Raw genomic sequence first — 72089 nt, 5'->3', positions numbered from 1 at the left:
AAAATGCTTAGATTCTTTAAACCTCACATAAACCAAACATCAAATTCCTATCGAGAACAAAAACACATGAAACCCTTTGATAAACCTAAACTAACAAATCCACTCAATCTCTAACCCAAATAACAGAATCTTATCACCGATTTCCACACATACCTTGGAAAAATGCTTTAATCATGTTATTAACACAACAGACACAAATTTCTAAACACCATATGGTAAACCATGAGAAACCCATTATTGCAACAAAATAACAAAGTATGGTGGTTTGAGATATCAATAACCTTTCTTAAAAAAGAGTATGAATTTACGATTGTAAAAAAGAAGTTACAGCCAATCAAGCATGTTACAGCGCCACTTCTCAAGAAGCCTGCCAGGATTTACACCACTATAGAAGCGTCAATTTCTCACATCTATCACAACAAAGCCAATTTTCACTCACTACTGCAGCTGTACCAGAGCAGGCCCACCATTTTCCATTCTAGGTAGGCCCGGGCCCACGGGACCCACTACTAACAAAGATGGTTTGGACCTTTCTTTTCAAGTCTATCCTTTGAAAAAACATCACTTTCTTTAGTGTTTTTTTCGGTAAGATTTTCCAATTTTGACACATATATGTTTTATTCTTTAGGTAGAGTATTATCTTTCTTTAAACCATTCTCCAAGATCTGACTTCCTTTTGAGATTTTTTATTTCAATAAGATGGTTTCCCCAATTTCCACATCAAAATTCTATTATATTGTAGTAAACTGTATTTAGTAAAAAGGATCATAATGTTCTACCATACCTCCATAAAGAAAATCATAATTAAAAGAGCATATTGGACCATAGTGTTTATAATTAAGGTGTACCTTTAGTGGCGCAGTTAGATTGCCATCCACATAAAAAAAAAAAAAAACAATTCTCCATTTTTCTCCATCAAGCCGAATTGCTAATCAGACCTTAATAAAATAACCATACATTTGAGATTTTAATATGTATATACTTACATCACCACTGCCCAATCAGACAGCTTTTTTACTGGTTCATGGCTGTTTTTATCCCGTTAGGCACTTTTGGGCCTTTGGCACCGTGCTACACGTCATGGGTTTTGCTACTCCCTGCCTTCCCTAGGCACGCGCCTTTGATTAGATAAACTAAAACAAAAAGAAACATACCTTGACGTGTAGTAGAAGCGATGAAATGGAATCTGAACCCGACCAACCCGAACTTTAAATGGTTCGGTTTTCGGGTCACTTTTTCCAGGCCAAAAACCCGAACAACCCGACCCGAAAAACCCGAAACACGAAACCCCGAAAAAAAACCCGAACATTTATTTTTTTTTTTCTTATAAAAGTGTTTAGATTTTGAGTCTTTAATAGATGGAACACTAAGTTTTAGGTTTTTTTTTAAATATTATAATAGCATATTGTCAATTAATCTTTGAACTTTGATGATATTTATAAAGTAACAATATGAATTTTGATGATATTTTGTAAAAAAAACATTTATTTTTATTTTACATCTAAACCGAAAACCGAATAACCCGACCCGAACTAACCCGAACCCGAATAACCCAAACCCGATTAACCCGAACTTTAAATGGGTTGGCTATCGGGTCAATTTTTCCCAGAGAAAAACCCGAACAACCCGACCCGAAAAACCCGAAAAACCCGAAACCCGAAGAAAAAACCCGATGAACACCCCTAGACTGGGAAGTAATACCAAATTGCTAATAGAACCATCAAACCGAACTGTTAACAAAAGGTGAAGCCAAAAGCAATTGTTGATCATTGAATCCACCTATGTTCAAAGCCGACAGTTAACCGATGGTCAACGGAATTAACCGAGCCTCTTGTAAAAAAGTAAAGTAACCCATCCATTAATACCAAAACCTATTGATATGAAAACTACAAACACTCATGCTCATCCCTAATAGACAAACAAAACACCACCTGATAACATATTTCAGTTTTATATCACCCTTCTCATTACACCATGTTTGGTTTAAAAACAGCATTACTTGAAATGATGGATTTAAAAAGCAAATATTCATTGTAATTGATACTATTTTATTTTCATGGTTCTCGTCGTTCAAGTGGTACTGTCAAAAGATATCGAAAACTCTATATCAAAATAAAACTTCATTAGCATAAAAAAAACTAAAAAATTACCTATTAGTCATTCCTCCCATTGCCAGATGATAGAAGTGAATTGGATTCCTTTAATTCTCGAAGGTGATTCAGAGGTTGCTGAAAAGGTGTCCTTTAATTCTCGAATCTGACCAATGACCGTTAATTGCTACGATCTGTGTGGTATGCAAAGGAACTTTTCCAATAAAATAATTCAACCATATATTATGTGATATCTTCTTCTTTTTCTGATGCAGAATCAAATGAACTTTGTTTCAGAAACAAAAAGAAACATATAACACGAACAGTTCAAGTATTTAAAAATTAAACAACTCTTAGAGATACATATACAAACAAAGATGGACTACTGAATAGAATAATCAAATAATTTGAAATTACAGAGCCATAAAAAAAACTTATAATCAGCATTGAAGAGCCCATATATGTTAGATAATTATCCTAATATGAAACGAAATGAGGAAGTTCATGAAATAAACTTATAACAAAATAATCAATGGTGTGTATTGATAATATCTCCAATATAATAATCAAAACACATGAAATTCGAATGAGAAATATTAACACAGTTGTGGAAACCCAATACAAAATCAGAAAACGGAATCAAAAGTAAAACCATACCTTTGATGTAAAACAAAAGATGCAAGCTTGTAGTGGTTGCGGGAATTACCTTAAGAAGGAAAACAAAACAGAACAAAGGAAGAAAAATCAGGAATGAAAAACACAAACAACCGAAGAATAAGAACAATTACCTTAAGAATTAGAGAATCAGAAGCGACATAGAGGTGTAGACTGAAATTTAGGGTTCAAAAGAATTGCAGATTTCCATATCCATTCTCAGTTTGACATAAACATAGAAGCTTTGAAATAAATATTATGATTTTGTACCTTTGATTGCGAGAAATCCACACCAAACAATCGTAGAATGAGGAGATTATCTTGAAATCCATTGATAAAACCATTTGATTCTTTAACAAATCGACACTGTTTAAACAATATAAACCCTAATTTCAGATATGGAAATTGAACTTAGAATCAAATCTGAAGAAGAAGAAGAAGAAAAACTACAGAGAAGAAGAGTCTAACCTTGATCTAGAATGTTAGATCCATTGTCTTCGCATAGATTAATTGTCAAAGTAGATTGAAAAGGAAGGGTTTAAACAAAATGGAAAGTCTGGTGAATTGATTGATGGTGAAACGTATTAAGCACTCTTTGATAAAAAAGAGCGATGTAATGAGATAAAGAAGAATAGAGGTTTGGCACCCAGAGTGAATTCTCTTGATTAAGAGGGTGTACACATCATCAAAATGATTGGCTAAGAATAGCCCATGTGGCCTAAGAGAATTCATTTAGTATAATAGATAGATAAGCCTTTTGGCCTTGATGAAATAAGGAACCTTTCATCACTAATAAGCAAACGCATATAATACATGTAATAACTTATCACGATATAATCAATCACAGAGATATCTTACATACAAATCTTTGTTACTCTGTTTTGAAACATAAACATACATTAAGCATGTGACTTTGTTTTTGTTGTTTCATAAAGGATAAAACTTATATAATAAACGATTACATGAAATTATATGTCTTAATTAATAGTAAAAAGACAACTAAAAACATCAAAAGCATACATCTATATTAGAATGCAATTTTCTTTGCAAATCATAAACTTTTTGTGTAATAACATAAGTTAAACAAGTATACTGAATTCTATATTCTTTATAAGAAAACTACTCAACAGTCTATAACCCTCTTTCTAAATTAAAAATCACCGTTAATTTGTTTAATATAACGAAGTCATAGAAATCAAACGAAATCAATAAATTTACATGCGTTAAACAAATATAGTTGATTTGTATATACAAATATTATCACAATCCTGACCACACATTTAATATATCATATCAATACAATAGATATCAAAACAACACAAATTGAAACCGATTGTAGTTATCAGTTAAAAATAATCTCTTTGGTTTAATTTAATAAACTATAACATTTATATTTTATATATGAACGAAAGTTCATCCTTATCCTAATTTGTCAATTAATAAATAATATTTGTAATCAAAACAAATCATGAAGGATAGTCAAAATAATATATTTTCTATAGACAACATATATTAACATATACTAGTGATTTGCTCAATACAAATTGAATCCTTTCCTATAAATAAATTATTTTCATACGGAAACTTGTGGTCACAAATATCTAAATATCCTTTATTATTTTTTTTATTAAATATATTGTTTTATTAAAAAAATACAAACAATAATTCATTGTAGAAAAAATAGAACTAAATATTTCTCCTAACTATCATATAATCAGAATCAGATTGATCAATTGGTTGGATATATGATATCATGACTCGTACTTTATCATACCACATTAACATTAACATTAGAGGATAATTCAATATAATTCCAAACCAAAAATTCGTTTCCCAACAAAATAAAAGTTATAGTCAACGATACAAGTTAATGTATGAATAATAATTGAAATATATCAATAATTTTTGTTTTGCGACCAGATTTAATGTGATTTAATGTTGATAATCTGGAATAAAATTATCTTTTAAGGATAAATAGTTAAAGTCATAGCTTGTGACTAAAACAAAATAATAACAAAAAGAATAGTCGTCACCGTGTATAGTAAAATTTAATTAAAACAAAGTCCAACCATTTGTTCTTCAACCCAATATTAAAGAGTTTTTGTTTACATCTCCCCCACACATTGACTGAAGTACGGAACGTTTCGTTAATTAACGTTTTAATAGACTAATATAAAAATACAATTATTTAAATCATCTTCTTCATTTATAGATTTTGGTTACGAGCTCCAGTCGCCGGAGATGATAACAAGATTATACACAGTTCCGCAATATTTTTAAAACATAAACATGCATGTATAGACAAAGATTAATGGTTCCGTATAGTACCTGATTTCGTAAGATAGTCGTGGTTACGCATCGAAACAGGGATGTCAGGATATCTTTGCCGATTGAAACAATCGTGTGAGGTCACGGAAGCAGTGCAATGCTAATGCAACTAGTTTGTGATGTCGGTGGCCAATGTCCCAATGTTTTCTGTTGTCATGAAGCAACAAAACCCAAGAGGGATTTGTAGACTAAAAAGAAACGATATAAGGAAAACAACGAGCGAAATCGTGCTGATAACGTATTGTAAAACTAGCCTATTAACAAAAGAATAAGAGAGAATAATAGAGAGAAAGAGATTGATATTATTGATTGGATGTATATAATACAAGATATACAATGGTATATATAGGAGATGTAACTTGGAGAATAAGCCTAATCTATTTTAGATGTTGATAACCATAATAAATAATAGTATATTTTATAACAAAAACATTATTCTCGAGTAAGTAGCTATTTGATACATTGAAATATAACTCCTAACAGAAGTTGTGTGTGAGCCAATTTCATATCATTATTCATTCTGATAACTATTAATAATAACTGATCACTTTCTTCATAGTAAAAAATAGTGGTATCCATTTCATACGGCGATTAGGAAGAAGAAAGTTGTAGTTATCTTAACCAACTTAAAAAAGAAAGTTGTAAGATGATCACAAATATCGTAGCGGAGAACTGAAGAGGTGATTGGTGAGAATAAAGAGATGATCACTGCCTTATTAGTGTGTGACTAGTGAGAAAACTTATTAGTGATCTCTATCGTCTAAATATAAGTTTACTGACAAAGCACTCATGGTTGAAGGCCACATAGTAGACGTAAGACTGGTGACTGGGCGTGGGTTTTGGGGCGTTTTGGCCCTTTAATGCCGGGTGCTCCACCTTGGGTTGGCGTTTTGGTCAGCGTTGTCCGCTTGGCGTGGAGATTCTGTCTGGCGCGGGGGGAGGGGGGGGGGGGGATGGGTGACATGGCGGGCTGTGGTTGGCTAGTTCAATGTAGGTTTTTTTTAATTTTCTTTGTAGTTTTTTAAAAAAAAATCCACATGGCTATTTATATTAACATATATTAATAATGGCGTGAAACGGCTTAGACCTGAGTGTAACGGCTTAGAAGTGTACGGAAACGGCACACGTTATGTTGAAACGACCTAGCCTTGTACGGAAACGGCACACGTTATGTTGAAACGACCTAGCCTTGTACGGAAACAGCACAAGTTATGTTGAAACGGTTTAGCTTTGTACGGAAACGACACAAGTTATGTTGAACCGGCTTAGCTTTGTACGGAACCGACTCAATTTATGTTGAAACGGCATGCGGTTTGAGCCAAATGAAACGGCTTGAGCTGTGTGGAAAGTTCTCAGCTGAGATCCTTCAACCGGCTCCAGAGGACAAGCCATCCACTTACCGGCTCAACGGACAAGCCGTGTGGAAAGTTCTCGTCTGAGAACTTTCAAACAAATGACAGCATGTGAAACGGCTCAAAACTGTTTCAGGTTTTGTTGGACACATGGAAATTAGGGGTTTGTGGGACTTGAAAGGATTTTTTAAACCATTTTAGTGGCATGTAACGGCTCGTAGAGCCGTTTCATTTGGCTTTTTTTGAAAAGTGGACATTTTGCTATTTTCCCTTTCCCCTTTTTACTTCCAAGCTTCTTAGACTATTCGCATCAGTAAATGGCTATCCTTTCTACAAACAGCCTAATCAGCATGCACATCAGCTTTTCACTTATTCTTTCCACAAACACTTTTTACCCACAACAATAACATATATATCCTTCCCACAAACAACCTTATTATAATTATTTTATTAAATTTAAATTAAATAAAAAAAGAAAGGACCCACCATTCCCCCATTCTTCACCATTCTTTCCCAAGAATCCTTAAGAATGAACACCCTCCATGTCATCCTCTACAACACCCACTAATCCATCCCTCTCACAAATACCCTCCACATAGACCAAGAATCACCTACAAACATCCTTGATGTGGATATTCTTAGTTTTCTTGTAATTCGATCCTCACTAATGGTTTCTAGAGTAGAAAGCATCACATTCTTGTTTGTTGCTCAATCATTTAGTAATGCTGTGATTGAAACTTCTGAGCATTCAGTAGCGTATATATTACAAAATTTATATATTCATATTATAAAAACATTGAGTACCTAACTAATAATTGCACAATCACATATAAAATAAGAACAACTTCACATATATCCATATGAAATTAAATGGATAATTAGTAGTTAGCAAGACATTATCATAATCATACAACAAATGCGATATTGCAGGTGTAGTCCGCTTTGCTTTTAACGGTTGATTTTGTTATAAAACGTACACCAAACCGACCAACACGGTTTCAAACATTTTTAAATCGACTAACAAACATTTAAAAAAAATCTGATGATCAATTTTAGCAATTACATCGCTTTAATCCAAACTATTAACAAACTTGACAGTCTTATTTGATCAAACAGGAAGTGATGTCATGATGTATCAAAGAAGTTGGTAAGTTTGAATAGATTACTCTCCTATACAATAAAGAATTAAATAGCTAAATATATCATTCTAATTTAGGAAAAACAACCCTTGATTAAATTGTTCAATAATCAATAGTTAACTTTTGCCATCACCACTTTAGTGGGGTGGTAGACGCTTTGTGTCTTTTGAAAACAGACCAGGGCTCAATTCTTGGTATGTGATAAATCTGGTATAATTTAGGATTAGTGATTATGTAACCTTTTTCGTTCAAAAAAAAAGTTAACTTTCCAACTCAAAATCCATTAACTATATTAATTTTTATACCTTTATAATTTGAAATTGTTAAACAAAAAAAAATACTAAATCTTAATTAACATATTATTAATGTATTAATTTAGGTTCTTAAACAAAAAACATACTAAATCTTAATTAACATATTATTAATATATTAATTTAGGGTAAAAAGTTAATTAGTTTTGTTTTAGTGTTAAATATTTAATTTAATTTAATGTTAGATATTAAATTAAACGTCATGTTTGTTGGTTCATAATGGTTTGAAATTATTTGGTAGAGTGTGAGAAGGTGAAAGTGGGTTGGTTGTTTTGGACTTCGGTGAAAATTGTAGCATTAAAGGTTAAGAAAAGTCCTTATACTTTTAAATATATTCTAGTAATAACCTCTCAAGTTCTCTTTTGCACTTTTACCTTGTATATACTTTTTTTGTCTTTTTTTTTTTTTTAACGGTAATAATCTTTAATATTTTGAGAGAGAGATATCACACCCTTTCAAATAGAGAGTTCTAATCTTACTTTGGTCAGACTATGTTGTCTTAACCAGGTCCACCCTGACATCAGAGTTTGGTTAATGACATTCCCCGAGAAACCAACCATCCACTGCTAGTGGCAGGGGCTTGCGCTACCACAAGAGAGAATCTCTCTAACGTAACGCACGATAGACTAAAACCCGAGGTGGCTTGGGCTCGAAGTCTTGACTAAGGTCTGGGAGAAAGATCTTGTATATACTAGGTCCGCATGTTCGGCTGTTGTAAACAATAAAAGGTCACACATTATATCATGTATGTATGTTACAAATCATCTAGTGACGTGTGGTTTGCTGGTATATAAGTTTAGCATTTATTGTATTCATATTTCATAATATCTTTCATCAAATAAATTAACCAAAATATCTTCTATCTTCTTTCTGTTAAAATTTTATTTAATTTTTTTTTAACGGCTAATAGAATCAATCCTGAGTACTGTCGGAGCACCCACTGGATCAAACGGAGTACTCCGAGAGTAACCCGAGTCCACTACCAATTCCGGAGAAAACCCAGTAGCCCACCTGCCCATAGGCACGACAGTTAAATACACAAGTAATTTTTTATTTCTGAATTTCATAAAAAATAACAAAATACTTATATTATTTTTATTGAGCTAATTTGATAATTACTAGAATTACGACCCGCCGCAATGCGGCGGGAATTCTTTAGTTATAACTAAGTCGATTTAGGACGCGCACGTTACGTTGAAAACTTTTTCATGTCATTTGTCACTAAACAACCATATACGTAACTTTGAAGTTGGTAATGAAAACTTTTTCACAAATTATTTTTCATAGTTTTGATAATAATATCTCTTTTAACTTTGAAGTTGGTAATGAAAACTTTTTCACAAATTATTTTTCATAGTTTTTGATTTACTTTGTTGATTGCCCCCACCAAACTGATCGGACGGTACTCGTTTAGACTAACTGGATCTTTACTCTTCGGAATCAATGCGATAAACGAAGACGCACACCCCCTATTAATCATGCCGTTCGAATAAAATTCATTCAGCACTGGGAGTGTTTCAAAAAAAAATGGGTGGTCTTGGTCTGAGAAAATTAGACTCAATCAACAAGGCTCTTATTCTCAAATGGGCCTGGAGGTTTAAAACGGAAGAAGGGAGTCTCTGGGTGAAGGTGATTTCGTCTTTACACAGTCATAGGAATTCTTTCGGGTTCCTTCCTTGCAAGACGTCTTTGGGAGGAGCGTGGTGTAACATTGTGAAGACGGCTGAATTACCGTTTGTTGGGACTGACCGGTTCGATAGCTTAATCAAAGGGGATGTGGGGGACGGAGCGGACATCCGCTTCTGGCTTGATCCTTGGCTTCGGAATGAGCCGTTAAAGGTTAGCTTCCCGAACCTGTTCCGGTTGGAGTTAGATAAATGCTGCAAGGTGAAGGAGCGAGTTGTGGTGCCGGAGTCGAATCCGAGTGACAGTTGGAAATGGAGGTCGGTGCCTAATAATACTGTTGAATTGGCGGAATGGGATAGTTTGTGTGGTTTACTCGAGGAAGTGTCTCTAGCAGATAAAAGGGATAAGTGGGTCTGGCTGGGTGAATCGGACGGCGAGTTTAGTGTCGGGTCTATCAAGCGTCTGATGGATTCTAACTTCGACTTCTCATCCAGATTCGTGTGGGAGTGGAGTAGTTGGATTCCGTTGAAGTGCAATTTGTTTGCTTGGAGAGCCGAACTGAATAGGATTCCGACGAGAGTTGAGCTCAGCAAAAGGAACATCATGGTTCAAGATTCTTCATGTCCGCTGTGTTTGTCGGCTGACGAGACTGTGGACCATCTCTTCACGGCTTGCAGTTTCATTACGGCTCTATGGTCAAAGGTTAGCAGTTGGTGCAAGACTCCTTTCTTGGTTGCTTTCTCTTTTCGTGATATTGTGGAAGCACATTTGAGTTGCGGGCTAGCAGGGAAGTCAAAGGTGGCATATCACGGGGTGGTTCTCTTATTGTGTTGGCGGGTTTGGAAAGCTAGGAACGAGGTCGTTTTCTCCGGAAAACCACCGAATGTGGAGGATGTTTTTAGCGACATTAGATCTCTTGGGTATTTGTGGTTTAAGTATAGATCTAAACATAGGGAGTGTTCTTGGTCAGATTGGTGTAAGTTTGTAATTATGTAGTGTAGTTGAGTGCGTTCGCCCGGTCTTCGGGCGCTCGCTTGTTTTTAATGAAGTTCTCCTTTCAAAAAAAAAAACTCATATATGCATAATTAAATTGCTTCTTTATAGTGTTTAATGTGCGATCTAATCATTAAATTGTTTTTTTATATAACTTTCATGTCATTTGTCACTAAACAACCATATACGTAACTTTGAAGTTGGTAATGAAAACTTTTTCACAAATTATTTTTCATAGTTTTGATAATAATATCTCTTTTAACTTTGAAGTTGGTAATGAAAACTTTTTCACAAATTATTTTTCATAGTTTTTGATTTACTTATCTAGTTCTTGGTGATAAAAGTATTTTGACCCATTAGTCACTTGTAAACTTTTCTTCTATCTATGCTCTCCTGACTCCTCTAATCCTCAAAGGTCTCTCACTGTATTTATAGCCGGCTCCAGCCATTTATAGATTAAAATGACTTTAAAAAAAAAGAGATTTTGTTGATTAAATAAGATTAACTGTTAATATTTTACCATTTTATGTAAAATTAATTTTTGTTTTAATGTAAAGAATCCAAAAACAGTTTTGTAGAGAAAAAAAAAGTACTTCACATAGACATGTACATAACCAAATAAATATGAGACATTAAATATTTGCTTTAATAGCTTTACTCTTAAGCCAACTTATCTTCAGTTTTTTTAATAAAAAATCTTACATTTTCTTTGTACGGTCAACAAAATCAATCTCGAGCACTCTCGGGGTACTCACTGGACCAAATGGAGTACTCCGAGAGTAACCCGAGTCCACCACCAATTCTGGGGAAAACTCGGTAACTCACCCGCCCGTAGACACGACGGTGAAATTATCGGTAAAACCCGTTTAGCTCAAGGATCGAACCCAGGTTTCCTTGAGTCTCCTATCATTGCCCACCAATGCATCTCTCAATAGAAATGCAAGTCTTCCACCACTTGATCTAAATATCATTGACAATGACAAATCTTACGTACTTCTAAATTGCACCAAATAAACCATAATTTACACCTTGTTTGAGATTGAATTCAAAACATCCCATGAAAAAAGCAAGAGCCTCTGTCAAATGAGTTAGCCTCAAATTAGCTATCTTCAGCTATCTTAACTCTTATCATGTTTATCGCAGAACTAAACATGCCTAGATCTTTCTCATCTCATTTTTGTGTCGTTAGCATTCATTTGAATTTCTAAATCATTTTCTTTAACACAAATAATCCATTTCAGGGAGTGAGAGCCTATTGTGCTTTTCATGTGAGTACTTTTACGGTCATTGAAATGTGTATAGAGTATAGACAAGTTATGTTATTTTCTTAATTAATGTGTGTATTATGTGCTTTTACGTGGTTACTAACATAAGCTATTAAATAAAGGGAAAATAACCATTCTAGCTAGAGTTGTAAACGAACCGAACGTTCAGCGAACCGTTCGTGAACCGTTCGGCGGGAAGTTCGTTTATGTTCGTTCGATTAGCTTAACGAACGAACACGAACAAAAAATTTCGTTCGATTAGCTTAGCGAACGAACACGAACACAGGTCTCGTTCGTTCGATTACGTTCGTGAATGTTCGGTAATATTTTCGGTTACGTTCGTTCGTGTTCGTTTGATTATATCAAAAAAATAGTAAATAATAAACCATTTATCTAAACATATTGAAAACTTGAAACCCTGTTTGTTTCTTTGTTAGCTAAAATTTGGACATTTTAAAACATTTTTGGGGATAATTATGTGTAAGTTAGTTAAACTTGAATTAGCGTTTGGTGATGTAGTAGACTTCTTGTGTTTTGATTTATTATTTGATGGTTGTATTTATCTAGTTATATCCAATGTTTAAGGATAACAATGTTTTTATTTTTTTTTATTTTCAAGTTAAATGTTCGTTTGAGTTCGTTTTTATTTGCTTGTGTTCGTTTGTGTACGAGACCAGTGTTCACGAACTGTTCGTGAACAACTGAATTTCCTTAACGAACGAACACGGACATAAACTTATGTTCGGTATGCGTTCATGAACAGTTCGCGAACATGTTAATTTCCTTAATGAACGAACACGAACATGGCCTTGTTCGTGTGTTCGGTTCGTTTACAGCCCTAATTCTAGCCATTGACCGATCCACTTTTTCAAATTAGACGTATGAAGCCTCTTTGGGAGAGGCCTTACTAAAAACTAAGCTGTTGAGGCCTCTCATACATAATGTTGAGAGGCTTCAGTAATCATCCAATTAATAAACGACACGTGCCAATTTTGGTTTGAAGCGGCCGAGAAACTCCATAGTGTCGCAAAGTCAGGGGAAGTGCCTGGCTTGAGCTGCTTCCTTCAGCTCAAGACGACTCAAAGTAAAATGCCTTAAACGACTCAGCTTTTTTTTGGCTTAAAGACTTATTGAGACGTCTGAATGAGCCGCTTTAGTCATTTTATTAAACCGTTGGACGTTTCAACATTATTTAACTTTTTTTGTTTTTCGTTTTTTATTTTTAATTAAGACGTCTACATGATAAACAATTGAGCTGTTTGAACCGTCTGCAACTTATGATGCCTGAAACATCGAGCCAGACGTCTGAGCCATCTTGAACCGGTGGGAGCGGTTCAAGCAAAAGTGAGTATGCGGCACTATGGAGTCTCTTAGCCTCTTCAAACCAAAATTGACACATGTCGTTTTTTAATTGCTTGATTATTAAAGCCTCTTAACGTTATACATGAGAGACCTCAACTGCTTAATTTTCAGTGAGGCCTCTCCTAGAGAGGCTTCAGATGGATAATTTGGAAAAGAGGGTTGGTTAATGGCTAATTTGGTGATTTTCCCTTAATAAACCATAATTTAAACACGTAATCATTTGTGTTATTCTTCACAAGTACCGGAGACATCGAGTTCGAACGATACCTCCACTAGTCAAATAAGTCATATTGTGTACATTCTTTTGAGTGTATATGCGTGCATGTATGCATGCCTTTTAGTCAAAGCTTTCATCTTAATACAAAATCAAATGTAATCATACGAGTGTATACGAGAGGGCCTTAACTGCTTGGTTTTCAGTGAGGCCTCTCCCAAAGAGACTTCATATGGATAATTTGGAAAAGAGGGCTGGTTAATGGTTAATTTGGTGATTTTCCCTTAAATAAACCATAACTTAAACACGTAATCATTTGTGTTATGCTTCACAGGCACTACAGACATCGAGTTCGAGCGATACCTCCACTAGTCAAATAAGTCATATTGTCTACATTCTTTTGAGTGTATATGCGTGCATGCATGCCTTTTTAGTCAAACCTTCCATCTTGATACAAAATCAAATGTAATCGGGTATTAATTGATAGCACATTTAGTAGGCGATCATTACTTACGTATAAAACCAACTGAACTGAACATATTTCAACAAAAAACGGAATGTAACACCATCATGCTTAATCATGATAAACCGATCGCCCCATCATCTTAACACATAACCATACGTAATTGAATCTTTATTAATAACAGAATCACCGTCATGTCATCAGTTACATATAAAACCAACCACACCGAGCATTCAAAACCCTACAATCATTTCCATAACAAAAAAAGGTAACCCACCATCCTTCCTCGCAATCAAGAGTTTTATTCGAACCAAAACCAGAAACTCATCCTAAAAAACATAAAAGTCTAGTGAAAACAAAGGATCACTATTGTCAATATCCAAAGATAGAGGCACCCAAAAGAAAAACAAATGCAAGAGGGTAGCAACATTTAGTCCACCATAGAGAAAGAAAAATGGAGTGCAGTTTTGGCAAGGGTTACTTACAAATCGGTTTTGCAAACAAACAAATCCCCATTTAAAACTCTCTTTCTCGCTCTACTCTCTCTCATGATCAGCATGTTTACACTTGAGGTATGCACAAAATACTAATTTTTTTCACTCCCAAAAAACCCCTATAATTTCTCCCCTTTTGAACTCGCTAATTAGGGCTTCTGATCTCACTCAAGAATGTAGGTACATTCTAGAATTCAATAAAAGTTTTGATTTTTATGTTTAATTCGTTGTATTTTTTGCTTGATTGAAATGGGTTTTTTTTTTTTTTTTTTTTTTTATGCAGCAAGTCCGATCTTTTAGGGTCAATGTTTTTGATTTGGATCTTTAACATGTTAGATGTAGCATTTATGTTTGTGAATCAATTGTCTTTAACCCTAAAGTCATTCTGATTTTGCTGTGTTTGTATTTGATGCTAATTGGATCCTGACATTAAGTTGAATTTTGTTGTTAAAAAGTTGTTTTAACTAAATAGTGAGAGAATTTTTTTTTTTTTTTTTTTTTTTTTTTGTGTGTTTCAGATGTGTTGATTAGCTTATTTTTCTTGACATATCATGCCTAATCTCTGTTTAATCATTGATTTATTTTTTTTTTATTTTTTTTTATATATGAATCCAATTCTTGAGTTCTTGAATGATTAAATCCCATGAGTTTTGTGATAAATGGGAATTTAAAACTGGAATTTACTTTTAATTTTCTTGAAGTACTTTTACAAGACTTATGATGTTTATGTTTCTTGTGTAGGTTTTGATTATGCACACAATCTGGTTGCTATAGGCTGAACATTACTAAAGAATTAAACTGTTTACATACACAAGGTTCCATATTCGGTGTACTCGAAAATGAGTTCGCGGTTTCCATCTCATCAGTTGAATAATGGTTTGTATGTATCGGGGCGGCCCGAACAGCCAAAAGAAAGGACTCCAACCATGTCATCCACGGCAGTTCCTTACACTGGCGGCGACATTAAAAAATCTGGCGAACTTGGAAAAATGTTTGACGTAGAAAACGCTAGTTCCCGACCAAGAAAGTCTGGACCTATATCTAACGCCCCGTTAAGAACTGGGTCGTTTGGTGGTGGAAACTCATCTCATTCCAACCAAACATCGTCGAATTCGGGTAACCGAATGGGTTCATCCGGGGCTGGTTCTGGTTCATCGTCAATGAAGAAAGCTAGTTCTGGTCCTTTAAATAAACATGGTGAGCCTATTAGGAAATCTTCCGGACCGCAGGGTGGAGGGATGCCGACTTCTAGACACAACTCTGGACCCATCCCACCGGTTCTCCCAACCACAGGGCTCATCACATCTGGGCCCCTGAACTCAGCTGGTGCGCCCCGAAAGGGGTCTGGTGCAGCAGATGGTGCAGGGACGGGTAAATCGCGAACCACCATGGTTAAAAATCAAGCGGTTACTTACCTTCGCCGTGAAGATTCGAGGTGGTTTTTTTGCTGCAATTTTTTATAGCTTTTAGCGGTTTTATCGTCTTTGCTGTTACTGTAATTTCTTTGCTGATGTGGCAGCTTGGCTTTTGGTTTGAGTGGATGTTGGGGAAGAAAATCTATGATTGATTTTATTGATGGGTATCCTGATGCTGAACTTAGAACCGCAAAAAATGGACAGTTTGTCAAGGTGTCTGGGGTATGTTGATTTTACTTTTACTCTATATAAATATCTTACCTTTTACTTATACTTAGTCATGTGATTTGTATATTTATGGGATACAAATAGCTTACGCCTTTATAATATAGTTTAGTTATTAGGGTCTTCATTATTTCTTTTCGAAGCATGCAACGTTGATGGCTTTAAGGCTATTGACAAAATTAGGTTTGAGGTGGGAATGGTTGAATCTTTCGGATTTCATCACGTGCGAGAAGTTATATGTTCTTATCAGATAGATATCGCCCTCTATTTATGGATGATATCCATTGATTATTTTTCTAGAAAAAAAAATTAATATGCTGCGGGTGTAAAGAAAAGTTTTGGAAAATCCTTTTTTAGAACTTACAGCATTTCGGCTGGAAATGAAATAGGAACGGACCATTCCATTTTTAACTGTCATCTTAATTCCAGAGGGTCCTCTTTTTCTTCATTTCGCCAATGAATGAAACAGACTATTTTGCCCAACAGTAGAGGAAACATGTCTGGTTTTTTTAAAAAAATATTAAGTAGTACGTAGAAAAGATAATGATTAATTGATTTTCATTGTCGGTAGAGGGCGAGTTCACTGGATTTGATGTAGAGATTCTTCTGCATCTATGGCATAAATAGCGTGGGAGATCTGATGACAAAACGTCAAAGATTGTTGAGTTTTAGACTCAGATTTTAGGGAGAAAGTCAGGTTGAGGATAAACATCAATCGAGTGCCCGAAAGAAAACCATCTGATGAACTTTGAGAGGCGAAGCGATCTATTGTTAATCATGATAGTGTTTGGACTGTGGAGAAGATAAGCGTAGCCAGGAGGTAGATAGGTTTGAAACTTATACCTGATGGAACGGGATTCTTTCCATTTAGCTGTTTTTCTTCTAAAGCGATCTATGCTTTTCCTTCTAAAGCGTGTCATTATTAAACAAATCATTGCAGTGAAATGTTTCCTTAAATATTGATAAGACGCATCTCACAAATATAGTAATTTAATATATGATCTTGAACGAATGTTCCATATTTTTACATAAGATGCTTTTACTGATCAAGAAAATCTTGATTTCTTGAAGGTGGTTACTTGCGGAAACGTTCCTCTAGAATCATCATTCCAGAGGGTTCCCAGATGTGTTTATACGTCCACAAGTTTATACGAATATCGTGGATGGGGTTCGAAACCTGCAAATCCCACACACCGACGTTTTTCTTGGGGCCTGCGATCCATGGAGGTTAGAAAATTAATTAATATTTAAATTTCAAAATATTAATATTTGATTGCAATTTAAACCATTAGTTGTCAATCAATTATACTACTTGTTAGGTTTGTTGGACACAAGTCCGTATTTTATTTAGATTTACATGTGTAATCTAGCTTTTGCATAAAGCAAATATTCTCCTATGTATTAATTATTAAATATCAGTCGCTACATTCCAAAAAGAAAATATATAAATTGACCTTATAGTATCATAAAGATTGTTTCATTGATCATGATTAATTGATAATGAAGATTCTAAACTTTTTTATAAAGAAATGATGATCACATCAAACTTTACAGGAAATGATAGAAAATTGAAAATGCAGGTCCTAAATTAGTTACAAAGTCTTTATTAATTATTTTTCCAAGAATTTTGGATACATTTTTAAAAGGTCAACACTCAAGATGTATGTTTTTTTAACATAGGGTAGGGTTCATGCGAGAACCACCTTTATTGCGAGAACCAATGTGAACACAAAAAAATAAACCCACTACACCGAAAACCTAACACCCCCCCCCCCCCCCCCCCCCACAAGCTAAATGCTAAAAACTAAACCCCAAAAAAACATAAAAAACTCTAAAAAACACACAATTTTTTTTATTCTAATCGCTACTTTTAGTATCCAAATTTTTTTTTTTATATAAAAAAAGTTAAATTTTTTTTATCAACGTAAAGTAGCGATTTTAATAAAAAAATATATATAAAAAAATTTATGTGTTTTTTTAGATTTTTTTAGGTATTTTTGGTTGTGTTCACATTGGTTCTCGCAATAAAGGGTGGTTCCTAACGGCTCCTTCTCCTTTTAACATATTAGTAAGAAAGTTTTTGCATAATTATCTGCAGAGGCACGTAGTGGATTTCTATATATCCGACTTCCAGTCTGGCTTAAGGGCGTTAGTTAAGACTGGTTATGGGAACCGTGTGACACCGTATGTTGAGGAATCTGTTGTTCTAGAAGTTGACCAGTCAAACATAGAATCATCTCCACAATTCCTCACATGGTTGAGTGACAGAAATATCTCTAGGGATGATCGTGTCATGCGCCTCAAAGAAGGGTATATAATTTAAACTTTACCTTATGATCTTTTTAATTACTTATACAATGGTCTTAAAAATGGAATAATATCCAGGTATATTAAAGAAGGTAGTACGGTGAGTGTGATGGGAATCGTGCAACGACACAACAACGTGTTGATGATTGTTCCACCATCAGACCCAGTGCCGGTTGGATGCCAATGGACCCGATGCCTCCTTCCTGTGAACCTGGAGGGAATCGTGTTGAGATGTGATGACTCATCAAAGCTCGACGTCATTCCTGTTTGATGTTCGGTAAGCAAAACGTGGAGGGATGGCCGTATATCGACTATGTTTAAAATAGTTGTATAGTCTGTTTGTTCTTCTTTCATCAAAGTAATGGTGTTGTGTGATAATGGGAGTTAAAAAGGGTAACTTTTTAGACTTAAGATGAGTTTACAGTTTCCCTTTTATTTTTACCTTTTATTTTCTTTCTGAGAAATGTTTAGAGAATTTGCACTTTTTCCTTTTATAATATACAATGAAGGCATAATTATATACTATTACATGGGTTCTTTTTATCAGTGTTGTTTTTAGTTAGTTTGGTTGTGTTGCCATATGATACCAGAAGGTGTCACCTTGTAGATTCATACTCGATGTCTAGTGGCGGATCTAGAAAATTCTTATAGGGGCAACGTTTCAAAAAAAGGTAACGAAAACGAAAAAACGTCATTTTTTTCCAAAATTTACACTACCGTTGAAGCGTCAAGGGGCAACGAACGCTACCCCTTCTTCTACTGTATATCCGCCCCTGTCGATGTCACATGACGTCAGTTACACGACCTTCTTAGGTAATGAATCGGAAGGTGTCACCTCAAGGCAGTATTTAAAACTTTCAAGTGAAAAGTTCTTAAATACTTGCCTTTCCATCAAGTTAAAAACTAGGATTTATCTCTAGTGGAGTGTTATCTGGTCCTAGATTTTTATTAGAGGTAAAAAGAAAGAAAGATGGATATGACAGATTGTAACCTTTTTTGGATCTAATTTTATAGGTTTTCCAGATATATTGCCCTTGAGGTTTATGGGGTAGATATGGGTACATCATTAGGGTAATTTGAGTTCCTTTGGCGAGTAGAAAAAACGTGTCCTTAGAATATAAACTCACTAACTTATATATTTGAAAAGTTTGGGCCTTGGGCGGTCAATTTATTAAGTCCCTAAAATGCGTCCTAGGGCCGGCCAATTCATTTAAGTCCCACAATCTAGACAAATGACAAGTTTAATCTCTTATATATTATCAAAGGTCTTAAGAGCACCTCCAATGAATATGTTTGTGTATGTGGAGGTGTGGAGCCTATGTGGAGGGGAGATAGAGAGAGGAAAGAGGAAAGAGGAGCTCATCTGTTTTACGGATGCCTACAAATATATTTAGGCCGTGGGGTGTGATTTCGTGGAGCTGAGTTGGCTTCGTCCCAATAATATATTTATTTGATTTGAATTGATAGTGGAGAAGATGGTGATCGCACCCCTGGATAGTGGTGGAGAGAGATGATAGGAGGGGATGTTAACATGACGCTGAGGTGGGGGATGATGATGAGTATTCACTAGTGAACAACACCCCATAGCTTTATTCGAGTGGTGGGAAGAGAGAAAGGGTAAAGATAAAAGAGTTTGAGTGGTCGGAAGAGAGAAAAGAGTAAAGATAAAAGAGGATAAACAAATTGGTGATGTGGCATTGTTTGTGGGTGTTTATAGAGAACTTCCATTGTAATTTGTAAGTGCTATAACTATAACATCAGACACTTTTAAATTTGAATTTGGAAGTTACTTATACGCTTCATTTTGACGGGTTTGCCCCTCTAGAAAAGCACAATGTCAGTCGAAAGGATGGTATATGTGTCACATAGCTTTCAGAAGTGATGGATAAGAACCCGCTGAAAGAATTTCTACGCCAATGTGTACGCCCTTTCTCCAACATCTTCTTCTCTAACATATAGATATAGATATAGATATAGATATAGATATAGATATGAGTCTAACCTAATTTAACAATGTTCCCAATTATTTCAAACGGACCAAACTACTTGGTTTACAACCAGAATAGAACCACGAACATGAAGTTGATGTCAAAACAATGGGGGTATAACACATTGATGGAGAACATACACCTAACAAGGAGAATATAATTCTTTTAGTCTAAGGGTGGATGGATGATTTGATCAACCCCACCTCCCCTTAGGAATAATATGTTGCTATTTGTTATCACATTAAACTAAAAAAAGTCATTTCGTAAATTAAGAACAAACCATTTGTGAAAATATTCTTCTTTAAAATATGTTTGCTATTTGTTATCACATTTATATACCATTAATTTTAAACATTCTTAGGCATTAAGACTTGTACTTTCTGCTTATAAAGTTGAACATTGTTTGCATAAACTTTGTTTTGTGCAAATGTTGTACTTGGGCGTACAACCTACTCAACCTACTATGCCTCCACTCACGTCTCCACAACTACTCATTTCTTCATCCTCATCTCTTTCATCCATCACCACGTTACATTATCTCCCACCTCCCGCCCGACCAACTTTCTTGACTACATCGGTGATGGATTCAACGACGCGGCGGTGGTTGTAGATCGGCACGATAACTTCTAGGCCGGCATCGACTGTAGATCGACAGTAGGTGTCTTCTCGAGAGGGGTCGAGGGTCCTGTTCGGTTATCCTTTAAGTTTAGCATCTTAAGATCCCGGTTTCCACATTAGTTCCAAAACCATTAGAGCGTGTCATTCAAGTGTAGCATTCAGACCTAGGTAGTGTGTTTCCCATCATCTGATCACATCTTAGTCTTAGTTCGTGTGTCTAGTTAGTCCTAGTTAGTTTAGTTTAATTTAGTAGTTTGTTAGAAACCCCCCAATCAACAAAAAAACAAGTCGAGCCAGTCTAGTAGTTAGTCAGTCAGGTCTAGTAAAGGTAATTAGAGAGTCTCGTGGGTTTGATACTCGGACTTACTTAGGCTATACTGCATTGATCGGTACACTTGCTGGTTGTGTGGTCTAGGTTTTAGAGAGTATGTTTTTATAAATTTAATACTTAGCGTGCCTAGTTTAGGTAAATATCAGCTAGTTTTTATTTGACCACTTCGAGCACATCAATATGCTTGATAGTTGACTTTCTGAAAAGTCAACGAATGTAGGAATAGTATGAATATGCATTCTAACGCGATACTAAGATTGGGGAAATCTAATGATACATAACGGTAGGTTGAAATGTTTGAATTGTGATTGTCAATTCATGTCTTTTGCATGTTAGTGATTGACTAATGAAAGCCAATGTAACTAAGAGTTGGAAATGAATGTTGATATGAATGAACATGCATAATAACAATTTAAAGGACATGATGGCATGAAAGGACAAGAATCACATTAGCATGGACTCAAGCATGGAAGGCTAACGGGTAAAGAGGAGGCAAGAAAGCAAACACGAATACCGACGTTTAAGGTAAGTGATTCCCGACTCATTTCTTAGTAGCTTAAGGGAGATTTATATGTATGAATATTGGGAACATGTAAGAATGTATAAATAATGGTAGTACTAAGGTAAGTATTGTTGTAGCAGATCAAATGTAGTTAACTATGTCGGAAACCGTGTGGTAGAAGTAAACGGAACTAAAAGTAGTATAATAAAATGTGGAATTTGGTTGTGGGACTTGAGGATTAGTGTTAGAATGATTTGGGGGCTTAGAAAAAAATATTTTATGATTTGGGACTTTCGGGACGTGCGAAAGGGGGTCGAAACACGCAAAAGAATAAAACCGGGCGCTGGCGCTACAAACGGAGTCATCGATGCCCTGGATTGGAGTCGCCGACGCTGTAGAGGTGATAAACGCCCCAAGTGGCTGTCTACGCCCCTATCGATGTCGGAAAACCCCGTTTCTTCGATCCAGGACCCAGAGACCCCTTCCCAAGCTCCGTTAAACTTCCAAAATGCACCCTAGCATTACCAAATAGTTGCGTGAAGTACGGGTGAGTATGGGACATGTATTTAAGCTCCCGAAATGTACCCCCAACTTACCAAAGAGTGTTTATGAGAGGCACAGGTAAGAATGGAGCATTGATGTGTGCTAAACAGACTATAAAAATTAACTAAATTAGACTCTCTAAGCTAGACACTAAAAAGCTTTAATTCTAGACTCGACCTAAAACCACACAATCGACAAGTGTACCGATCAATGTAGTATAACCTAGGAAGTCCGGATATCGAACCACAGGACTCTATGTATCACGCAAATTAGACTCTAACAGACGCTGACAGACACGACTTAACTTGTTTATTTGTTTGGGGGGGGGGGTTACGGAAACTAAGGAAATCTATATTAAACTACTAAATTAAACTAGAACTAGACTAAAGACGAATTAAGACTGAGGACTTTTCTTATATGAGAATGAGACCACCTAGACAAGAATCCTGGATCGTTTTTAAGAGATTACCAATTAAGTTAAATGCATGAGTTATGGAACCGGGATCTTAAAGTACTAAACCTATTAAGAACCATCGAGGCCCCTCGACCCTTCTCAAGGAGAAACCTGTGGAACTACCTAGGCCGTTAATCCTACCGGTTATTAGACGCCTTTCCAGTTGTCTAATTATTGTGTAAGTACCCTAATATTGACCTATTCTTTTCCAATCCTAGGTCTAGGGTAGTTAGAAGTAATTAATTTGACTTGATAGACAAATAAAACTGACAGGTAAACAAGACATGACCTTTTCCAAGGAATATCTAAAGCGATTCGCCGGGTAAGACCTACCAATAGCCCCTCACTTTCCAGGTATTAGGACTAGTAGAACACTAAGACTTAATAAATTATTATCAGTTACTTCTAGGGGTTATTGCGCAATTCTCCCTAAAGAGCTAAGGTTTTCTTATGTGATATAGACACTCACCGAAATCCTAAACCCTAATATGACTCTATGTTGTGATATAGACCGTCACTAAGAATCATATGAAGCAAATAATAACAATAAACCGAATCAAAGCATGCATATACATCAAATCATTAAATCAAACTTCTTACAAAACACAACTAATCCATAACAATCATGCAAATAACATAAACCGGTAAAAACGTTATATCAATCCATTCATCAAGTCTAGGCGGTAAATAAATCTAGCCGAGCATGTTCATAAACGAAAACAATTCAAAGATGTTCAACAAAGAATTCATTGTAACAAGTTTCGTAAGAAAAGTTAAGAATAAAGAACTAGAAAACCCGATTAAATCTTCAAGTCTTCTTCCCCGAACTTGTACCAATAATTCCTAGGCTTCCAGATCTCCGAAAACGCTCCAAGATTGCTCAATAATTGCCCAAGAAGTCCCCTTAGTCGAATTAGGGTTTTTTCCTAAGTTTAGGATGTTTTTATATATCTTTTTATCACAAACCCTTTTAATTTTCGTAATAATTTCCAATCAGAACGTTCTGGCTGGGCGCCAGAAAATCAGGGACTTGGTGGTGGGGTGCCACCTTGTTTTTTCAGCTCATTTACTAACTTCAGACTCTCGCCAGGTGCCAGAAACTTGCTCAGTGGGTGATGGGGTGCCAGAAAGTGATTTTTCAGCTTTTAAACTCTCTTTCAACTCCTCGACCTTTCCAACATGCTTCAAGACTTGACACTTCAACATTTTAACTCGTTTTACTCGGTTTCTCGCATATTTGAGCATCAAGACCTGCGACACACGATTTAATCAATAGCATGCATATTCTAACGAAAATCAAAACTAAATATAACGAAAACTATAAAAACTTTACACAAATAAATGATGTATTTTGCAATACATCAAACATCCCCACACTTACTCTTTTTTCGTCCTCGAAAAAGAATTATGCAACGGAATCAGAAACAAATTATCACTCGGGTCAAAAGCATAGGTATATTTAATTAAAACCAAGACTTGCGTTAGCCGCGATTGCGAATATACTTGTCCCCTTAAACCCGAATCCAATCCTAAGCCCCTTATCATGTGAATTTACTTTAAGTGCGGTCAGTCTACCTAGGGTCTCACACTAGAATCAACAGTCCACCTACTCCCGCCTCAAGCTTATAGGACTAAAGGAACGATCACTGGACCAATTCCCAACCGTCTTATATCAAAACCAGAAGAGTTTACAATCATATTTTTCTTTTTTTTTTCATTTTTTTTCTTTCGTTATTTTTTCTAAGTGAGCGTAGACAATGCTTTCCCTAACCAAGAGGCAATCCGGCTATAGAGTCGCTATCCCCAACCACAGATTACTTAGGTTTCGGTACTTTTTCTCTTTTTTGCACAGTCGATTTCACACACCCTAGCGGTAATCTTGCTGTAGAGTCGCTATCCCCAGCTCAGATTACATAGGAATGCATTACTTTCATTTAGTTTCTAGCCCACTTTTTATTCTATTTTTTTTTCATGATCACAAACTCTAACGGTTTTAACTTATAACGGTGCCCCTTATACTAGTAAACCGACAATTAAGATATATTAGATCAAAGGGACTTAAAACCAAACCCGGGCCTATTCACATATCCCTAACTAGACGCAAGCTCGATTTATTTAAATCTCATATTATTATTATTTCAACCGTAGTAGAAAATTTATCTTTTCTATCGTTTTCCGTTCGAAAATGCAAACTTCTTTTTATTTCAAAGACATTTTCTGATTTTTCAATTTTTTTTTTGGATTTTTCAATTTTTTTATTTTTTTTTGTATTTTTTTAATAATTAAGACTCGATTATTTACATGTATCCCATCCCCACACTTAGAGATTGCATTGTCCCAATGCAAGAACGAAAATACGACTCAACAACTACCTAAAAATAAAAACTGCAAACGAAATAAATAAAAAATGTACAACAACAAAAAGGGAAACGACTTAGCTGAGTATGTGAGACTGTCAAAGTGCCAGTCGTTTCCACATAAGCCCTCCAATTCGAAACGCGCTTAGCAAACAACTCTAATCTCGGACACGCGAACGAAAGCGGCTACAAATATCAACCTAATCACGCAAACACCAAACACTAGCAAAAGATAATATAATATATCACGTTCAACAACCATCCACAATTATATCAACCAACCCCAAAATCCCAACCAACTTGTTTAATGTATTTAAGTACAAACCAATAGACGAGGATTAAAAACAGCATAAAGATAAAAATAAACAAAAGATATAAGCTGTCATCCTCGCTGCATCCTCGCTCTACTCCGCATCATCCAACACCTCATCACCCGCCTGTGTCCCACTGGACCCTTTCCTGAGCGAGTGTCTTAGCCTCGTTTCCTGTTGGCCCGACTTGAAGTTCCTGCACGTGACATTCTGCAAAACAATTCGATAATGGCAATACGAAGCAAACAGAATATTAGTCACAAACTATTTTTTTTTTATTTTTGATTTTTTTTTAACATAAACAATAATATATACAAAAACAACGGCCGTATAGCATTTCGTTCGCGGCCGTAGTTTATAAACAAAGTGACATTAAAGCGACTTTTGCAAATCTCTTTTTAAGCATAACCGAACCTCGCCCGAATGGAGATTGAGTACGGGCGAGTGGTATCAATAATAAAGTACGCAAAACAAAGCATAATGACACTTAGACGACACTAACACGACTCAAAAATGACACGCACGACCTAACGGACCCTAAACTAACCATTTAACTAGACTCCATCTAACGTAGACGCAAAGTACACAAATTTACAACCCTACCTCCTCCCGACACTTTACTCCGCATCATCCAACACCTCAAGTAAACCCAAGTGCCGATAAATCATCAAACAAAGCATAAACGTGGAAGCAACGGAAACGAGTCGAGTGTTTGGTGATAAATTACATTTTTACGTCAAAAAGTTTCGACCCGTATCCCCACACTAAAGCTTTACTACGCCTATATCAACTACACCCGCAATATTCAAAGCAAAGAAAACAAGCCACCCCGTCGCCCATGTTAAAACTTGTCCCGACTAAAATGCGTATCCGAGCAAAACAAAACAATCACCCCCCCTCGTATCATTAATCTTGTCCGAAATCACATCAAATCAAGCGACTCGACACACCAGAAAAACAACTCAAACGATGACTCGACACAAGCTAACTGACAAGACGAGACCTTAATGGCCAACCGAACCCATCTGTCGACTCGACTGGACTTAACTAACCCGAAAACCCCGACCCAACTCCGGCTCAACTCAAACGCACCTAACCTAAACAGATTCAGTTCGAAACATGCAACTTGAGCCAACACTAAAGCACACCGACACAAACAATAACGGGACTCGAGTACTCAACCTGGACTCCACTGAACCAACAACTGATTCGACAAAAACTGACCCTAAATGCATCACTAATCTAAATAAAAACTAAACTACTGACTCAGCATACATAGCTTGCAGGAGACATACCTTAGACTCGTGAGAAACAAGAGAGAATAAGAAAAAAAAATTGTCGGTTGTAAGTCGATTCCCAAGTGAAGTCCCGATTTATGAATGAAAGATAGTGAATTGATGGATGAACTCGGCTGTGTGATGGTTGGAGGGTTTATCGGTGGTAGAGAGGTGATGTGGGTTAAGGGTTACGGTGACCGGCGGTTGGTGAGGCGAGGTGAGAGATGGGTTCGCCGGCGATGAAGGGGAGGCGGGTAAGGGTGGTTGGCGGCGGATGGTAAAGGGGAAATGTGGGTGGCCGGCGATTAATGGGGAGGAGGAGGGAGGAGTGGCTGTGGTGAGGGAGTTACCGGCGGTTGGGGAGGAGGAGGGTCAGTGGGGGTTAACGGCAGTGGAAATTTGTGAGGCAGTGGGAATTTGTGAGTGTTAGGGATTAGGGTGAAAAGGGAAAAAGGAAACAGGTGAGGGATGGGAGTAGGGTAACGTAAGGTTGAGGTGGGATGTTAAAGTCAAATGGTTACAGCTATGGCTTCTGGCACCCCGCTAGAAATATGCGAAATGGGTGGCGGCCCGCCACCGAGTGAAAACAATCCGAACTCAAAACCCTTAGGTGCTGGCGGGTGGCTAGAAAAAAAGTGAGGTTGTGGCGGCCCGCCAGCACGATGTACTCTTCCGAAAAACATACTTGGTTGCAGATATGGCTTCTGGCGGGCGGCCAAGCTTGTCAGTAAGTGGTGGCGGCCCGCCACCACGTATTAAGTTCCGATTTTTTTTTATAGTTTACCCCAAATCTCCTTTTCATGCCTTAGAAACAATTTTGATTTTACCCAAACCATCCAAAAACCAACCGAATTTTTGTTTCTTTTTCTACGACTTAAAACTTACTTGTAACCTTATTCTCCTCGCAATTTCCTGCAAATCCTCGGTGATGCACTCCTGCAAACGACTCAAGATACAAACAAGGACCCGAAAAAACTAACAAAAATGACCGTTAGTTACAAAAAAATACGAAAAATAAACGAAGATACAAACGGTACAAAACTCCACACTTGGGATTTCAACTTTTCACATACTTATGGAGGATCATAGAGATGCAGCTCACCTCCAAATACACACTCACGGGCTGTAGCACCATTATACTTATTGCTCGAATCAATCCAAACACCCTTATCACCCTCACAACCTCTCAACTCCTCATTTTGCGGTTTGAATCTAGACTCGTCATATCGAAATCTCTCCCCTAACTGAGCTTTACTTAGTATCTCTAGCTTAGATTCTAAATGCACCATTCTCGCTTCTAATTCCTCTACTCTCCTATCAGGTGGGTCCCCATACTTGCGTTCTATTACTTTTTCTAGACTCGAACCACTCATCACCTTCTCCTCATCTTTCTCGTCCTTCTCACTCTCACCCACTAACAATACCGCTTGCACTCTATCACTAGGCCCTCTCGAATTCATGACCTTAAAAATTACCGATTCCTCGCCCGCTCTAAGTGTGAAGGTGCCTAAAAAGACATCTATAAGAGCTTTAGTGGTGTTCAAGAACGGGCGTCCTAATATTAACGGTACGTTTTCATCGGCTTCCATGTCGAGAATGACGAAGTCAGCCGGAAAAACGAACTTATCCACCTTAACAAGCAAATTCTCGACTATGCCCCTAGGGTGTTTCACGGATCTATCAGCTAAGGATAATGTCATTCGGGTGGGTGAAAGCTCGCCTAAGTCTAGCTTTTCGTAGAGAGAAAAGGGCATCAAATTGATGCTAGCACCTAGGTCAGCTAAAGCTTTAGTATTGGTGTTACTACCGAATAGACAAGGAATAGTGAAAACACCGGGATCGGTAAGCTTTTCCGGAAGCTGATTTGAGACAACGGCCGAACATCCTCCATGCAATGGGACATTTGACAACTCCCCTAACTTCTCCTTATTCCTAAGAAGGTCCTTTAGAAATTTCGCATATTTAGGCATGGACTGGAGTGCCTCGATAAAAGGAAGATTAATCTTCAATTGCTTGAAGATGTCTAAGAATTGCCCATATTCCCTCGAGTATTTTTGATTCTTAAGACGGGAAGGGAACGGGACATACGCATGGTTCACTAAAGGCGAAGGCCTAACATCCACGGGAGGTTTCTCTACTCTCTTCTCACCTTGAGACTCACCGGGCTGTGCGGTACTTGCTGGGCGCAGCCTCGATTGCACTTTGCCGGGAGCCTCCATCTCTATCTCTTCGTCTACAACATCCCCATCCTCATCGACTACTCTCTCCTCTACGCTCGGGTTCCCTACGGTTTTTCCACTACGGGTGGTAATGGCCTTTACATGAGCATTCGGGTTCGGTTGGGTGTTACCCGCAAACTGACCGGGTAATCTCTCCTCTAACTTCCTAGACATATCACCTACAACCCTTTGAAGGTCTTGGAAAGCAGCTTGGTGATTCTTAAGCATAAGGTCATGTTCGCTAAGTTTCTTTTGGGTGGTTTGATCCCTAACAATTAATTGACTCATCATGGACTCCATACTTTCTAGACTACCCCCAAGATCATAGCATGACCCTTGACCTGTTTGAACCTGACTACTTGACCCCCCATCATTAACCTGCCCATTTGAACCCCCACCAAAGAGTGAACCTAAACCCCTATTTGGATTTTGAGCTATTTGAAAACCAGGGGGTCCGTTTGAGCGAAAATTGTTGTTCGAAGCAAAATTATTATTATTATTACGCCAACCCGAACCAAAGTTATTATTACCAAACCCACTAGGTTGACCTCTACCTTGACCCCCTCCTACAAAATCGACTTGCTCCTCACCTACTAGCAGTGGACACGCACTCGTGTCGTGACCCCCTCGACAATACTCACATTTGTCTACCTTAGCCTTAATTTCTTTAAGTTCCCTAGACATGTTTTCCAATACAGCGGCTAAACTAGGATCCATGGTGACATGGTTCACCCCTCGGGCGGGCGCACTAGTAGTGGTATTCGAATTACCACGTTGATACCGCTGATCGGATCGTGATTGGGATTGAGACTGAGCAAATGCCTCAAAACGCTCTAAACACTCAGCAACTGTAAGAATACCCATCATATGCCCCCCCCCCCCCCCGCATTAGTATCAAACCTATCACGAGTCTCTTGGGTGAGACCGTATGCGAAAAGAGTGGATTTGGTCTCTAAGACGTGAGGCTTTTGCGGGCGGGAAATACTTATTCAAAAAGGCTTGACGAAGCCCCGCCCATGTGGTGAAGGTACCGGTTGGTTGAGAGTCCAACCAAGTAGCCGCACGGCCGGCTAATGAGAATGGGAAAAGCTGTAGGTAGGTGGCATCGTTGGGTGCACCGTGAAGGTTAAAGGTAGCAAGCATACGAGAGAAACGGTTTATGTGGGCCGGGGCGTCCTCATCGTCTCGGCCATGGAATTGGATGGTATTGGTGATGGCTTGCATGGTATAAGATGGAATCTGCCATGAGTTGTCATTGACTATAGGTGGGACGGTGATGGGTGAAGCAAGGCCGGTGAAATCCTGAGTGGCTTGCTGATGGACGGTTTGCCTAGGGTTGGCCATTGGTTCTAAGTTTTCTGGATTACTAGAGGTACTAGAAGTAGGACTATTGGGTGGGGAAACCTTGGGTGAAGTTTTAGGTGAACGGTTTGGCGATGGTGGTGGTGTAGGAGGTGGGGTAGGTAACGGGGTGGAATCGAAATTGGGAAAATGAGAAGATGATGAAGAAGCAACCTGAGGGCCTTGGCCCAATCGAGATGATGACTGCTTGACTGGTGGTGGTGGTCCGTGCGAGCGCAGATGTGGCATCCACTACAAGCAAAAACCTGAACACAAGAAAAGAAAACAGAAGTTACTACGACTCAAGATGAAAACAAAAGACACAAAACAAAATAAAACACGTAGCACGTATTTGTCACTGAAATCTATCAAAGCTAATGAACGCGATTGCCAAGAGTCCCTGGCAACGGCGCCAAAAACTTGATGTGTGCTAAACAGACTATAAAAATTGACTAAATTAGACTCTCTAAGCTAGACACTAAAAAGCTTTAATTCTAGACTCGACCTAAAACCACACAATCGTCAAGTGTACCGATCAATGTAGTATAACCTAGGAAGTCCGGATATCGAACCACAGGACTCTATGTATCACGCAAATTAGACTCTAACAGACGCTGACAGACACGACTTAACTTGTTTATTTGTTTGGGGGGGGGGGGTTACGGAAACTAAGGAAATCTATATTAAACTACTAAATTAAACTAGAACTAGACTAAAGACGAATTAAGACTGAGGACTTTTCTTATATGAGAATGAGACCACCTAGACAAGAATCCTGGATCGTTTTTAAGAGATTACCGATTAAGTTAAATGCATGAGTTATGGAACCGGGATCTTAAAGTACTAAACCTATTAAGAACCATCGAGGCCCCTCGACCCTTCTCAAGGAGAAACCTGTGGAACTACCTAGGCCGTTAATCCTACCGGTTATTAGACGCCTTTCCAGTTGTCTAATTATTGTGTAAGTACCCTAATATTGACCTATTCTTTTCCAATCCTAGGTCTAGGGTAGTTAGAAGTAATTAATTTGACTTGATAGACAAATAAAACCGACAGGTAAACCAAGACATGACCTTTTCCAAGGACTATCTAAAGCGATTCGCCGGGTAAGACCTACCAACAGCCCCTCACTTTCCAGGTATTAGGACTAGTAGAACACTAAGACTTAATAAATTATTATCAGTTACTTCTAGGGGTTATTGCGCAATTCTCCCTAAAGAGCTAAGGTTTTCTTATGTGATATAGACACTCACCGAAATCCTAAACCCTAATATGACTCTATGTTGTGATATAGACCGTCACTAAGAATCATATGAAGCAAATAATAACAATAAACCGAATCAAAGCATGCATATACATCAAATCATTAAATCAAACTTCTTACAAAACACAACTAATCCATAACAATCATGCAAATAACATAAACCGGTAAAAACGTTATATCAATCCATTCATCAAGTCTAGGCGGTAAATAAATCTAGCCGAGCATGTTCATAAACGAAAACAATTCAAAGATGTTCAACAAAGAATTCATTGTAACAAGTTTCGTAAGAAAAGTTAAGAATAAAGAACTAGAAAACCCGATTAAATCTTCAAGTCTTCTTCCCCGAACTTGTACCAATAATCGCCCAAGAAGTCCCCTTAGTCGAATTAGGGTTTTTTCCTAAGTTTAGGATGTTTTTATATATCTTTTTATCACAAACCCTTTTAATTTTCGTAATAATTTCCAATCAGAACGTTCTGGCTGGGCGCCAGAAAATCAGGGACTTGGTGGTGGGGTGCCACCTTGTTTTTTCAGCTCATTTACTAACTTCAGACTCTCGCCAGGTGCCAGAAACTTGCTCAGTGGGTGATGGGGTGCCAGAAAGTGATTTTTCAGCTTTTAAACTCTCTTTCAACTCCTCGACCTTTCCAACATGCTTCAAGACTTGACACTTCAACATTTTAACTCGTTTTACTCGGTTTCTCGCATATTTGAGCATCAAGACCTGCGACACACGATTTAATCAATAGCATGCATATTCTAACGAAAATCAAAACTAAATATAACGAAAACTATAAAAACTTTACACGAATAAATGATGTATTTTGCAATACATCAAGCATGTATGCAAGTATGTGTGGGAACAAAATAAGTATGTAAGCATGTATGTATGGATTAAATTGTATGTTAGTTGATGGAACTCATAGGTGGGCATGATTAAGAATGAATACGTACGTAGTTTGTATGTACGGGATTTGTATGTATGGATGTTTGTGGCTAGGATTTGTATGTTGTGTTAGAATGTAAGATGTATGTAAGAGTTTGGATAGAGAGATATGTATGCACATATTGGAATTTAATATATATGAATGAACGAGACTTGTACATATGTATATGTGGTTTTAGTACGTACGAATATTAACGGTGCTAACCATGTTGCTTTGAGAATGAAATAAAAGTGCAGGTAAGATATTGTTGGCCTTTTGAAGGTTCGACGCTCGAGATGCAATGATTGAATTTGGAAGGTGAAGGGGTATGGCCCCAAAAAGCCGCGCAAACCTTCGTCAAGGCCGCGCGCGAGGCCATACTCCTTATTCAGCAATTCTCCTACTAGGCAACCTCGCGCGAGTACCGCCACATCCCATGAAGAGGCACGAGGTTCAGACGGAAGAGAACTGCAATTCCAACACTTAGCAATCTGATAAGAGTCTTCACTACTCGTAAACCCGCGCAACCTGATTTCATGCCCAGCATCAATCACGTAAAGGTTGCGACGCGAGACCATCGTAGGAAGGTACAAAAGGTTCAAGTGGCATGAAAAAGGAGCCAATGAGCATCCTGCAGGCTCTGTTCAATCGTGCGCCACGATCGTCTGAGGTACAAAGGACGAAAAGTACATAAGGACGCCTATGTGGCACCAATCAGAGGAGAGAGACATCTGTCCCACGCTCTCCACTTGTCTGCTGATGGCAGAAGGACAGCAAGGCCGACAACAGTGACACGTGGCTCCATTCAAGGCGCGCCAGCGCTGGAAAACTTCTAGAAGCCACTAACGGTCGACACCAGTGAGACAAAGAGCATATCCACTTATGTTGTCGCCTTCCGGCCCAAGGCCCATCAACCCATATCCTCTTACACCTCTCCGGCTATAAATAGAGATCTCAGTTCACAGGTTAAACATTCCATTCCCTCTACTCTCACTCTTAATACTTAATTATCCTTCCAAAAGCAGTCGCTTATTCTCACGCCAGAGCCCGGTTAAGAGGGAAACCCCCATATTCCCCTCTTAACAAGTAACGGTGTTCTGTTTTGCAGGATTAGACGTTCAAGACGAAGCTCAGATAAATCATTATAAGATTAACCATTATGGTAGAAACATAAACCCAACCGATTAGCCTCATAATTAGTTCCGTGTTTCTTCATTGGCGCCCACCGGTTTTTCTACAACCACTTTCATCTTCTTTTTCTGAGTTTTTGACATTTTTCTTCCTTCGATCATGGCTGGTCAAGGAATCATTCCCAAGTTTGGTTTCGGAGCAAACTCTAATGCGGTGTTGGGCGAGGGAAATCAAAACATCCAACCCTAACACATCGAAGAAATTGGTGAAATCGAAGTAACCAACACTGGGGGACCTCGCGGGAGTATTACCCGCATCACTCAGACGGTCACCCCTGGAAACAACGGCGAGGGACCTTCAAACCCGGCCCCACCTCAGAACGTTTCGGCGCTACTTGGGCTACCAGAGGGCGGAACTCCAGCCTCATGGTACGCCAAGAATATTGCAACCATTAACGCAGCGTATCAATCTCTGATCGCACAGCAAGCAGTCTTAATGGCAGAGCCGTCCTTGGTCACTCCTCAAGTACAGAGTCAGGGGGCACGCCAGATACCCCTACAGCCAAGTCTCCAAGGAAGAATCAATAGGCCTCCCCCCACCAGGCGACTAAGCATGCATGATACGCGCGATACAAGGGGAGAAACAGAAAGTTACTACGACTATCCGTCACACCTTCAAAGAGGTCCTATTCATAGCCGGCTCACGCCGCGCAACATGAACAATGAATGGGAGGAGACCGACCCGAACGATCCAACTTGGGAAGATGACCAGGGTTCGTCAGTCTTCAATCGCTTGCAGAAAAATCATGAGTACTACAAACCCAGACAACACATCGGGTACACTGAAGAAGCGGAAAGAGATTTCCGCCTCGCTTATCGGCCAGCTGAAGCTGCGGAACATTCAAAGTTCATCCCAAAAATTGCGCTTGCGCCACTTTCAAGTGAGAAGTTACCTCCGACGGTTGGAAAGTTTAACGGATTGACTGATCCTGATGATCACGTCAGAACTTTCACAAGTGTTGGTTGCATGGGAGGATGGAATATGCCTATGTGGTGCCATCTGTTTATTCAAACTCTTACCGGGGCTGCTCGCGCCTGGTTCGACAGCCTTCCTCCGGGAAAGATTAAGTCATGGGTAGATTTCAAGACGCAGTTCCTGAGTTACTTCAGCCAACAACGACGCTACCAGCGCAACACAGCTGAGGTAGAAGACATCTGGCGAAGAGATGACGAGGGTTTGGAAGATTTCATCACTCGCTTCAACAAGGAGTGTTTGGAAATCGGTGGCGTAAGTGAGCAACTCATGCGTTGCCATTTCAAGAAAGCCATTCGCTGTGATAGTCTCATCAGAACTATCACCGACAAAGACGGAATGCCCAAAAAATGGGATAAACTCATGGAAGCCGCAAAGATAGTCGCGCAAACTGAGGAATCACTCGCCGGAAACAAGAATTATTATTCTGAAGACCGATTTTCCAAAGGGAACGCGCGCGATCACAACAAGTGCAACAAGTACAAAGGTAATGATTGGAAGTCTGGAAGATCAATGGGCCATGACGAAAGGCCGCGCTATGGAGAAGACGCACGTGACACAATTGATAGAATCGGTTACCGAAAAGCAGTTAAGGATGATAACAGAGAGAAACACTGGACTCCGCTCATAAAAACACCAAAAGAGGTGTTGATGACGGAGAATCATGTTTTCAAGGCTCCAAGGCCTATGACAAATAAGAAGGGGCAGGACCCCAACCTGTACTGTGACTTCCACAAAGACACAGGGCACCTGACAGACGACTGCTATAGTCTACGTCAGGAAATCGAGAAAGCGCTAAAAAGCGGGAAGCTAAGCCACCTGGTGAAGAATGTGCGAAAAGAAACTCGACAGCTTCAGCGCCAAGATGAAGGAAATCACAAGAAAGTCCGGCGCCTAGAAACGCATATGGTCAACGGACCAAGATACAGTGCAAAAGAGAAAGGCAAGCGCCCTTACGAACCTTCACGGCAAGAGCAATAGGTCATTTTCCCGGTAGTGCGCGGCGGCCCTCGCGCCACTCGACCCGTCGTCATTACTGGTATTATCGGCCATTACGAAACGGAGTATGTCTTCATCGATCCTGGAAGTACAGCTGATATCATCTATGAACAGTGTTTTAACCAGTTTGATGAAGATGACAAAGCAAGGCTCGAGCCAGTTGATTATCCATTGTCTGGATTTTGCAACGAAATGGTTTTCCCACTAGGCCAAATCAGCTTCCCTGTCACACTCTCTGACGGGAAACACTCAAGAACAACAAACGTAAACTTCATGGTGATGCCTGTCAAATCGAGGCATGATGTGTTGATTGGGAGAGAAACCCCAGGCGAACTAAACATGGTGACTTCCACCCCCCACTCAGCGATAGGGTTTCCAACCAAGACGGGGGTGGCGATCATTTATGCCAAAAAAGAAGTAACGTCAATAGAAGAGTTGCGCGCAACAAAAGCGGCGAAGGTTTCGACAACTGAGCCAGAGAAGTGGGTGTTAAACCGTAAGTACCCAGAGCAAACGGTAACAATAGGCCATGCCATTTCGTCAGATATCAGAACGCATCTGAAGCAACTACTGTTCAGGAATATGGATATTTTCGCCTGGACCCCGGCAGACATGACCGGTGTCCCGCGCGACATTACCGAGCATTGCTTGAACACCTACCCTTCTGTTGAGCCGAAGGTCCAAAGAAGGCGCAGCTTAGGGGCTGACAAAACGAAAGCAATGAATGAGCAAGTATGTGAACTTCTCAAAGCTGGAATCTTGCGAGAGGTACGTTATCAAAGTTGGGTCGCAAACCCGGTAATGGTGGAAAAGTCGAGCGGAGGATGGCGAATGTGCGTCGATTATACTGATCTCAACAAGGTATGCCCTAAAGATTGCTACTCTTTGCCTGAGATCGATAAAAAAAAAAGACTCCTTCGCGCCATACAGATGGAAGTGCTTCTTGGATTGTTACAAGGGATACCATCAGGTTCAGATGAAGCTTGAAGACGAAGACAAGACAGCTTTCAGAACTGATCTCGGGATCTTCTGTTATACAAGGATGCCATTCGGTCTAAAAAACGTTGGCGCCACGTACCAGCGCCTGATGGACAACACCTTCGCTGGGGATATTGGGAAGCACATTGAGGTTTACATCGATGACCTGATAGTAAAAAGTCCTGAAGAGGACCAAATGTTGAAAGACATTGAGAAAACCTTCAACTCGCTGAGAAGCGTAAACATGAAATTAAATCCAGCCAAATGTTCCTTTGGGCTGGAAGAGGGGAAATTCTTGGGCTTAATAGTCAACAATGGAGGATTTAAAGTGAACCCAGAAAAAGTCCAGGCAATTGAGCGCATACCTTCACCCAAAACAATCAAAGAAATGCAAAGGTTAGCCGGCCGCTTAGCCGCGCTTAACCGCTTCCTGTCAAATCACGCCGCAAAGTCGTACCCTTTCATAAGTACCTTGCGCAACTGTGTAAAAAAGCAAGAGTTCAAGTGGACGCCCGAAGCAGAAAGCGCTTTTCAGCAAATGAAGGAGTGTTTGATCGAACTCCCAACGTTGACCGCACCGTTCGAAAAGGAGCCGCTCATCTTGTACTTGTCATCATCAGACAAGGCAGTGGGTTCGGTATTGCTTGTAGAAAGAAACGGGGTTCAGACTCCAATCTACTATGTCAGTAGAATGCTCACAGATCCAGAGACAAGATATTCAACGATGGAGAAGCTGGTACTAGCACTGCTACATGCCTCTAGAAGGCTGCGCCGATACTTCACAGGCCACGTCATCACAATACTGACCAATTTCCACATTGGGAAGATATTACAAAAACCGGAGACATCTGGGCGATTAGCAAAGTGGGCGATCGAGCTGGGGGGCCACAACATTTTGTATAGGCCGCGCCCAGCCATCAAGGGTCAAGTCCTTGCAGACTTTATCACAGAAGTCCCAGCGGAAAAGGTCAAAGATTGTGAAATCGTCGAAGCTCCCACAAAAGATACGTCAGATGGGCTATGGTTCCTATACACAGATGGTGCCTCAAACGAGGACGGCTCAGGAGCCGGATTGCGCCTGGTGAGCCCAGAAAAGCATGAATTTACATATGCTATCTGGTTGGATTTTAAAAATACCAACAATGAAGTAGAGTACGAGGCATTTCTGGCAGGCTTGTGCCTCGCCATTAGAATGGGAGCTAAAAATCTACAAGCGCACGTTGATTCACTTTTGATCACCAGCCAAGTAAACGGATTCTATGATGCAAAAGGTGACGTTATGGCCTTATATCTGGATCAAGCAAAAGAGCTATTGCAGAAGTTCACGACATACAGGGTCGTACACATCAATCGCTCTAAAAACAAACAGGCAGACGCCTTAAGCAAGCTCGCGTCAACTTCCTTTCAGCACCTTGCAAAGGAGGTAAGGATCGAAGTGCTCAAAAATCCATCAGTCCTGCTGCGCCAGGTGAACGTGATCGAAATAGGGCAGCCATCCTGGATGACCCCTATAATCCACTATCTACAGGAAGGGATACTCCCAGAGAACAAGGCAGAGGCAAGGAAAATCCAGCACAAAGCCCTGCATTATGAAATGAACGATGGTATTCTGTATCGGAGGTCCTTCTTGGGTCCCTTATTGCGCTGCGTAGACCCCCAAGACGCGAATTACTTAATCAAAGAAATCCATGAGGGGATCTGTGGCATCCATGCGGGACCACGCATGGTTGTGGCGAAGATCATGAACGCCGGATATTATTGGCCAGGGATGCATGTCGACGCCCTGAAGGAGTTGCGCAAGTGCGACTCCTGTCAGCGGCACTCTCCAAAGACCCTGCGCCCCAAAAATGATCTTATCCCAGTGTCCACTGCTTGGCCTTTCCAACAGTGGGGGATTGATATGGTGGGACCCTTCCCAGATGCCCATGGAGCTGTAAAGTTTATAATCGTGGCTGTCGATTATTTCACCAAATGGGTGGAAGCCAAAGCCCTCGCATCAACCACTGCCATGATGGTGCGCAGGTTTATCTGGGAGCACATCATTTGCAGATTTGGTCTTCCTCTCAAAATCGTCACAGACAACGGTACCAATTTTGCCTCTGAGGATCTTCAAAAGTGGATGAAGGAAATGAAGATAGAACATACCTTCTCATCCGTTGCACATCCTCAGGGCAACGGTCAAGTGGAAAGCGTAAACAAAAGCATCGTGGAGGGGATAAAAGCCCGACTGGGCATGAAAAGAAGAGGCTGGGTAGATGGGCTCCCAAGCATCCTGTGGGCTCATCGAACCATGCCGAAGACAAGCACCGGCGAAACTCCTTTCAGCCTAGTATACGGCTCGTAAGCAGTTATCCCGGCAGAAGTTGGTCTCCCCTCACCGCGATTGACAGCAGTCAACACGGTTGATAATGAAGCAGAACGCCGCCTCGATCTGGATCTTTTAGAAGAAAGACGCGAGATCGCGGGTATTAAAGAGGCGAAATACAAGACACAACTGGAAAGGTACTACAATGCGAGAGTCCGCATTTGTACCTTCACTCCAGGAGAATACGTTTTCCGTGACAACGAAGCTTCAAACGCCGAGCGCCCTGGAAAGCTAGCACCCAAATGGGAAGGCCCATACTTGGTCCATGAAGTGCTAGGAAAAGGGGCGTACAGATTGCGAACATTGGATGGCCATATCATCCCACGCACATGGAACGCGCAACAATTGCCCAAGTGTTATATGTAACCACTTTAGGCCATGAGCCGATCCTCGGATGAGGACCACGCACCTACTTGCTTTCCTATGATTGGCTAAACGCCCTACGTGTTATTTACTCACAATGTGTGATTGGCCTAAGCGCCTGTTTCCAAGTTAATGAAATCATACGATATGTTTTCCTACTGCCATATTACTTCATGAGTTACAAATGCATGTTAAACTTTTGATTAGCACGAAAACACTTCAGTGAATTATCAGCTCTAGAGTTGCACTTACATTTATTCGCGCTAACTTAACCAAAGTTTCAAACAACAGTGCAATAATTGTAACAAGACAAAATAAATGTGAACATAAGCATCATATTCAACACAAGCGCAACGCGCAATGGTTACATAAACCTAACATCCATTAGAACTAGGTGGAGCGCGACCGCGCAACACTATACATGCAAAAAAACTAAACAAAACAAGGCACAAAGCCTTCAATTCCTATTAAGGTTGATCACCATCCTCGCCGTCATCATCACCTTCATCATTGCCTGCCAACTCCTCCTCATCAGATACCTCAACCATCTGTGGTGGATCAAGGTTAGTCTTTAATCGATGACACCAGTCATCATGCTTCAGTGCTTCAGTAACTAAATCCATCACCGGTATAGACAAGTTATCATAACCATCTTCAGCGCGAGCCAGCTCAGCCTCAGCTTGATCAGTCACCGAGCAGTGACTAGTGTTAAATTCTTGACCAAACACCTCTGAAGCATGTTGCGCACACTCCAAGTAACCACCCCGGTGACCAACGGCGTGCGAAGCATCTATTAAAGCAGCAACAGCTGTATCTAGCTCCCCAGCATTCAAGACAGAGTTGGCCATCTACAATAAAAACAACATAAGACAACAAGTATTAAGAAATTGAGTCAAAAGTCAGGAGAAATCTTACCAGAGCTATTCCTCGGCTGCGCAGCCACTCAGCCTCAGCGACCAAAGTGTCTATGATACTATGGGCCTTAGAATAATTATTATGCGCCGCATTGAGAGCAGTGGTACTAATGGCTCGCACCTCCTCGGCCTTTTTCTTGGCTTCCTCGGCAGTAGCTGCTTTTGACTTTTCAGATTCGAGATCAATCTCTAAGGACTCGCTCCTTTCAATCTGCTCGCGCAGACGGCGCTTCAACTCAGCGATTTCAACGTCCTTGGCAAATAAATCTCTATCCTTGCTAGCAATTTGCGCCTTAAGCTCAACCTATAGAAAGCAAGACTTAGAGAATTTTTTACAAACTGAAGCATAAGCAAGAAAGGACAGGAACATACCTCGGCTTGCTCCTTCACAGCTTGCGCATTCTCCACCTTCTTCTTCAGATCCGCAACTTGACCTTCAAGTTCGGTGATCTTGGAGCGAGCCGCATACATACGCTCATTATCCTTGGCACAGATAGCCTTCCAATCGGCACGTTCCTTTGAGAGGAGTTCTTCAGCGGCACGGAGTTTGCCTTTAAGGCCTTCAGGACCCCACTCCTCAGCTTTCTTATCCGTTTCAAATTTCGCCTTCTCCTCGTCAAAGGCGACCTTCGCTTTTTCAAAGTTTTTCACTTGCTTCAGCAACCGCTCACGATATTTCTCCCTCTCTTCCCTTTCCCTAACCATAGTCCGCCACTCGCGAACGATCTGATGGTTAGCAGCGCGAGTGTTGGCTTCACCAACCACATACGCATGATAGAGCGCGCTGTGCGTTCGCTCCCTTTGACGGTTCACCTCACCAGGAGGAATGGAGTTAAGAAGCCAATCACGGCAGGGAGCGAACTCCAAGAAAGTATCCTTCTGTTTCAGGCCCCATGGCGGCTGATGCAGCGCGTCCCCTCGACTCTCCTCAGTATAGGACTTGTAGTAAACATCTCCTAAAGTGTCCATCGGACTGATAGGAGAGTGAAGCATCCCACCCTGTTTTCCCGAGCCAGCTTGGCCAGCAGCAAAGGCAGCGCTACCACCAGCAGCAGAAGTAGTCTGTTCCTTAGTCGCCAGACCGATTTGAACAGGAAACTCGGTCGGCGAGGGCTCAACAGGTTTCTCCAACTCCAAGTTTTTTCCCTTCTCAGCGATGGGCTGCTCATGCCTAGTGACAGGAGTTGGCCCCGAACCCTGCGCCGTATCAGTAGTAATGGGGGCGGTAATCTCGGGTTCCTTAGGCCCAGTAGGAGGCTTGTCAGCAACTTTTTCTCTCTCAACCTCTTTTTCCCGAACAGATTTCTCAGGACCCTTTTGTTTTTCCTTATCAGCAGATTTTGAAGCAGGGAACGGTTTGATAGTGACCTTAGTAGCCTTAGGCCTTTTCTGCGCCGGCTCCAAGGGCTCTGTGATCGTGATGCCCTTCTCGGGTTTCTTCTTTTCAGCCTCTGCAAAGATAGAATATTAGAAGGGAGAATACAAGTACAAGAAAACAAAATACTAACCAGGAGAGAATTTGTAGAGTGAGCGCAGGTTGTTCTTCTTTCCAATCAAAGGAGCGCCGCCCGGTTTCGACAACACAGTGGCCCCAAGCGCAGCCTCCCGGCTCCTTTTCCTTATCAACTTCACCGCAGGCTCTTCCTGCAATTCCTCTTCATCACCCCCTTCTTGCGCAGCAGAGGACGAGGTGGTCCCAGCATCCGGGTTACGAGAACCCGCGCTTCCTGAACTCTTGGAGCCTCCTGCTCCAACTTTCTTCTCGCCTGTACGCGATAAACCTTCAAATGAATCACTGTTGATAACGTAATCTTCCAAGTTACTTTGACGAAGGCGGAAAGTACCTTTGTCGGCGGCAATAGCAGTTGCGCGACTACTACCGGCTCCCTTGCTCGTCACCTCAGGATCCAAGGTGATAACCTTCTTCTTCTTCACAGGCTTTTTCTTCTTGTCTTCAGGGTCTATCCCCAAGTCGCGCAACACACCTGCAAAGATTTGAGACCACGGGCTTAGCTCTCCATTCGACGATCCCACAGACTCCTCGCTGGAAAGATAGACAATTTCTTTCCCAGTAGAAGTCACGGAGCGCAAGGGTCGAGGGTTAGGTATATGCGCACCTTCAGTTGCAGTAGGCGGCTCGGCGAAGGCATCAGCAACCAGGTACATGGAGTTACCCTTTATCTGCTCATACCAGTACTCCTCCCCATCCCGGAGTGGGCGCACGCCCATAGACCCACTAAAAGTAGAGAAAGCGGCTTGATACAAGTGCGCCTCTACACATCAAACCGTATAAATAAACAAAGTTATGAAACAAGAAATTAAAGAAATCAAGGAAATTACTAACCTCGATCGTCGATCATCAAGATGGGGGCCTCCTCGCTGTCAGGCAACCATCGATCACTCATGCGCGCAACAACGAGGACATTCTCTCCAAATACCTGGTTAGGGGTCGGAGTGAGCTGCTGATACCACCTTTCATGCTTGGGAATGGGAAGGTCTTCCTTCAGTATCGGTTCAGTCCAGTCCTGGAAGGGCATAGCGATCGGAAGCACCTCCTCGCGAATGTAGAAAAATTTGGGTTTCCAATCATGGAAACTTTTAGGAGGATTTAGCAGTATCTTCCTCGCAGCCCCGCGACTAGCAAAAGAGAAGAAGCCCATATTCCTGATGAGCTGATAAAAGGCACGAAACTTCTCGACAGTGGGTTCGATACCATGGGCTCGACATAGGAACTCGAAGTGTCGAACACTAACCATCCTAGGAGGGCTCATCTGAGAAAGATGAAATCCGTAAAAATGAAGAATATTCCCCATAAAGTTTGTCACCGGCAGCCGGAAATTTCCTTGGAGGAAGAAATCTTCAAATAAGGTAATATAGCCCGACGGCGCATCGGCGGCCGTTTGATTCTGCCCAGGGTATCTTGCATCCCATTCCGGTGGAAACCGGAAGCTCCGTACGAATTGCTCGAATAGCCCTAAATCCCATCGGAGAACCGGGACAAGCCCCTCCTCTCCGGGATTTTCTTCAGTATGTTCTTCAGCCATGGACAGATCTCTGACGTTGAAACTTCAGAAAGTTTGAAGATATGAAGATTTCTTCAAAAATCTGCTGATAGTAACTTGAAGATTTGAAGCTCCGAGAAGAAATGAGAGAGAAAGGGAAGCAATGGAAGGAAAGAATACCCTCCTCTGGAATCTCTTCAACTATATATACCCATCGCATTTAATGCGATGGGTAAACGTGCCGAATATGCCGCGCACGTGACTAACCAGAAGATGCCACGTAGGCCGTGAAACCCGGAGTGACGGTTATCACGCGCGCGTGGGCCTCACTCGCCTGATGAAAGCCGAACCGTCAGAAACAACTCGATGACAGCCGTGTCAGCAGTCAACTCAAAGGTCACCATCAACGACTATCTCACCAAACCGTCAGAATTCAAATTTCGAGGAATTTCCCGCCCAAATTCCAAGAAACTTAGCAAAGAAGATACTCAGGGACGCGCCGGATGGCTTGGTTACCCAAGACATCCGCGCGCTATCAACGTAAAAACAATGCAGCATCAGCTTGAAGAGATGTAGTCGCGCCGTAGCAACCGACAAGCGCTTGAGCGCGCGTCTACCAAACTAAAGCGAGCAGTCTCTGCAATTTTCTTTTTCTAAGTCCAGAGCTCCAACCACTTACCTTGCGCATGGTGCAGCACTGGACTGGGGGGACTTGAAGGGGTATGGCCCCAAAAAGCCGCGCAAACCTTCGTCAAGGCCGCGCGCGAGGCCATACTCCTTATTCAGCAATTCTCTTACTAGGCAATCTCGCGCGAGTATCGCCACATCCCACGAAGAGGCGCGAGGTTCAGACGGAAGAGAACTGCAATTCCAACACTTAGCAATCTGATAAGAGTCTTCACTACTCGTAAACCCGCGCAACCTGATTCATGCCCAGCATCAATCACGTAAAGGTTGCGGCGCGAGACCAGAGTAGGAAGGTACAAAAGGTACAAGTGGCAGGAAAAGGAGCCAATGAGCATCCTGCAGGCTCTGTTCAATCGTGCGCCACGATCGTCTGAGGTACAAAGGACGAAAAGTACATAAGGACGCCTATGTGGCACCAATCAGAGGAGAGAGACATATGTCCCACGATCTCCACTTGTCTGCTGATGGCAGAAGGACAGCAAGGCCGACAACAGTGACATGTGGCTCCATTCAAGGCGCGCCAGCGCCGGAAAACTTCTAGAAGCCACTAACGGTCGACACCAGTGAGACAAAGAGCATATCCACTTATGTTGTCGCCTTCCGGCCCAAGGCCCATCAGCCCATATCCTCTTACACCTCTCCGGCTATAAATAGAGAACTCAGTTCATAGGTTAAACATTCCATTCCCTCTACTCTCACTCTTAATACTTAATTATCCTTCCAAAAGCAGTCGCTTATTCTCACGCCGGAGCCCGGTTAAGAGGGAAACCCCCATATTCCCCTCTTAACGAGTAACGGTGTTCTGTTTTGCAGGATTAGACGTTCAAGACGAAGCTCAGATAAATCATTAGAAGATTAACCATTATGGTAGAAACATAAACCCAACTGATTAGCCTCATAATTAGTTCCGTGTTTCTTCAGAAGGATAATCGAATGGATTATCACACGTTGGAAGAATGTGATATGTCGTTTAAATTATATACATGTTTTAAATTATGTATGATGTCACTGATTACTAATGATGTGGATATAAACGGTGGCTGAAGCTTACATGGATCATCATCATCATGAGGTGCAAGCAGTTGAAGATCGAGTCAGAACGTGAATTGTACGAGAGTGAGGTCATGTAGTTTGTAAATGTAGGTTATGGTTTATCTTTTAAATAAGAATAAAGGGGTAATACTTGTAAAAGGGCCCAAATGGTTTTCAAGCTTGTTAAAATGTTTAAAAAAAGAAAATTTTTATGGTTCGTATTTCCGCTGCGTGTTTTCGGTTAAACAGTTTAGGGTCTTACATGATCCCTCTAAACTATCAACACCTCTTCTTACGACCCTTTCTCTAAAACACGTCAATAGTTGCCAAAACCATCAAATTGACCCCAAAATTCACTTTCTGCACTTGTTTCAAACATCTTAGTTTTAGAAACAATGAAGACCTTTGTATGAAAATATGACATTTTGATAAGTGTGGAACTTGTGGCAGTAGCAGTGAGTGGAGGTATACAAATAACCTATAATGTTGTGCACCAAACAAAACTAGAAAAATAGAAGGTTTGTTACATCATTGATTGTTGCACTAATTAGTCGAAAGTCTCACAAAGGGGTTGTGGTGGTCTGGTGGATCTCAGTTAACGGAAGTTTTTAAGGGAATGGATATAAGTAAAGAGCTAGAGAGTTTGGGTGTTATAAAAAATAATAAAATACTGAAGCTCATGATTTCCTTACTAGGGATGGTGACTCTGGTTTGGACAATCTCTGGGTTAGGTATAGTTATGTGCTCATGTGATAAAAAAGAGAAGAAAAAATATTGATGTTAAACTCTTTTGGTTTTAGCATAAGACGGTTAGGAAATAGTCAATTGACTTTTCCTTTTGTTTCATAAGCTTGAGGCGGTATTAGGGAACTGTGACTTTTTAGTGTGAGACCCTAGGTTGACTACTTATACATGAATTAAATAAACATGATAAGGGGCCTGGAAACTGGTATTTGTGTTTAAGTGGATCGTATAACTGCAATCGCGGTTAACACGTTAGTAGTTTTTAATTAAGTAATATAGTTTTTGAAACCAGATGTAAACCTAATTATGATTCCATTAGCATAATTCTTTTTTAGGGACGAAAAAAGAGTAAGTGTGAGGATATTTGATGTAATAATTACATATGTTTCCATGTATAGTTTATATAATAATTTGAGTCATTTTGTGTCATTTTACCATTGGTTTTTTTATATTATGGTGTCTTGTGTGTTTACAGGGTCCAGGAAGTGAAAACGAGCTGAAATGTTAAAGAAACGAGCACACATGAGAAGGTTTGGGCTTAGTGAAGGATTCTCAGGGAATGAATGGATATTTGAGAAGATGAGGTGGTAGAGAATCGAATTACGAAGTCGTATGCGAAAAACAGTGAAGAAAGCGAAGTTGAAACGAAGAAGTTATGATGAAAACGGTTTTCTCAGTACAGATGTTGGTCGCGTCGTGCAACCACGAAAGCATATCATTTTTTTGTCATCGCGAAAAAGTCCATATTTGACCCTATTTAAGCCCATAAACAACCCTAATCATAGAGGAGACAACCCTAGACGAATTTGTGGAGATTTGGACGAAAATCATAGATCTTTTGGAGCATAATCGAGCAAGACGAAGCATTGGTTGAAAGTGTGAAGACTTGGGATCGTGTTGGCTCATGTGTTAAGCATCCGGGTTTATTTGTTCTCTTGTTTACTGCTTTGATCATGTTTTACTACTTGTTATTGATGAGTGTTCTTAATTTCATGATAATGTTAGGCTAGTTTTATTATCACTATCTAGGTCATATAATGAATGCGCTTGTTTGATCTTGTTTTTATTTGATTTTGGACAAATTATGTGGATTTGATAAATAAAGTTCATGACTTTGGTTTCAGTGTTCTAAAGTATATGCATGCTTAATCTTTATTGAATCTTTATCATATGTTTCACTTGCATTCTTGTGGATGTCTTCTATGTATGAATTCTTGTTAGGTCGTGGACTTTGTGTTAGCGGCTAGTTTACAGTTAATAGTATACAATTTCCTGTAGAAACTATGATTAGGGTTCGAATAGGATTAAGTGTTCTACCAATTTCGATAGCCGTGAGGTGAGAGGTTGTTGGCTAGTGTCGAGTAATTTGGTTTCTAGGTTAGATTCTTCATGAGACGATCCCTTAGATCATGGTCTCTGTCTGCTAGGTGAGGTAGATTATAAACCATAGTGTCCCTAGATTTTCGTGTCGTAAGGTAGAGTGTATAAGGGTGCTTTGTTATCACACTAGGAGAGCCTGTGAAGGAGTCCCTTTAACTGGTATTAGAACAGCTTAATAGGTTGCCATAGGTGTCTTCTTGAGAAGGATCGAGGGTCCTGTTCAGTTATCCTTTAAGTTTAGCATCTTAAGATCCCGGTTTCCACATTAGTTCCAAAACCATTAGAACGCGTCATTCAAGTGCAGCATTCAGACCTAGGTAGTGTGTTTCCCATTATCTGATCACATCTTAGTCTTAGTTCGTGTGTCTAGTTAGTCCTAGTTAGTTTAGTTTAATTTAGTAGTTTGTTAGAAACCTCCCAATCAACAAAACAAATAAGTCGAGCCAGTCTAGTAGTTAGTCAATCAGGTCTAGTAAAGGTAATTAGAGAGTCTCATGGGTTAGATACTCAGACTTACTTAGGCTATACTGCATTGATCGGTACACTTGCTGGTTATGTGGTCTAGGTTTTAGAGAGTCTGCTTTTTATAAATTTAAAACTTAGCGTGCCTAGTTTAGGTAAATATCAGCTAGTTTTTATTTGACCACTTCGAGCACATCAGTATGCTTGATAGTTGGCTTTCTGAAAAGTCAACGAATGTAGGAATAGTATGAATATGCATTCTAACGCGATACTAAGATTGGGGAAATCTAATGATACATAACGGTAGGTTGAAATGTTTGAATTGTGAACAATGTGATTGATGATTGTCAAATTATGTCTTATGCATGTTAGTGATTGACTAATGAAAGTCAATGTAACTAAGAGTTGGAAATGAATGTTGATATGAATGAACATGCATACTAACAATTTTAAGGACATGATGTCATGAAAGGATAGGAATCACATTAGCATGGACTCAAGCATGGAAGGCTAACGGGTAAAGAGGAGGCAAGAAAGCAAACACGAATACGGACGCTTAAGGTAATTAAGGTAAGTGATTCCCTACTCATTTCTTAGTAGCTTAAGGGAGATTTATATGTATGAATATTGGGAACATGTAAACGTGGAATTTGGTTGTGGGGACATGAGGATTAGTGTTAGAATGATTTGGAGGCTTAGAAAAAAAAAATATTTTATGATTTGGGACTTTTGGGACGTGTGAACGGGGGTCGAAACGCGCAAAAGAATGAAACTGGGCACCGGCGCTACAAACGGAGTCGACGACGCCCTGGATTGGAGTCGCCGACGCCGTAGAGGTGATAAACGCCCCAGTTGGCTGTCTACGCCCCTATCGACGTCGGAAAACCCCGTTTCTTCGATCCAGGACCCTGGAGACCCCTTCCCAAGCTCCGTTAAACTTCCAAAATGCACCCCAACATTACCAAATAGTTGCGTGAAGTACGGGTGAGTATGGGAGGCACATGTAAGAATGGAGCATGTATGCAAGTATGTGTGGGAACAAAATAAGTATGTAAGCATGTATGTATGGACTAAATTGTCTGTTAGTTGATGGAACTCATAGGTGGGCATGATTAAGAATGAATACGTACGTAGTTTGTATGTACGGGATTTGTATGTATGGATGTTTGTGGCTAGGATTTGTATGTTTGAATGTGTTAGAATGTAAGATGTATGTAACAGTTTGGATAGAGAGATATGTATGCACGTATTGTAATTTAATATATATGAATGAATGAGACTTGTACATATGTATATGTGGTTTTAGTATGTACTTGTATTAACGGTGCTAACCATGTTGCTTTGAGAATGAAATGAAAGTGCAGGTAAGATATTATTGGCCTTTTGAAGGTTCGACGCTCGAGATGCAATGATTGAATTTGGAAGGATAATCGAACGGATTATCACAAGTTGGAAGAATGTGATATGTCATTTAAATTATATATATGTTTTAAATTATGTATGATGTCACTGATTACTAATGATGTGGATATAAATGGTGGCTGTAGGTTACATGGATCATCATCATCATGAGGTGCAAGCGGTTGAAGATCGAGTCAGAACGTGGATTGTACGAGAGTGAGGTCATGTAGTTTGTAAACGTAGGTTATGTTTTATCTTTTAAATAAGAATGAATTGCGTAACACTTGTAAAAGGGTCATCCCAAATGGTTTTCAAGCTTGTTAAAATGTTTATAAAGAAAGAAATTTTATGATTCGTATTTCCGCTGCGTATTTTCGGTTAAACAATTTAGGGTCTTACATGATCCCTCTAAACTATCAACACCTCTTCTTACGACCTTTTCTCTAAAACACGCCAATAGTTGCCAAAACCATCAAATTGACCCCAAAATTCACTTTCTGCACTTGTTTCAAACATCGTAGTTTTAGAAACAATAAAGACCTTTGTATGAAAATATGACATTTTGACAAGAGTGGAATCTTGTGGCAGTAGCAGTAGTGAGTGGAGGTATACAAATAACCTATAATGTTGTGCACCATACAAAACTAGAAAAATAGAAGGTTTGTTACATCATTGTTTGTTGCACTAATTAGTCGAAAGTCTCACAAAGGGGTTGTGGTGGTCTGGTGGATCTCAGTTAACGGAAGTTTTTAAGGGAATGGATATAAGTAAAGAGCTAGAGGGTTTGGGTGTTTAGGTTAGGAAAAAGGAGATGGAGCATCCATGACAATAAGTAAACATTTGTTAACAAGAACCCATTTCCGAAGTGTTGGTAAGCGTCAATTTCATGATACAGACACACTACAATAACTTCTATGTATTTCTCTCTTCAAACTATTACAAGTCATTTCCCAAAACAACAACAAATTCTTAGGCTGGTGGGTACATAAGTGGCTATGTCATCGGGGATGGGGGGATCACCTCACCCAAGTGATGGCCTGGGGTGCGGGTAATGAGCCTCCCCTTTAATATTCACATCGCAACGTTCAAACACACAGCCTCGTCCTCTTCGTCTCTTGACCGACGTGACGAGGACGCACCCCACATCCACCAGCCTTATGAAACTAATCTTATTCAACTAAACACTAAGGGCATGTTTGGCTAAGCTTTTTGAAACAACTTATTGACTTATTGGCTTTTTAAAAAGTTATAAGCTTCAAAAATGATGTTTGGCAATGAGGGTGTATGTGAGGAGAAAAAGCCAATAAATCAATAAGTCACCACATACTGATTTGTCCAAAAAGCCAATAAATTAATAAATTATTTCAAAAAGAATAGCCAAACATGCCCTAAAATTCATAATTCCAATTGTTTCCAAAACCTAAATGTTAACTACATTTAACATTTAACATTACAACTATGATTTAACTTAACTATTCACTCAAATAAATTAAAAAATATATAGAAATTGATATCAATGAATCTAAAGTCTAAACTAGTACAAGTGTACAACTTACAACAAAAAAAATATACACCAACTTGATCATAAGATCCCTCTTCGTCAAACCCCCCAATAAAAGCCCTAACCCTCAAATCACACACACTAATGGCTTCCACCCTACCCTCAATCAATGGCACCGTTACAGAAACCACTCAATCTGTAACCACCGCCTCAATTCCGCCGGGTATGGCCACGGAGACGGATCCGGCGGCCAAAAATCCACCGGCTACGGCGGAAGGAACGGTATCGCCGGAGAAGAAGTGGCCGGGATGGCCAGGGGACTGCGTGTTTCGACTCATAGTGCCGGTGCTGAAGGTTGGGAGCATAATTGGACGGAAAGGAGATATTATTAAGAAGATGTGTGAAGATACCAAGGCTCGGATTCGTGTTCTCGATGCTACTGTTGGTACACCTGATCGCATTGTAAGTTGTTTCGAATTTGTTGTGTTGATTGTTAATTGTTAAAGAGGATTTTTTTTTTTTTTTTTTTTTTTTTTTTTTTTTGTGAAATTGTGTGATTTTAGGGTAGGTTATAGGTGGAGATTTGTGTTATTGAGTGTGTGAGGATCTTAACTGATGAGTTTAGGGGAATTAGGTTAATGTTTGGTGATTTGACAGTGGTTGCACCATTGTTCTTGATCAGCTGTGTATGTGTTGTTATTGTTGTTACAACTAAGATTCAGTTAGGATTTGTAATTTTGAGGATATTAGACCGATGCGATTAGGGAAAATTAGGCGAATATTTGGTAATTCAACAGTGATTTCACCATTGTTGTTGATCAGCCATCAGCCTTGTATGTGTTGTTGTTGCTGCTGCAACTAAGATTTAGTTAGGGTTTGTGATTTTGAGAACGAGTGGTTTGATCTTGTAAGATGACTCTATTTGGTTGTGTTGATTTTTTTTTTTAAATTGTTTTTTTTTTTTTGTGAAATTGTGTGATTTTAGGGTAGATTAGTGATGGAATTTTGTGTTATTGAGTGTGTGAGGACTAAGTTATGTTGAGGACTATAGATTGAGGATATTAAACCGATGCGATTAGGGCAAGTTAGGTGAATATTTGGTTATATAACAGTAATTTACACCATTGTTGTTGATAAGCTGTGTATGTGTTGTTGTTACAACCAAGATTCAGTTAGGATCTGTGATTTTGAAAATTGAGTGGTTTGATCTTGTAAATTGTTTTATTTGGTTGTGTTGATCCTTTAAGAATATCCTTTATCTTTTTTTATTACTATTTTTGTTGTGAAAGTGCGTAATTTTAGGGCAGATTCTATTTTGTGTTATCGAGTGTGCAAAGCCTAAGCTATGTTGAGGTTGGGGATATTAGAGCGATGCGACTAGGGAAAATTAGGCGAAGCCGCGAAGATATGGCAATTTAACAGTGATTACACCGTTATTGTTGACCAGCTGTCAACCGTGTATGTGGTGTTGTTTCAACCAAGATTTAATTAGGATTTGCGATTTTGAGAATTGAGTGGTTTGATCTTGAACATTTTACAAGTTTTTTAAATTAGTTAAGTCTTAAAGAAGATGAATAAGCTTGGTGCTTGAACACTTTACAAGTTTATTAAAATAAATTAGTAATATCTTGAAGAAGATGAATAAGCTTGGTGCTTTTTCGCATCATTGAACTTGGGTGTTGCCAATATGAGTCTGTCGATCAGCAACTCAGCTACCTTTTAACATGGTCAACTTGAAACATAACTTTAGGTTTTGATATCCGGAAAAGAAGAACCAGAGCTACCTTTCTCCCCTGCAATGGATGCTGTAATAAGAGTATTCAAACGCGTTAATGGATTCCCAGAAAATGAGGGTGAGAGTCTAGCATCCATACCATTCTGCTCCATTCGATTATTGGTACCATCAACGCAAGCCATAAGTCTGATTGGAAAACAAGGATCATCAATCAAAGCAATACAGGAGAGCACAGGCTGTTCTGTGCGGGTGCTATCGGGCGGTATGAACTATGAATCTCCTCTTTCATCTTTTAATTATTGGTTGGAAAATCCTATTATAAGTTTTCGTAAACGATGTGTATCTTTCAGATGAAGTGTCAGCAGTGTCTGCCAACTCAGATGAACGGATCGTGGATATGCAGGGTGAAGCTATAAAGGTTTTGAAAGCTCTAGAAGCTGTAGTGGGACACTTGAGGAAGTTTTTGGTAGATCATAGCATTCTTCCTCTCTTTGAACAATCTGTAAGTAGTCACCATTTTCTTATACAGTAATTATAATTAAAATTTCGTGATTAGTTATGATTAACTAAGCGCATTATTATTATTATTATCCAGAACAATGCAGCAGTAGCAGCAGCAGCAGCAGCCACACAAGAACATCAAGTGGAGACGTCATGGGCTGACAAACCCATGATGCGTAGTACTAGTGGTTTACAGTCGCAACTCGGGTTAGGTGGCGTGGGTGATTTTTCTCTTCCAATGAGAAGAGAGACACTGTTCGCTGATCGTGAACCACAACGAGAATCACTTTTGACATCACATGGGCTTTCTTTGTACGGTCGCGACCCTGGGTTGCCGCCACCCGCAACGCTTTCTCCTGCACTTGCGCGCACTGGTGGTCCTATTGTCACTCAGGTCAACGGTTTATTTTCATAATTTTGTTAAATCTTGAAAGAATGCGTTGTGGTTGTAATAAGTTACTTTTGGTTTGTGTTAAGCAGATAGCTCAAACAATGCAAATACCACTGGTTTATGCTGAGGATATAATTGGGGTTGGTGGGACAAATATTGCGTATATCCGTCGGACTAGTGGTGCGATTCTTACTGTGCAAGAAAGCAGAGGTTTACCCGATGAAATTACAGTTGAAATAAAAGGGACAGCGTCACAAGTTCAGACAGCTCAGCAACTTATTCAAGTAAGATGCAACCTTTCTTTTTCCATTATGCCCATACTCGATGTTAACTGCTTTTGTTTGATTACTCAGGAATGTGTCAACAAAGAATCATCGAATCCAAGCAGCTATGGCAAACTAGAATCGAGTTTGAGGTCTTCATACTCTCAATTGGGGAATTCATCATACCCACCACCAGCATCATCAGCTTATGGTGGACCATCGTATGGCGCGTATGGAGCCCCTGGTTTAGGAGGATACAGTAGTAGTTACAGGATGTGAAATGTAAGTGATTGATATAGAAGCTGTTTGGGACCTTTTATTTTCTACAAGCCTATTTTAATGTACTATTTATTATAAACAAAGCTTGGACTACTTCTGGCTTCCTTTTTCCCTCGTTAATGTTGATATAGATGCCTCAAACCAACACTAAAACAAAAACTTGGAAAATTATAACTGAATTAGTTTCCTATGGTACGCTCGTATTCTATTTTGGACACAACTTTCAGAAATTACACTTATGGTTATTATTGTTCACTTATTTGTGACACATATGAGCGAGCAATGCCCAATTCATCGGTCTCACCTACTAAAATCCATTGGTATCACCGCTGTAACTGCATTTCGATCTAGTAGATCTAAAGAGCAAGCGATACCCAAATTCATCGGCCAATTTCTTGTTAAGGATATTTAAATTTTTTTAAATCTTTTTCGTGTTAACGATGATGACCGTAAGTGTAATGTCCAAAAAGTTGAGACCAAAACCGTAACATGGACTTGCCATGTTGCTTAATTAATTCATATGCTAATTTGTATAATGTTACATAAAACATCAATCTAATGAAATCAAATGGCTTAGCTCAAGTCATGTGGCATAGACCCATGCTCATGTACAATGAATTAAGCTCACTATAAATCGAATCTTCATCAGGATGGGTCCGATCACCCGTCCCGAAAACATGCACCCCGTCTCCAAACTCGATCCAACTGCACCCCGGTGTTTTCTTCACATTCTGTTGTCTCATATTAAGTCTCACATCCGACACCTCCTCATACTGACCCAATGTCCCATACACATTCGACATCAACACATAACTTCCACAATGCTCGGGTTCAAGATCAATCACTTTTCTTGTAGCAATTTTAGCAAGATTTGCATCACCATGAAGGCGGCATGCCGCCAAGAACGCCCGCCACACCACCGAGTTAGCTTCAATCGGCATTTCTGATAGCAACCCGTATGCTTGATTAAGCAGTCCAGCACGACCAAACATGTCAATCACACAAGTATAATGTTCAACCGTTGGTGTAATATTGTACTTTGACTTCATTTGACTTAGAAATTCTTGCCCTTCCTTCACTAGACCCGCATGGTTGCAAGCTGATAGAACCCCAACGAATGTCACTTCATCGGGCGTTAAACCTTTTTCACACATTTTGTGAAACAAATTTAACGCCTCGTTGCCAAACCCGTGCATTGCATAACCCATGATCATGATGTTCCATGAAGCCGGATCTTTAGTGCTCATATGATCAAAAACTAATCGAGCTTCTCGCATACACCCACATTTACCATACATGTCCATGATAGCGTTGTTAACGTATGTATCATCCGCTCTATCTTCACCGTCATCTTTCCCCAAACCCTTCGTGATCATGTATGCGTGAATCTCCTTACCATGCCTTAACGCTGCTAAATGGGAGCATGCCGGGAGAACAGTGGTGACAGTGACTAAATCCGGACTGAAAACTTTATCGCGCAGCATTTGGTCAAAAAGCTTTAAAGTTCCTTCATGATCACCAGATTGTTGATGAACACCAATGATTGAATTCCACGAATACATATCCTTAATCGCCATTAACTCAAAAATACCGAAAGCATCAAGAAAGCATTTACACTTTCCATACATATCAATCAACGCATTACAAACCGCAACACCAGAAAAATAACCCATCTTGATCACAAACCCATGAACAGCCTTACCATTGTAAACATCCCCTTTTACGGTAATCACCGACAATATTCCAGTCACGGTGAACCTACTCGGGACATTCCCATCCGCACGCAGCTTCCGCAAACACTCCAACGCATTACGAAACTCCCCAATCTGAGCATACCCATTAATCATAGCATTCCACAACACAACATCTCGCTCCGGCATTTCATCAAACACCTGGTGTGCATCCCCCAACAACTCAAACTTCAAATACCCATGAACCACAGCACTTCCCACAAACAAATCATGATCCAACCCAAACTTAAACACCAACCCATGAATCCCCCTCAACCCCACAACATCCCGACAACCCAAATACGCCTTAACCACACAAGGAAAAGTAAATCTATCCATCATAACCCCAGCCACCCGCATTTTATCAAACACCTTCAGTGCAGGTTTTGGCATATCATTGTAAATAAAGCCAGCAATGATTGTGTTGTATGTGAAAACATTGGGTTCAGAGGTTGAAAAGGAGGAGTTGAAAACCATAAAGGCGTCTGAGATGGTGTTGCATTTGGAGTACATGTTGATGAGGCTGGTGATGGTTTGTGGGGAAGTTAGAAAACCATTGATGATCATGTATGAATGGAGTTTTTTGCCTTGATGTATGTTGGTGTGACTGGCGCATAACTGGAGAGATGTGATGCATGATTTGAGGTTTGGGAGAGATGAGAATGTTCGAGTGAGATTTGGGGTTTTGATCAGTGTTTTGTACATTTAAAATGTATGTATAGATTTGGGTAATATTCTCTTCTGATTGTTTCCTCCATGCAACCATGAAATGTCGTGTGTTCTTGTTTTCAAAGATGCATCTATATATATACACACGTTTTCACACCTGGTAGAGGAAAAAAAACCGGTTTGGGATCAAAAAGACTCGAATGCACAAAAAAAAATTTATTTTAGATTGAACAATCAAAATATGACCAAAACTCAGTGACAATTTTGGCATTTTACTCAAAATAGAAACCGGGCTAGCTAGAAGCTAGAAACTGGAATCATGAAAGTTACAAAATTACATTGCAAATATTTAAGTCGTACCATTTACGCCAATCAATATTACAAAATTTTGATCTACTCGTTATCCAAAGATACGAGTTTTCTTTGATAAGTTCCACCATTCTATTGAAGTGGGTGTGGATGTTGTTGAAAGTTTTCTCGTTCCTCGTCTTCCATATCTCCCAAGCCGTTACCATTAATAGCGCGCCTGTGATCTTCCACTCTTTGGATCTTTTCATCTCTTTGGCCGTTCTAAGAAGTTGATTTAAAGAGCAATCCCCAACCGGAAATGAAAGTTTAAGCCAAACAAAAACCGTCCACCACATAGATTTCGCTAGCCAACAATCCCACATTATGTGTTCGACCATCTCTGCCCTTAGCCCGCACCACGCACACTTATCGTCGACTATAGCCACACCTCGATGCACAAGGTTCTCTTTGGAAGCAATTTGGTTAAGCGACGCCCTCCATACGCAAAGATTATTTTTTGGTGGAACCAATTTATTCCAGAAAGCCCATGGTTCCCCATCACTCGGTTTGATCGCCTCGTGAATTTTGTATCTAATGGCTGCTACCAAAGCTCATTCTCTACATCTTTCCACCTCCAATTATCCCTTCCAGTTTTAATAGAAACTTCATTAAGGGCATGTAATAAAAGATCAAATTGATGCTTTTCTACCCCAACAATGGGGTCACGCACCCACCTCCATTTCCAATGAAATTGAGATCCCACCTCCATATGATCCTTCATTTTAGCTTCTTTGTTATGGGTATCTATATTTTGTATCTTTGTACCCTTAGAAAATCTACTTTCATTTACCTTTTTGTTAACATCAACAACGATTCATAAAGCCAAATCAAATACAACTATCTAACAAATTTTCAACCCAACAATGCACTTTTACTTATTTACCTATCATGCATGAATAAGATTCAAGTATCTATTTTTTTTTTTCCTGTGATACATAACTAAAAGAAAATTCACAACTAACGTATCTGATTATTTGTGACTTTTGACACATAAATATATAATATGCATGCTATCAACAAAATAGTAGAACTCTCAACTTGCAACACATAGGTCTAACATCTTACGACACTCTAGCGCAAACACAAATAGGAAGAGGAATGGGCGACGAGAGACCTTGGAACGACGTTCCGACTCGCCGGAGATAAGATAGCCAGAAAGCTCGAGAGAAGGAGAATGTCTCCAAGTTCTTTGTAACTAATCTACCTAATGGATGTAATCTGTGGGAAGTTGCAGGTTGTTACATCGCCAGGAAGAGAGACAAGAACGTGAATAGATTCGGCTTCGTTAGCTTCAAAGACGTCAAGAATGCAAAAGACCTGGAAAGAGTGTTGAAAGGAACAAATAAGGGGGGAATAAACTGTATGTTAACATCGTGAAATTTGCGGAGGAGAACGCCGAAATTTGGGAACAAGAAGAGCAAAGGTCTCATAAGGTGGACAAGAACTACTGCAAGCAACAACCACATAATAACAACATCAACGTCAACAATTTTGTCAAAGAAGGATTCTCGTACAGCAATACGGTGAAGCCTGGCCCATCCAAAGTCCCGGAGGTAAATGATAAAGTGAGAGTTGAAAGCACCCAAGTGGTAGAAAAGACGGTGGAGGTTCATGACGAGACAACTGCGTTTTTCGACTTCCAAAGGAGGGCTGTGGTTAGAAGAACGAAAAACTTTCGGTTCCTGACAAGTGACAAGCATGAACTCAAACTTAAAGACAACTGGAATAGTAGGATGTAACTTATACTACATTGGAGGCTTGAATGGCTGAATCTCAATGATTGTTTCCAGGAAGATTATGAAGCGATAGATTTCCTCGAATCTAAAGACATCTGGTCATCTGGAATAGGTGGTTCTCTATGATGGATATGTGGGTAAGTCAGTCTTTGGCCTATGAAAGAATAGCTTGGTTAAAGTTTTATGGAGTTCCGGTACATTTAGCAGAAAAAAAAAAAAGTTTTCAATGAAGTCGCAGAAAGGTTCGGTAAAATGGTTCATCATTCCCAGATTTCGGTTGATACTCAGGGATCTTTCGTTTAATCGGATCGGAGTGTTGGTTGATAACGGAGTTCCAATTTCAGACACTGTCACTCTTGTCTGGAAAAGGAAGAGATTCAGAATATTGGTGGCGGAGGATCAAGGGGATTGGGTCCCGGACTGTGTAGAGGAAGAGTGGTTGGAGAGTGCTACCGGAGAAGACGATGTGTTCTCATCTCCGGTGGTGTCGGTTCGTATGGAAGACGGCTGGCAGCAGGATAAGGAAGAGACAAGGGTGCATGGGGAAAAACATTTGACACGTTGGTAGTTAGACTATCTCCAATGCAAAGCCCTTGGCGTTCTTAGCTGCCTAATCAGCTGTCACATCATATCCTTCAAAATCCTTACAAATCCTTAAAAACCATCAATTTCATCTCCAACCATACAAACATCGTTATATATCTTTACATTTTCCACATCATCACCCATTTTTTATTTAAGTTTACCCATAAAAACCATATGCGTAATTTTATTATACAAAAATATTAAAATAATCAACTCCAGAAGATAAAAGCATAAGACAATAAAAAAATGGCAAAAAAATCACATATACATCTATTTCTTTATTCTTTCCACACATTACAAAGAGATAAAAAATATTTCTTAAATACGAAAACCCACCTCTCTCTTCTCTCTTTTAGAAACGTACGCCACCGTCATCGACACAACAACCCTATGATCGCAAATCACTCACATCTCTCCTTCTCTGTTCATGTATGCGTAGACCAGATGATAAAAAAATGATATGAGGGAGATCAACGGAGGAGATACAAACCTTGACGGAACGATTGGGCCCACTACAACGTTTGGATAGAAGCAAACACATGCCCTTCTGCACGGGCTCCTCGTATTCGGACATTGTCGGACACTGATCTCCAACGCGAGGGACGACTCCAGCATGTGACACCTATGCCTCCACGGCCATCAAACAAATACCAAATCAATGAAATATTGTGTTTCATACTTGGGATTTGTATAAATATGTGTATCATTTGCACATATCAATTCTCGTTCGATTTCGAGCTCTAAATCGCTTTCTGGAAGGTTATACGCGAACTGATGCATAAATGTAATCAGTTTAACACGAAAAACACTTCGGAACATCAATATATGCTTAACATACATTAAATAACCTTTACATAACTTAGAAATAAGTTTTGAAGGCTTTGGTATGGCAAAATGAAGTTTATTCGCTTATAGGGACTAAATTCGACAAACTGCGAAAGTATGCCGATTTGTACTGTAACAGACATTCTGGAACATGATCATAAGTTAAACATACCCTAAATATCCTTTACATAGCTTAGAAATAGGCTTTGAGGGGTTCGGTATGCTAAAATAAACTTTTGGGTCATTCAGGGACTAAAAACGTCAAAAAGTGCATAAGTTTGCATTTTCGCGCATATCTTACGTTCCGAATACATCCGGACATCCAAAAATTTATGTAATCATTAAAATATTTTATTTTAGTGATTGGCATGATAAAAGTTCCATTCGTCTCGTAATTTGGATCGTTTTTCACGTCCGTTCGTGTTTCGTCGTAATTAACTGAATAACGTGATCGTACGACCAAACAAACCGACATCCGAAATATTTTTGAGTATGTTTCATGTCCCCTATGCTTAGGCATCATTGTAGAGCCTTGAAAATGGCTTAACGGGCCTTAAACGTGTCGAAAAAGGCCTTAAACACATGCAGGGACTGAAACTGTAAATTAGAAAACTGTTTTGCTGATCTGCTTCGTACGCGGGCCGCGTAGGCCTGCCTTGGCTTTTACGCGGGGCGTGTAAGCAGCCCAGTTCAGCAGAAAGTTGACAACAACTTGTTCCAGCTGTTTCCTAGGTTCGCAAATGGTTTTGGGCAATCTATGGGCTCATTTAGGGGTGCACATGGTATTACAAAACCATGGGTGCACTTGTACGGCTCAGATCGAAGCACGTTTATTAATAAACGATCTTAACGGTTCTCCGAAACCTATATATACCCAACCCCATTTCATTTCCAAGCACACTTTGATTCTGATTTCTCTAAGTTGGAGACTCAAAACCTTCATACCTGAGAAATCTTGGATCAAATCTCCGTCGCTTGGACCTCTTGTAAGCATCTTTCGTTCTTTTATGCGTTTTTAAGCATGAAAGTCAAACAGTGTTTGACTTTCTGCTTTGACCAGTCAATGGTCAACACGAAGTTCGTTTGAACTTTGCAACGTGAGCGTAATCACGATGGTCATAATCCTTTGTGACTATACATACTGATTACCACGTTATTTAGGTGTAGTGACGAGTCGTAATTTCGGTCAAAATACGTATTCTTGTGTATTTTGCAACCAAACTACTCTTGGGTATCAAGACCCTTTGTTTTGATACCAAACTTGTTTTCTAACTTCGTTAAACATGTTTTAACATATTTAACTCGTCACTTTAGGTTTAGTGCTTATATAGGGTCGTAAGATAAGCGGTCTAAACAACCGCTTAGACTTTCGAACCCGACCCGTTTGGTCGATCATTAGGATCCAACCAAACACATTTTGTGACCATAGTTGCATAAGGAATAACCTTCCGAGGTTATACTTTATGGTCACTTAGACTACTTAGTTGTATGATAGGTGATTATATGCCTTAGGAAAAATGACCAAAATGCCCTTTTTACGCCAAATTTCATTATAAGCATATGTAACATAAATTTTGACATCTAAACTGATTAGGCAACATTATTAGACATGTTAAGGCATATAATGCTTGTCATAGGACTAGTTAGGCGGTCCAAACGCGTTTTACGCGAACGACGCGTTAAAGTAGCATAAGCTACCTAAACGGGTCGTAATGGGTCGTAAGCACTTAGGATAGGTTTCGTTTTAGAATGTAGGCTTTGTTAAACCATATTACATGAGTTCCTATACTCATTTGGTTTACGAAACCTCATTCTATCCGATCTTCCGAATTAGGTCCGGTTTATTAACATAGTTACCTATATTAAACATTTTCTTTTAAACTTACAAGTCATGAATCCTATTTTAATAAAACCTATGTATCTCACAGGCATTTTTATGCTGACGTACCTATTTTCACATGTGTTCTCAGGAGATGATGCATAGGATTGATCAAGATACACTTAGGCGGACTTGGGCCTTAGTGACAATAAAAGATGCAAGACTAGTTAATTATGTTATGTCTCATTGTTTTTAAGACATTGTAACCTCTTTTAATTCAATAAAATAAAACTTCAAATTCCATATGTTATGAAACAATGATTCTGTTACAACACTCCCCGACGATTCCGCCGTGATTTGTTGTTTTACGCGGTCGGGGTGTGACAGAAGAGTTGGTATCAGAGCTCATGGTTATAGGGAATTAGGTTATTATTAATGCTTTGACCTAGTCTATAACCTTCCTACGACCCTAACACAAGATCCTTGTGTTTAGGTGTTAAAACAATACCGTCACTTATCCTTAGGTGACAACCACAACCAGAACACAAATTTCGAATCCGCTTCGAAAACCAATCATCTGTTCTAGGATGATTGATTACTAGGTTTTGAACCCTCTAAGTTTTCAAAATCTCGTCAAAGTTGGGTTTTATAATGTGAACACGTGCAATCTGGAAGGGTTTATGCCTGTACTCTGAGTTTTCTATCTAAGGCTAGAGTGTTCGTACAAATCCACATAATCGGACCAGTCACTCTTACCTGGGAACTCTTGGGGTGAGTGTCCACTTATAGGCTAAAGCATGTCTTCGTGATACATTAATATGACCCGATTACTTTGATTAGTCTCCATCTCATTTGTTTACCTTAGGTAACAAACAAATTATCGCAATTTTATGCATTGTCATTATGTTTTGATTATCCGATAACATTTCACTTATTTCTTCCTACGTCTTTCATTTCTTCTAGAATGTCTCTTCATCGCAACGATGCTCAGATATCTAAGCAGACTACCAAATTTGCCCAACGAATAGGCGAGGTAGTCCTGAAGATTGTTGAATTAGCTGTTGCCATGGCTCGTCTCACGGCTGAAGCTACTCAAGAGACACCGAAGGAAACAGAAGCCAAGCTTTCACCAAAATCGAAGAAACGTAAAGCTTCAAAGAATCCCGCAGCGGTTGCACCAAAACAGCAGGACCTAGCCAGGTGGCAGCACCACCAGCCAAGAAACTGTACAAGGGAACTGCTCCATGGTGTAAGCGATGCAACCGTCATCATCTGAATCACATACCTTGTTTCAAATGTACCTACTGTGGACGATGGGGACATTTGGTTGACATATGCCGCTTTGCTATCCAAAACAAAGTTGTTGCAAATCTTGCTGCTGCTTTAAATTAGTTTAATTCTATTGCTTTTGTATCTTTTGTTGAAACCTGAAACAATCTGTTTTGTTTATAAATAAATTGTTGTTCACAATTCTGATGTACAAGTGTAGTTACATGTGTGTATGGCATTTCCCTATAATACCTACATCAAGGAACTATGTTCTTTACAAACTACTCTTGTGATTCTCCCTTTCAAGTAATTACTCATAATTTCCTCGAAAATTCTAAAGTACTCGTTTCATTCTAAGACACGAAGTACAGAATATAAGTGACATTTTGAGTAATCGTGCTTTTTGCACATCTGTGCCTTTAAATCCTTTGATAAATAACTAAGGGTAATTTTTCGATCTCATACCCATTACATTCTGGTTTTCATAACAACATACATAGTCTAAGTTTTCAAAACAACCTTCATGATTTCAAAATATTTCATATAATTTGAAAACATTTTTAACATAGTATATTTATATCAAGTGCATGATTTCAAAAGCATCATTCATGTTTTCAAAAACCTTATACATAATTTCAAAATTCATCTCGCATGATTTTAAAACATTTTATAAATATACTTATCTAATACACCTACTTTATGATTTCAAAAGTATTATGTAAGGTTTCAAAAACATTAAACACATTTCTAAAAGAACCCCATGCATAGTTTTCAAAAACATTTTCTCATACCTTGACTTAACCTTCAAATTCTGCTTCATATGTCACCTTGGCATATCTAGCGCCTCAACATCATGAGCATTTTACCTCGTGTATCGACTTAAGCACGTCTAGTGCAAGGTTTTGAAAACGCCTCCCGCTTTTCAAATCCCAAAATCCATATGGGGTCTTCTTATCCTCACAATTAGATCCTTATGGATGTTTATCACTCAAATCAGAATCCTTAACTGAATTCTTTGTATGCCTTAATATGTACATTACGATTCAATAGGACAAGCCGAATTCCTATTAAGATCTTCCTATCTTTATAGTTAGATTCTTGGAAATGTTTAAAGTGCCAAATGAAATCCACGGATTGGATTCCTGGTGTACTTTGAATACATGTGCACAATTAACAAAACAAATTAACAAAATGATAACAAATTGAAGATCAAGTTAAACAATTTTGTGATTACATGTTTATGTGTTATGTGTTTCCTTTTGTGTTTTTATTTTCATTATCCAAATCCTCGTAGAATCTTCCATATCTTCATATGAGGGATTCGCAGTAGGGTATCCAAAGGTACTACCTTAAATCTTTAATGGGCTTCTACGTAATAGTTAAGACCCTTGGATTATATAGTACCATTCCATTATTCAAAAGAGACCCCTTGGGTGGTCTAGTTAAAAAGATCGATTCAGGATCTGGTTAAGAATGACATGTGATGCTATAGCTGAAAAGACTCCTTGGTGGTCTATTTAAAGAGATAATTTAATGATTTAATTAAAAGGATCCTATGATGGTCTAGTCACACACATCACAGGTTTGTTCATTTGGTTTTCCCCTACACATTATAAAATGCACTGTGCGGATTATGCAAGGAATTACGTAATTATGGACGCGTACATAATTATGAAATTCAGTGCACGAAAACCACATGGCCTTTGATTGTCAAGAACTCTTACGATCAATCTTGGATCCCGAGACGACTCACACACTCTATGATGGACAATGGATGATGGTGGTGGATGATGTGTAAGATTAAATATATTTATTCTATATTTAATCTAGTAGCCATTATAATCATTTACATTATATGGATCAAAATATATAACAATCCTATTAAATAATTAGTTGGTAATTGTTGATGGGCCTAATTACCCTTATTAACTAATTAGGGTTTCCTCCTAGGTGTATATATAAGGAGAATAATGTGGAGGTTAAGGGGTTAGACAATTTCACAAACCCTAATAGCACATAACATCAATCTCGCCTCCCTCTACATAACCGATTCCCTTGTCGGTTTCTTATCATCACCATCATTAGATTGCACCCTAAGGAGGAACCAGACCAAGATGACAATCATGTCAAAACTTATTGTTGTGTCTCCATCTGGATTCTCTGTTGGCCTGTACTGCTGCAATCAGGTATGTTTTCATGTTTTTCCTTTATGTCTAAACAGAACTGAACCAACATGTGGTATCAGAGCATATGTTGATTAGTCAGTTCTGTTTTCGTATCTATCAATTCTGGGATAGAAATCTGGAAACGGATTTTTTGTAACTTTAAAACTGTAACAACCGGTTTCGAGTCATGAAGATCGACTCGAGATCCCTGTTTTCGGGAAAATGATTAATTATATGTTCATTCAAAATCAACTGGATTATGTTTATAACCGAAATCTGTTTTTAAAACCTTAAAAAAATCAGGTTTCGGGTTCCAGAATTCACGTTTTATTTTTTAGGGTTCATCACGTTCTTAGGAAAATTCGAAAATTCTGTTATGTTTTGGAATATGATTCGGATTATTAAGTGTTTTTTCCTATTTTGATCTGATTTTGTCCTCTAAAGATTTTCGAAAACTGTTATTAGATAAATAGATTATGATTTTCGAAATATTTTGGTAAAAGTAGATCAGCACTAAAATAGGAAACATTATCATACAATCCCTTAAAATTCGAATTTTCAGTTGTATTTCACATTCACAGCTGTAACAGGAAGTTTCGAGATACCTTCTAACAAGCCGAGACCATCAGTCTCGACTCGAGACCATAAGGTCTCGACTCGAAATCATCAGGTCCTTAAACCTTCACAACTCGAGACAACGATTTCGACTCGAGACCACAGGCTCTCGACTCGAGACCACTGAGGTTTCTACCAAGGGCTTCAACCTTAATCACTCGAGACCATGGTTGCGACTCGAGATCTCATCAAGCACTCGAGATCTCATAAAACACAATAGTCGAGACCATGATTACGACTCGAGACACTGAGGTTGCGACTCGAGACCATTAATGAGTCGAGACCTCATAATGTTATAAGCTGAGTCGAGACTTGACTCGAGATCTCACTCGAGACCTCATAACTTGACTCGAGATCTCACTCGAAACCTCATTATTTTAGGCTGTTTAATGTGAACTAAGATTTAGCTCGGGGCTCCGCCCCGAACCCCGTGCGGGGGCACGCTGTCCCCCTGCAAACCCCAGCGAACTCACCGCGGAGTTCGATCCGCGCTAACAGGTGGTTTGCTATTAAATGATTGGTTTTTGTAATTACTTAGTTAATTAATGAGGATCAAATAATGTTTTACAAAACCAAAATGGCTTAACTTGAATGAGCTTCTGATGTATCACTTCTGGTCAAAGCTGATTTGATGCATCTACTTATCGTTCAAGTATTACGAAAGCTATGTTAAGTGTGCATCATAAACATGAATGTCTTAATATCTGGCCAAAGCTGATTTAATTCCTTCATAGATGGCATACTTAACAAGTGCCTAACTAAAGTGATTGTCTCAATTTCTGGCCAAAGCTGATTTGTTACAACCACTTTGCACACATGCTTAAATGATTACACTTTTGGCCAAAGCTGTTTTGTCTTCGTTTAAGTAGAACTTTAAGTAGTCTATTATTTTGATGTTAGTAATAGACATATCACAACCTCTTCACATAATGATCTTTATATTAATGATCCTCAATTAATTTTTGTGATCATTTTGTCTGCCTTATTCTTAGTACCGATAATTTTACTCACTATAATTTTCTTCTATAAATTTATATCTCATCCACTCTAATTCCTAAATCTAATATGTTTTGCTTAAAGTTTCTATAAGAATTAGCTCTTAAATTAAATCCTTGATTATCTCTTAAGACACGATAATCCTATTGCTCTCTTCTGATAAAGCACTACAGAAGAAAAGTAGAGCATGATGAATAGGACAAATCAAACATGATGTCTCTTATGATAATCAAGAACTCTGTAACATAAGTGCTGTCACTAAAAGGTTATTCCAGATTAGGTCTTTCCTAAGACTAATCTATAATTGTGGAATAATCACTAGAACTCCTAAGATACATGTTTTCATTTAAAATTATATATTATAAAGCTAAGTGGTATATGTGAATACATAACAATGTACAATACCATGACCCATAAAGTTAAGGGCTTACACATGGAAATAAGTATATTTTTCCAGTACATTACATACTAAGATTTTCACTTGTACAATTTGATGCCTTATAAATCAACTATAACACTCAAAAATACCAAAGTATAACGAGTGTGTTGATAAGCAACATATGTACATAGAAATAAATGTTTGAAACTGGAAAATAAGATGTTATTCACCTTACAACCACTAAAACCTTGAGAGAGGATTGTTCTAAGGTCCATAGACAAGTTACAAGTGCTAATCCCAACGTTAAGGTTCTTCAAGGGAAAATCTCACTGCATAATTATGTCATTAGACTAGGCATAAGCAACGAGACTATCCATTATTCTAAAGAACAGTTGGATAAATTAATTAGATAGTCACTTACTAATGATATTTAAGTCTGATAATTCTTTAATATTCCTATTAACACATGATTAGTTGACTCTAGTTTTAAACGTTTCCTTACCAGAAGTCAACAAATAACTAACATGAGAGTTAGTGACAAAATTAAATGTTAAGACTATAAGAACCATAATAAGCAGTCTTCTAACAACGCCTTTCGATACCTTATATATTCTGAAGATTAATCAGAATATAGTATCATGATTAAGCAATGTTATGAAGGTTGTGAGGTTTGCATAGTCAACGTAAAGTCACACTTATCTTAAAATCTCCTCTTATTTGTTCTAAATATCTGGATAGAAACATTACTAAGATGAAACTAGATGATACCTTACTTTTTCACAACTTTTGTCATCATGCAAATGAGAATTTGACAAAAGGAAAATGAGACTTATAAATTTCATCCATTAGAACCAAAATTCATGAGAAATCATAACATGGTTAATGAGGATGATTTTTTTCATCTAATCTCATTTTAAGTGATTTTAAATCATGACGTTAAAGCCCTAAAACATGACTTGGCTTAAGGAATAAGCATGGGTCCATCATAAGTCATTCATTGACATTCGTGGAACTTATTCCAAATGGAATATTCAGACATAATTCATTTATCATTTAACAGACTATCAACTTGTATCTAAATTTTGTCACATATGGCCCACTGTCTTAGAAGAACTCTATTCATATATGTACTTAATAAGATTTCTATTAAATATGTCTCTAAAGTTTCTTATGATATCTGGACATTAAAGAAATCAAATAAAGTCTAACGTATATGTGATAGGTTCCCACGTCACGTAGCTCATTGAAACTTCTCTTGTAGCATTCTAGAGATATTAAAGATTAGTGGGAGCATTAAGTGTCTTAATAATAACTTGCAATAGTTGCAAGAGGTGGGGGAGTGAAAATTTTACATTACCTAAATTTGCACCTCTTGTACAAGACACCGCTCCATCATGACACTGCTTCATCAATACTTGTCTCCTTAAAATCTAATGCTACTCTTACAAAAGGTTCATTGTTGCTTAATTGTGGGCACACTTAGATTTCTTACCTAAACTAACATAATCCTCAACAAGAGAAATCACAACGACTAACGTCATTAATTTGTTTTCTCTATTAGAATTTGTTGGTCGTTAAATATTGACCCTAAGCATGCTGAGTTCCTAAAGATTTCTAAGGTCAGTAGGAGCAGTCAAAGTCCTTATCATGACTTGCAAGGAATACAAGAGGCGGGGGGGAGAGTGCATTAAATTTCACTCCAAATTTAACTCCGATTACACCTCTTATATACCATACTGCACCAACTCTTACAAACTTAGAATGAAAATGATAGCAACCTAACCAAGAGCTAATCCATAAAACTGAGACTTCTAATGAACCCAATAATCAACTTAGGAGGTCATCTAGGTTTAAAAGCCTACTAACTTTGATGATTACATAACCTCCTTAATGAAGTTGAAATGGATTTTTGGAAATGTTTAATGATCCTATCTCTTAAAATCAAGCCATTAGCGTAAATCAATCATCTGAATGGAATAAAACAGTTTTCTAGTAAAACTGATTTTATGTGTTCGTGTAACGTTTGGGATTTGATTGAATTACCTAAGAGTGTTCATAACTAAACCAAATCCTGATATAAGCGTTAAGACACTAAGAAGCATGATTGATTGTCAAAGGTTATACTTAGGAAGAGATAAATTATCAAAGATTTCTTTGAGGATCATCACTGTTCTAGTAGCTTATAATGGTTTAAAGCTACATTAGATGAACATTAAAAACAATTTTTCCTAACAAATGGCTGACACATTTACATGTTCATTAGATAACAACCTAAAGTTTCAAACTGAAGGTTAAAGAACACTTTATTTGTAAGCCAATAATATCCATGTATGGGTTAATGCAAACATCATAATGTGATGAAAAGCTAACGTAATTATTTTCATCAAGAATCAAGTGGATTAATGAACCTACCTCAAAATGAGTGGGAGCAACTAAGATAAACTTGCCTATATAGATGATATTCTTTTGTCAAGTATATGTTACATAAGTCAAAGCATTGTTAACACAAACTTTGATATAATAGATCTCAGAGATGTCTCTTATGTAATAGATATCATAACGTACCAAGATAGACCCAATGGGACATTAGTTTCGTTCCATAAGTTTAACATTAAATGGGTCCTTACATATGTAACAAAATATTGCTCTCCTTTAGAGGATAATAGGATAAATGAAATTATTTCCTTATGCTTCATTAATTGGAAGCCTTGTGTAAGTTTAAGTCTATACTCGTTTAGATATTACTCACATTGCAACACACTAGATACGTCTAGATTAATGTGAAGCATCTAATGGAGTATTACAATATCTTTAAATAAACGAGAGGCTATAATTTGAAGAAGAAGTGAGAACTCAAACCGGTTTATTACTCTAAATTGTGATATATAAAGATGATAGAATGTAATTTTGGGTATATCCTTATGTCAGCAGACAAACCTATCTCATGGAGGAGTCATAATGCACTGATATCAACAACCTAAGTTATAACGACATAATATAATCACTAAATGTTGTTGGAAATTTATCAGTGGACTCATAAGTTTATTAACTCCATATAATTAATGTTTTGAAGAATTAGTGTGATAAAGTCAGCTACCATGACTCCTTGAACAGTAACAGTTCAAGAGGTGCTACATTAAATTTCGATACGCAATTAATTATTCGTTTATGAACGAATTGAGGAAACTAAGTTTTGTATCGAATACATTCATGATATGCTTAAGGATCCTATAACTGAAGGGCTATTACCCATAAGTCTTATTAGGAGAGCTCATAGACGGGTATTAATTAATGGCCGTGCGCAATTGCATATCGTACTATGAATGACTAAGTATTAGTTAATTTTCCTCATCAGTTTGATTTTGTATGTCTCTAAGAATATGTCATGTCAAGCCGGCATAATGGCATATAGACAAATAAAGTTACAAATCAAACAAAGGGCTTATGCGTATTTTGATCATGATGATTAGGTTTTAAATTAAGGCTATAGTATGATTAATGGGGGTCCTGAGTCGCATAATGATTCAACGGCTGTATTTCTCTGCTATAGTACTTATTTAAGGCTAAAATGAGTGTTAACTCCTGATCAGGCTTATCTAACACTCATAGTAAATGATTACTCGGCTAAGTGGGAGAATGTAAGATTAAATATATTTATTCTATATTTAATCTAGTAGCCATTATAATCATTTACATTATATGGATCAAAATATATAACAATCCTATTAAATAATTAGTTGGTAATTGTTGATGGGCCTAATTACCCTTATTAACTAATTAGGGTTTCCTCCTGGGTGTATATATAAGGAGAATAATGTGGAGGTTAAGGGGTTAGACAATTTCACAAACCCTAATAGCACATAACATCAATCTCGCCTCCCTCTCCATAACCGATTCCCTTGTCGGTTTCTTATCATCACCATCATTAGATTGCACCCTAAGGAGGAACCAGACCAAGATGACAATCATGTCAAAACTTATTGCTGTGTCTCCATCTGGATTCTCTGTTGGCCTGTACTGCTGCAATCAGGTATGTTTTCATGTTTTTCCATTATGCCTAAAACAGAACTGACCAACATGATGGTGTTGTGATGGTGGTGGGTGGTGGGTGAAGTGTGAGAGAGGTGGTGTGCCAAGGGATGAGTTGCAAGAGCTCCAAGCACTCGTATTTATAGGCTGAACAGAAGCCTGGGCACGGCCCCGTGTCCATCCGAGTCTCTCTCTTCATTAATTGCAATTCGCAATTTCATTAAATGCGTCTGCAACAGTTGACCACGCCCCCGTGTCCGCTGAGAAAGGCCCCGTGGTGGGCATTAGAAGCTTCTATCACTTTGTCTTTTCTGCTGACACTTGGGCACGCCCCCGTGCTCACTGAGCACGGGGCGTGTGCAGCCTTCTGTCTTCTTGTTTTGCTTTGGGAAGATGCTGTCGGGAGGTCGGGCATACCACGTTTGTTCCTTCTCTTGTATTTATGTTAGATTTAGCTGTCTTTTTGCTTCTTTTGTTCATTTGAGCTCATTTAATCCTGAAAATACAAAAGGAAGACAAAAGCACACTTTTTCCAGCATTAGTACTAAAAAAGGGTTAGTTTTATGCCACAATTGATGTAATTTATATGTTGCATTTTGTGCACATCAAATACCCTCACACTTGAATCTTTGCTTGTCCTCAAGCAAAATTCTTTATAATGTGGCTTTTTCACTACCAAATGGAATGGGTAGAAGAGAAGGTTTTTGGACTTGTCATAGAGTGTCGGGATTTCCAAGATTCTTTATTTAAGTTTTATTTTTATTTATTTACAATCCTATTCGTCATGATTTATTAAAAACGTTTCATAAGATAAATTACTTATTAGGGCATAACATGCCTTTTTAAAATTCCATTTATATACAAGTTCACATACCTCACGGGGGATCACTCAACACTCGGCCGAATGTGTATTTTTAGTGAATCACTCGAGAGCAGCATGGAACTTACTCCTACCATAGGCTTGCCAAGCAATCACTCCTCCTCCTTTTTAACTATATACCTTTGTAAATATCAAGAGGACTTTTTGGGTGAAGGGTTAGACTTGGGCTAAAGGTGGGTGGTTGGGTTAGTGGTTAGTAAAAGGGCAAAAAGCGTAAAAAGCATCGGTTTTTTAAAGATTTTTTATTTTTCACAATTTTAATTTTTTACTTTGATGAACCATTTCTTTCAAACAAGGTTAATTTTTGATGAACTTGTTTGTTTATTTGGTTTCATCAAAATTTTTTTTTTTGAAAAGTCATTAGAAAAACCGAGCTTTGTTACTAAAAGAAAGAGTTAAAATAAAAAGGTTTAGGTGGGTAAAAAGGGTGATTGTTTTGGGTTAAGAAATGAAAAGGTTTAGGCTCAGAGGGGTTAACTATGGGGATTTTTGGGTAGGTGGTAAAAAAAATGAAA

The 72089-nt window shown here is 39.0% G+C and overlaps 4 protein-coding genes across 6 annotated transcripts; 3 read left to right on the top strand and 1 right to left on the bottom strand.

Moving 5' to 3' along the window:
- Window positions 1-14179: 14179 nt before the first annotated feature.
- LOC110940534 (uncharacterized membrane protein At1g16860) lies at window positions 14180-18763 on the top strand. 3 transcript variants are annotated; one of them, XM_022182072.2, is made up of 6 exons: window positions 14180-14369; window positions 15033-15726; window positions 15811-15928; window positions 17003-17158; window positions 18030-18241; window positions 18317-18763. In XM_022182072.2, the coding sequence occupies exons 2-6, from the start codon at window positions 15131-15133 to the stop codon at window positions 18507-18509; spliced, it is 1275 nt and encodes a 424-aa protein (XP_022037764.1). In that variant the 5' UTR covers window positions 14180-14369; window positions 15033-15130; the 3' UTR covers window positions 18510-18763. The 3 variants fall into 3 exon arrangements, with proteins under 3 accessions (XP_022037764.1, XP_035846148.1, XP_035846147.1); XM_035990255.1 differs by having other exon boundaries at window positions 14235-14467; XM_035990254.1 differs by having other exon boundaries at window positions 14235-14471.
- A 17041-nt stretch (window positions 18764-35804) lies between these two features.
- On the top strand, window positions 35805-36518 carry LOC110943116. The gene has a single exon (XM_022184872.1). It carries the CDS (start codon window positions 35805-35807, stop codon window positions 36516-36518), a length of 714 nt encoding a protein of 237 aa, XP_022040564.1.
- A 13882-nt stretch (window positions 36519-50400) lies between these two features.
- LOC110940533 (RNA-binding KH domain-containing protein PEPPER) lies at window positions 50401-53631 on the top strand. Its single transcript, XM_022182070.2, has 6 exons — window positions 50401-50822; window positions 52111-52357; window positions 52446-52597; window positions 52691-52990; window positions 53077-53271; window positions 53341-53631. The coding sequence occupies exons 1-6, from the start codon at window positions 50505-50507 to the stop codon at window positions 53527-53529; spliced, it is 1401 nt and encodes a 466-aa protein (XP_022037762.1). The 5' UTR covers window positions 50401-50504; the 3' UTR covers window positions 53530-53631.
- A 368-nt stretch (window positions 53632-53999) lies between these two features.
- Window positions 54000-56111, bottom strand: LOC110940532 (pentatricopeptide repeat-containing protein At3g14730). Its single transcript, XM_022182069.2, has one exon. The coding sequence runs from the start codon at window positions 55962-55964 to the stop codon at window positions 54108-54110; it is 1857 nt and encodes a 618-aa protein (XP_022037761.1). The 5' UTR covers window positions 55965-56111; the 3' UTR covers window positions 54000-54107.
- Window positions 56112-72089: the final 15978 nt, after the last annotated feature.

Source organism: Helianthus annuus, chromosome 5 (genome assembly GCF_002127325.2).
Source record: "Helianthus annuus cultivar XRQ/B chromosome 5, HanXRQr2.0-SUNRISE, whole genome shotgun sequence".
NCBI classification, from domain to species: domain Eukaryota; kingdom Viridiplantae; phylum Streptophyta; class Magnoliopsida; order Asterales; family Asteraceae; genus Helianthus; species Helianthus annuus.
This window is presented reverse-complemented; position numbering and strand designations above follow the sequence as displayed.

What these genes read in the sequence shown, in the direction of transcription:
- LOC110940534 (XM_022182072.2), top strand. Translation starts at nt 15,131, where the DNA reads ATGAGTTCGCGGTTTCCATCTCATCAGTTGAATAATGGTTTGTATGTA. An exon ending in CTTCGCCGTGAAGATTCGAG is followed by an intron (nt 15,727 to 15,810) that starts GTGGTTTTTTTG and finishes CTGATGTGGCAG; the next exon opens with CTTGGCTTTTGGTTTGAGTG. An exon ending in AGTTTGTCAAGGTGTCTGGG is followed by an intron (nt 15,929 to 17,002) that starts GTATGTTGATTT and finishes GATTTCTTGAAG; the next exon opens with GTGGTTACTTGCGGAAACGT.
- LOC110943116 (XM_022184872.1), top strand. Translation starts at nt 35,805, where the DNA reads ATGGTGATGCCTGTCAAATCGAGGCATGATGTGTTGATTGGGAGAGAA.
- LOC110940533 (XM_022182070.2), top strand. Translation starts at nt 50,505, where the DNA reads ATGGCTTCCACCCTACCCTCAATCAATGGCACCGTTACAGAAACCACT. An exon ending in TTGGTACACCTGATCGCATT is followed by an intron (nt 50,823 to 52,110) that starts GTAAGTTGTTTC and finishes ACATAACTTTAG; the next exon opens with GTTTTGATATCCGGAAAAGA. An exon ending in CAGCTCAGCAACTTATTCAA is followed by an intron (nt 53,272 to 53,340) that starts GTAAGATGCAAC and finishes TTGATTACTCAG; the next exon opens with GAATGTGTCAACAAAGAATC.
- LOC110940532 (XM_022182069.2), bottom strand. Translation starts at nt 55,964, where the DNA reads ATGTACAAAACACTGATCAAAACCCCAAATCTCACTCGAACATTCTCA.